The sequence below is a fragment of the Rana temporaria genome, chromosome 3 (assembly GCF_905171775.1).
Source record: "Rana temporaria chromosome 3, aRanTem1.1, whole genome shotgun sequence".
In the NCBI taxonomy this organism is placed as follows: Eukaryota; Metazoa; Chordata; class Amphibia; order Anura; family Ranidae; genus Rana; species Rana temporaria.
Window position 1 is genome coordinate 425129637 of NC_053491.1, and position 72089 is coordinate 425201725.

The following is a 72089-nucleotide window of genomic DNA, read 5'->3' on the forward strand; positions in this document are numbered from 1 at the left end:
GATATCACTATTCCATTAGTGTGATATGTTGCGCAGAATCACCATTTATTTATATTCCTGTTTTATGTCATGTAAACATAATTAGGTTTTGCTGCACTATATATTTTTGGTGGATTCACTCATTTAGGATCCATTTTAGCGCAAAAGCACTTGTCACTTTATTATGTCTCTATACCCAGTGTAAACAGTCATTTCAGCTAAAACATGTTTTCCCTTTAGTGACCCTTTAAGGCTAGTTAGGGTAATAGGGGGTTAACCAGAGGTCAAATGTTACTTTCCTTAAAGTGATTACAAAGTTTCTCTTTTTTTTTTTTTTTTTTAAATAACAAACATGTTATACTTACCTCCTCTCTGCAGTTGGTTTTGCACAGAGTAGCCCCCATCCTCCTCTTCTTGGATCTGCGTGTTTCCCCAGGCAGCCCATCCCCCATACAGTTAAAAAAAAACACAAACGGGGAACACATTTAACCCTTTGATCACCCCTGATGTTAACCCCTTTCCTGGCAGTGTCATTAGTACAATGTTAGTGCATATTTTTAGCACTGACTACTGTAATAATGTCACTGGTTCCCATAAAAGTGTAAATGTGAGTTCGGTGTCCGATATGTTCACCGCAATGTCGCAGTCCCGCTAAAAATCACTTATCGCCGCCATTACTAGTAAAAATAAATAAATAAATAAAAATGTCATAATTCTATCCCCTATTTTGTAGATGCTTTAACTTTTGTGCAAACCAATCAATATACGCTTATTGGGAATTTTTTCCAAAATACCCAATTTTTAATACCAAAAATAATAAGTAGAATATATATCGGCCTAAACTGATGAATAGTATACATTTGTTTTTTAATATTTTTGGGGATCTGTATTACAGCAGAAAGGAAAAAATATATATTTTTTTTCAAAATTGTCGGTCTTTTTTTGTTTATAGCGCAAAAAAATAAAAGGTGACAGAGGTGATCAAATACCACCAAAAGAAAGCTCTATTTTTGGGGGGGGAAAGGACGTCAATTTCGTTTGGGTACAACCGCGCAATTGTCAGTTAAAATAACGCAGTGCTGTATTGCAAAAAAATTGCCTGGTCATTAAGGGGGTAAATCCTTCCGGGGCAGAAGTGGTTAAATACACCAGACTGTAATGGCATTCAGTATCAACCCTCTCCATACCAGAAATGTGTGAAAACATGAGATCACCTCCTGTAGAGAGGTGAGTGGAGGAATCCTTCTATTCATCCATAAAATTCAATACTTTTTAATGGTGGAGACGCACTCAGGCTGACTCAGTTTAGTTTTGGCAGGAGAGGGAAAGTCACTACTACCGGAACACAGCGCCACCTACTGGATGCAGCTAATTCTACGGCAGTACATTGCAGTTCACAGACAGCGGCCACACCAATGTGTAATAGAAATGTTTCACTTGAACCCTCTTGGCCTAAACCAGTGTTTCTCAATTCCAGTCCTCAGGCCCCCCCAACAGGTCAGGTTTTCAGGATTTCCATTATTTTGCACAGGTGATTTGATCAGTTTCACTGCCTTAGTAATCACCACAGCCTTTTCATCTGAGGGAAATCCTGAAAACCTGACCTGTTGGGGGGGCCTGAGGACTGGAATTGAGAAACACTGGCCTAAACCAACTATAAAGTGAACTGAAAACTGGGGGCCAGATTCAGATAGGAGATACGACGGCGTATCTCCTGATACGCCGTCGTATCTCCAAGGCCGGCCGGTCGTATCTATGCGACTGATTCATAGAATCAGGTTACGCATAGATATCCCTAAGATCCGACAGGTGTAAGTGACTTACACCGTCGGATCTTAGACTGCAATTCCAGGCCGGCCGCTAGGTGGCGCTTCTGTGTCTTTTACGCGTCGAATATGCCAATGAGCATTTACGCCGATTCAGAAACGAACGACCGCCCGGCGCTTTTTTTTTACGTCGTTTGCGTTCGGCTTTTTCCGGCGGAAAGTTACCCCTGCTATAGCAGGGGTAAGTGCGGCGTATCCTATGTTAAGTATGGCCGTCGTTCCCGTGCCAAGTTTTAAAATTTTTACGTCGTTTGCGTAAGTCGTTCGCGAATAAGGCCGGACGTAATTTACGTAAACGTCGAAACCAATGACGTCCTTGCGACGTCATTTGGAGCAATGCACGCTGGGAAAATTTCCAGACGGCGCATGCGCTGTTCGATCGGCGCAGGGACGCGCCTGATTTGAATAGTACACTCCCCCTAGCCGCGGAATTTGAATTCCGCCGGGGGATTTACGATACGCCGCCGCAAGTTTTGAGGTAAGTGCTTTCTGAATTAAGCACTCACCTCAAAAACTTGCGGCGGCGGATCATAAATCAGATAGGTTACGCGGATCTAAAGATCCGCGTAACCTATCTGAATCCGGCCCTGGAATTTTAAATTTTATAGGATTAGATTTCAGGTTTATTTTTTAATCTGCAATGTAATGGCTCATTCACCCTTGCAGTAGCCTTTGCTTTTCAGAGGGAGGTTGACAGGCGGCTGGGAGGGGATATGTTGTCTCCTCACTGATTTAACCCCGAAAAGCCTGCATCACTCTCGCCACAACTGTGTGCATTACAAAATGGTTGCGGTGCGCCCCCTAATCATTTGGCGGTGGTACTGCTCATCGAATGTTATGTAAAGAAGGAAAAGAAAGGCGCGTAGTCTGATGCATGAATCATTGAAACAAGGAGTTTATTATAAACAAAACGGGTATATACAAAGACATACTACGTATTTGTATATAGAAATAAAAAGCAATGTTAGAAACGTGGTAGATTGATATGTGGTGTTATCCACACAAGAGATACTCGAATAATTGACTAACGCGTTTCAAGGGTTTTCCTCTTCTCCAGAGCCTTAGAGAGCCAAATCGAATATGTTTTAAAATGTATAAAATAGATAGAGGAAGCTGGATGGGTAGTATAACACTACATAGGTTGTATCATTTTGCGGGCGGATTCTCTTTTGCTGTAGGGCTATATCCTTCCACATCACAGCACTCTAAATAAAACAAGACACCAGAGAAATATAGATAGAGGTGGAATTACAGATGCTAATGCAAATATTAAAATCAAAGAAATATATAAAAAAAAAATATGTATAAAGACATTCAGTGGTCCACGTCTACAATTATGTATGGTACTAGCCAGCATTTATATATATATATATATATATATATATATATATACACACACACATACACACTCTTGCGCCATGTCCGCAGCCTTTTACAGTCTATTGTGCCATGTATGCAGTCTCTGATCATCTCTTGTGCCATGTCCGCAGTCTTACAGTCTCTTGTGCCATGTCTGCAGTCTTACAGTCTCTTGTGCCATGTCTGCAGTCTCTGATCTCTTGTGCCATGTCCGCAGTCTTACAGTCTCTTGTGCCATGTCTGCAGTCTCTGATCATCTCTTTTGCCATGTCTGCAGTCTCTGATCATCTCTTGTGCCATGTCTGCAGTCTCTGATCATCTCTTGTGTCATGTCCGCAGTCTTACAGTCTCTTGTGCCATGTATGCAGTCTCTGACCATCTCTTGTGCCATGTCCGCAGTCTTACAGTCTCTTGTGCCATGTATGCAGTATCTGACCATCTCCTGTAGCATGTCTGCAGTCTCTGACCACCTCCTGTACTATGTCCGCAGTCTCTGACCACCTCCTGTACTATGTCCGCAGTCTCTGACCATCTCCTGTAGCATGTCTGCAGTCTCTGAACATGATAATGACATTGTTGAAAAGCATCAGAGCATGGGTGACCTTAAAATGATGCCCAAAAAGTTCTGCGGACGCCCATGATCACACACCCTTGGATTGTACTAATTCCCAGTGGAAGGGGACACATTACATCACACATCCTCGGATTGTACCAATTCCCAGTGGAGGGGGGCATATTACATGGGACACATCTTTGGAAGGGGACATATGACATCACACACCCTTGGATTGTACTAATTCACAGTGGAAGGGGAGACATGACATCACACATCCTCGGATTGTACCAAATTGCTCTTGAAGGGGACACATCATTGAAATTGTACAATTCATCACACATCCTTAGAATGGGGACCACTTTTCTCTTAAAGAGGACGCGTGACAACAACAACACACATCCTCGGAATGTACCAATTCCCTTTGCAGGGGGACACATCACACATGCTTGGAATGTACCATTTCTTCCAGGAAGGGGACACATGACATGCCACATCCTCAGAACATACCAATCCCCCCCGGAAGGTGTCGCAGCACATCACATATCCCTCCCCACCACACACATCACGCGGCTTTCCCGGGGACCTCAGTGACGTCGCCGCCAGCTGTATTCCAAAACAATCTCGTGAGAGGTCCGCTACGGAATCACGTGATCTCGCCGGGGCCCGGTGCGGATCACGTGATCGCGGTGTAGAGGCGGAGCCCGGAGGGTGAGGAGTCAGTGGGGCGAATAGAGGTAAGTGTGTGTGTACAGCGGACTCATCACTGCCTGGAGATGTCAGAGCACCCCCTACCGGTGATGTCACCTACCTGTGCGCTCTCTCCTCTGCCTGTATAGATATGATGTATACATACTAGAGGAGCACACTGATTACTTCTTATTAAAGTGGACCTGACCTCCTATATACGTCACATAGAGGCTGTGTACAGACCCCCTATAGTAGGGTCAGGTGACTATGTATATATATATATATGATGTATACAGAGGTCACTATATACCAATGATAGTGAACCTTGGCACCCCAGATGTTTTGGAACAACATTTCCCATGATGCTCCACTACACTGCAGAGTGCGTGAGCATCATGGGAAATGTAGTTCCAAAACATCTGGGGTGCCAAGGTTCACCATCATTGCTCTACACAGAGTATATTTATACACCGTGTACATACGGTATCTCAAAAAAGTAAGTACACCCCTCATATTTTTGTAAATATTTAATCATTTCTTTTTATGTGACAACACTGAATAAATGACAATGTAAAGTAGTGAGTGTACAGCTTGTATAACAGTGTCAATTTGCTGTCCCCTCAAAATAACTCAACACACAGCCATTAATGTCTAAACCGCTGGCAACAAAAGTGATGTCCAAATTGGACCTAAAGTGTCAATATTTTGTGTGGGCACCATTATTTTCCAGCAGTGCCTTAAAGCGGAGGTCCACCCTAAAATTTAACTCCATCACAATAGCTTCCCTGTAATATACACTAAAACATTATGTAAAAAAATTTTTTTTTCTTGCCACTAAATTGTTTTTACTAGGCAGATTTGCTAATTTACCTAGTTCCTGGACCACGGTGTGTCTTCTCCCTTCCTAAGCCGAGTGGCCTCCTGGGAAATGAGTGTCATCATTTCCCAGGAGTCTGTGCGCTTTCCTCTGCCGAAAACAAGCGCCGTTTTACTGCGCATGCACGAGGTTCGAGAGGTGCATGCTGGTTACCCAGCATGCACCTCTCCATGAAAACCAGGAAGAAACATGGACTGGGCTTCACATGCCCACACATATGATGGCAGCGGCCACAACATGAGCTACAGGATATAAGGCAAGTGTTTGCAATGATTACTGGATCGATTGGGGAGTTTTTTTATATGTTTTAGGGAATATTTAATGTAGTTAATTTTAACCATGTATGTCTGTTTTAACCACTTGTCCCCCAAGGACGTCATATGACGTCCTCGACTTTGTGCGGTGATATCTGAATGATGCCTGCAGCTACAGGCATCATTCAGATATAACCGTCTTTTGCCGGCAAAGCTGCGCACGATAAGAACAATCATAGCGGCAGTTCTGCCACTTAATCATTCTTATAGGCAGTGGGAGGGGACATCCGGTGCTTCTCCGGGCTCTCCCGTGCCATCGGGGGCCCAAATAATGAATCGACCGGTGCCGGCTCACGACGATAGAGATTTCCGGTGACCAGATGGTCACCAGTCATCTCTATGACTGTCAGACGCCCAGGCGCGACGTTGTGACGTCACGCCCGGGTACCCGGAAGTAAACAAAGCCGCAATCGCGGCTGTCGGCATGAGATCCGTGATTTTTTTTCACAATCTCATGCTTTCAAGCCTGAAGGAGAGATGTGGGGTCTTATTGACCCCACATCTCCCCATAAAGAGGACCCGTCACAGTGATTCCTATTACAAGGGATGTTTACATTCCTTGTAATAGGAATAAAAGTCATAAAAGAAAAAAGTCTAAAAATAAAAAAAACGAAGTACAGTTTTTTTAAAGTGCCCCTGTCCCCGGTGAGTGAGTGAGTGAGAAACTTATATAGCGCAACACATGCGAACTGAATTGCCTCTGGGCGCTTGGTATCCATTCCCTGGGCCCTCAGAGGAGATGGGACTTGATCTTTCTCCTGAAGGCCAGGTGGTTTTCCTCCAGTCGGATGGTGGTTGGTAGAGCGTTCCATAGTCTGGGTCCTTGGACCGCAAATCTTCGTTCTCCTTTGGACTTGTATTTGGCTTTGGGTATCTGGAGTAGATTTTGGTTGGTGGATCGCAGAATGCGATTGGTGTTGTGAGCTTTTAGTTTTTCGCATAGATATTGGGGGGCATTTCCTTGAATACACTTATGCGTTAGACAGAGAGCTTTGAAAGTGATTCTGTCTTTTACGGGCAACCATAGAAGGGATCTCAGTGAAGGTGAGATTGATTCCCATGTTTTTTTCCCAATCACAAGTCGAGCGGCCCTTTTTTGAACGACTTGCAGACGAGTGATTTGGTATTTTGGGAGTCCTAGATAGAGGGCATTTGCATAGTCAAGTCTGGAGTTGATAAGTGTCCCCACCACGACTGCTATGTCTTTTTTTGGGATAAAGGGAGTGAGTCTGCGTAGAAGGCGCAGCAGATGGTGCGATCTGCCCCCTACTGACCCGGTAGCTCGCGCTCAGAAGCGAACACGCATGTAAGTCCCGCCCACATATGCAAACGCCGTTCAAACCCCACATGTGAGGTATCGCATGCGTTAGAGTGTGTGCAACAATTCTGGCACTAGTCCTCCTCTGTAACTCGAAAATAGTAACCTGTAAACATTTTTAAAGCGTCGCCTGTGGAGATTTTTAAGTACCGAAGTTTGGCGCCATTCCATGAGTGTGCGCAATTTTAAAGCGTGACATGTTGGGTATCTTTTTACTCGGCGTAACATCATCTTTCACATTATACAAAAAAATTTGGCTAACGTTACTGTTTTGTTATTTTTTAATTTGTGAAACCGTTCCCCCCCCCCCCCCAAAAGGCGTTTGAAATATTATTGCTCAAATACCGTGCGAGAAAAAAAAGTTGCAATGACCGCCATTTTATTCCCTAGGGTGTCTGCTAAAAAAAAATATATATATAATGTTTGGGGGTTCTGATTAATTTTCTAGCAAAAAAAATTTAGATTTTGACATGAAGGAGAGAAGTGCCAGAATAGGCCCGGTGGACGAATGGTTAAACGAATAAAATATTTGAAAGTAAAGAATGGAAATGGCGTTTCTACTGTCCTCCCAATCTTAAAAGGAATTTCCCGAATATATGTAACAAGTGCAGGGAGTTCTCTGCTCACTTCTAACAGCTGACAAAAAAAAGACGACTACTGCTGGTAAACAGACGTTTAGGAGCAGTTGGGCATTTTTTTCACCTGTCCCTGAACTCTCCTCTGTTATATTATCAATGTACACAGGGTCGTTTCTAGGCAGTTCAGTTTATAGTTTTTTTCCTGGAACCCCAAAAAATGCGTTCAGAAGCTGTGTTTAGAGGCATTTCAAGCACCAAACACGGCTAAACGCTTCTAAACACGGCAACTCACGTATAGCAGCATTTCGTTTACAGACATTTTTCATTTTAATCCAAAAAAAGGCTTCTAGACGCAAACGCGGGATGTAAACGCGGCTAAACGGACGTTTTTAGATGCCAGTTTCTAACGGTCAAGTTAAATTATTCAGGAGAGGTTGAACAACGTCCCGTGTACATCAAGCCTTAAGATTCTGATATGCTACAAAGCTTTGAATGTAACTTGTTACCTCAGAACTTGGGCCCATCTGCCTGTACGAACCAGGAAGTGAAATTCCAGAACTATGATATTAAACGATGTTGCCTTCCAACATATGCCGCTACAAAAATATCCAGGCAGCCTGCCAAGTTTATCACAACATTGGGGAGGAAGAGAAACATTGTAACTTAGTTCTTTAGATCAAAGGGATGAACTTTAGTTTGAATAAAGTCCGTTTAACCACCTAAAGGGGAGTTCCAGCCTTTTAGTGTTTATTAAAAGTCAGCAGCTGCAAAAAGTGTAGCTGCTGACTTTTAATAAACAGACACTTACCTGCTCCACGGTCCAGCGACGCGGCCGCCCGGAGCTCCGCTCCTCTCCCCCCCTCTCCGGCCGGCGCCTCCATTCATAGTGTGGGCACCCAGCCGTGACAGCTTTCGGCTTCATGGCTGGGCACTCACTGCGCATGCGTGAGTCGCGCTGCACTCTTTGAGTGGACAGGCGATCTCCTGGGACCTGTCACGTGTCCCTGGAGATCGCCTAAAGGCAGGGGCCACCTAAGGCGAGAAAAGAAGTCGCTGAGGCGGTCCCTGGGCAGAAGGAGGAAGTGGGACAGGAAGTCCCACTCCTACCGAAGCCCCCACTCCCCCCCAAAGAAATGACATGCCAAATGTGGCATGTAAGGGGGCCAGGAGTGCTTAAAGCGGAAGTTCCACTTTTGGGTGGAACTCCATTTTAAACACCATCTTTTTCTGACACTTGTTGCTTACAAGTTAAAATCAGTATTTATTGATAGAAAATTACTTGGAACCCCCAACCAATATATTATGTCAAACTGTATTTGCGCAGCTGTCTTTTAAACAATTATTTTTTTATGAATCTTAAAAAAACTAAACAGTAACGTTAGCCCAATTTTTATGTATAATGTGAAAGATGTTATGTTGCGAGAATCATGATCTTTATTCTAAGGCCTCTTTCACACTGGGGCGGGGGCTAAATAGCGGCGCTTTACCACCAATTTTGCGGTGCTATTCGGCCATTAGCGCGGCGGTTTTAACCCCTGCTAATGGCCGAGAAAAGGTTAAGAAACTACCGCAAAGCTCCTCTGCAGAGGTGCATTGCCAGCGGTATAGCTTTTTTTTACCATCCTGCTAGCGCACCGCTCCAGTGTGAAAGCCAAAGGGCTTGCACACTGGAGACACAGCAGCCCTGGTTAGGGTCGGTTTGCAGACGCTATTTTTAGGGCAATAGGACCTGCAAACCGCTCCAGGGTCTAAGTAAAAAAATTGTGATTCCCATTTTAGGCAGAATCGTGCAGCTCTAGGAATAAGGTATTCCAGATTATTTTGCCCACAGGCCTAAGAAGTATTTAACCCTTTCAATGCAGAGGTGGCCCACTACAAGGGTGTTTTTTGGAAATGTCCAGAGTTCAGCTTTAACCATTTGCTTACTGGGCACATATACCCCCTTCCTGCCCAGGCGAAATTTCAGCTTTCGGCACTGCGTCGCTTTAACTGACAATTGCGCGGTCATACGCCGTCGCTCCTAAACAAAATTGACGTCCTTTTTTTCCCACAAATATAGCTTTCTTTTTGGGGTATTTGATCACCTCTGCGGTTTTTATTTTTTGCGCTATAAACAATAAAAGAGCGACAATTTTGAAAAAAACACAATGGGCCAGATCCATGAAGCAGTTACGCTGGCGTATCTATTTCTCCGTTTAGGCCGATACGTATTAATATTTTTGGTAAAAAAAAATCGCAATAAGTGTATAGTGATTGGTTTGCGCAAAAGTTATAGCGCCTACAAAATATGGGACAGAATTATGACATTTTTTTTTATAAATTTTTTTTTTTTATAGGGTCTGCGATTTTTATTGGGACTTCAACATTATGCCTGACACATCGGACACTTTTGACATATTTTTGGGACCATTCAAATTTATACAGCGATCAGTGCTATAAATATGCACTGATTACTGTATAAATGTGACTGGCAGGGAAGGGGTTAACACTAGGGGGCTAGGAAGGGGTTAAATGTGTTCCCTAGGAGTCATTCTAACTGTGGGGGAAGGGGACTGACTGGGGGAGGTGACCAATCTCTGTCCCTATGTACAAGGGACACAGCATCGATCTCCTCTCCCTGACAGGACGTGGATCTTTGTGTTTACACACAGAGATCCACGTCCTTGTCTGTGTAACGGCCGATCGCGGGTACCTGGCGGACATCGCGGCTGCCAGGCCCGTGCATTGTCACCTCAGTGACGCGGTGGGCACGCGCGCTCTCGCGCCCCCCAGTGGCCGGAGGAGCCGAGGACATCAATAGACGTCCTGCCGGAATTTTTGAGCCACCTTGTGGCTGTCTTTTCTCTATGGCCGGGGCTCCAAATAGTTAAAAGGTGTGTTATGCCACAAGTTGTTATTGCTGTGTGCTGTAACAAAAATTGTTTCATTCTAAAGACTTTGCAAACAGCATCTCTGTACATTATGGATACTAGACATGTGCATTCGTTTTCGTTAGAATGCATTTTCGTAAGAAAATCTGTTTTTTTCGTTAATGTTTTAACAAACGATAACGAAAGTGCAAGAAACGAAAACCGAAAGATCCGACATAAAAAATGCTTTATTTTCGTTTTCGTTGCGGTAAAAATTCGATATAGAGAGATTCGACATTATAGGGAAAAGATTCGACACTATAGAAATAATAGATTCGACATTACAGAGAATAGATTTCGATTTATGAGAAAATAGATTCGACATTATAGAGAATAGATTCGACATTATTACTAGTCATACAACATTAGAATTCTTGTAGGCGGAATATTCGAACGGAAATGTACGATTCGACGTAAAGATTCAACGTTTCGTCGAATATTTTTTGACCATTAGACAGAAACAAAGATTCGACGTTCCGGCGAATATTCTTTTGACCATTCGACAGAAACCAAGTATTATTGGATTTTCGGACGAAAGCTATTCCCCAACGAAAAACAAAATAAATCAAAACGATTTTCGGGAGTAACTAAATAAATTTATTTTCCAAACGAAAAAACGAAACAAAATATTCCAGTCTGCACATGTCTAATGGATACAGAAATCCGCTATGAAGTGTCTTGCAGAATCGGTTCTTCTGGTTGTGCCACCCACTTTCCACCATTTGGTACATTCATCAAACAACAACACAGAGTGGAAAACACTACAGCAGTGTTGTAAAATAGCCGGTCAGGTCACCTTTACTCAGAGGCATCCCACACTAAGGAGACTCAAGTGGCTATATTTAGATTTTTAGATATATTTAGATGTTAGGTTATAGGTTTTGTTGAAAGCAATATCTGTGATGGTAACTTGACGTTCATATTTATTTGGATGCCAAGGGAACTTTTGCCTATCCATTGCATACTTGTACACAGTCCAATCCTACGTGTGCCTTTTTTTTAGGCACTATGGTTGCACCTTACGTGTGACCAGTGTGCTACTGGAAGATGAATCTTCTCTCTTACAGCAGACTGGACTGTTGAACATAAGAATAAATAAATCTAAAGGAAGGAAGTACTCCCATTGGCCAAATCAGTGATTCTGTTTTTGAATTTTAAAAAACAAATTATGACATGTTTGTGTTAGATCTTTCACTTGGATGTTATAAGTTGCACCGAGAAAGTGCAGCCGGATAAAACAAAAGCTGTGTTTGTCTTCATTTCAGGCCACAAAGCAACAAAATGTTATTATTTTGAAGGGGGTGATCCTTTTTATACCCACTAAATGTGTGACATAACATTTGCGTGTAATATGTTACCATAGCACCTGCCCACACTCCCTCTGATCTCTCATTGGGACAGTGGGTGGGGCATCCTTTCCCTGCACCCACTGTCACAATTCAAAAACAGTGTGGCTGTGACAGGTGTATTAATCCCTGCAGCACTGGACAATTTCAGCTTTAGGGGTATCTGGGGGGCAAAGAAATTAAGATTTCAAGGAACAGCAGCCACCAGCACATGGAACACTTCACGTTTATTGTAAGCACGGTCCCTGGAGCTGATTTTAAAAAAAATAAATATATATATATATATATATATATATATACCCGTATTTATCTGGGTATCGCGCGCACCGGCGTATAGCGCGCACCCAGTTCTAGGAGGGAAATTTCCTGAAAAAAAATAATAACTTACAGTTTAAATGTCCCTCTTCGGTGTCTTGCCCGGCGTCCATCGGCGGCCTTGTCCGGTGTCCGTCTTCGGCCTTTGTGGTGTCCTCCCCGCTTCTCCCGCGCTGTCTCCGAGTGCCGCCGCCGACATATACCGAGCGCAGTACACTCGGCTAGGCTCCGCCACGCTCGGCTCCTCTCGCAGGGCGTGACCGCGAGTGTGGCCGAGCCTAGCAGAGTGTACCCGAGTGTACTGCGCTCGGTATATGTTGGCGGCGGCGCATGATTTTACCCTGTTTTTAAGGGGAAAAATGTGTGCGTCATACGCCGATAAATACGGTATATATATATATATATATATATATATATATATATATATATATATATATATATATAAAAATCCGTAAAACTAGGCACCTTTCACACTTGTGCGACCTGAAAGTTGCGCGGATTTGCCGCGACTTGAAGCAATGCCTGTGTAATCTTGAGGTCTATGGACTGCAAGTTGCATCAGTCAGGCCAAAGTAGTGCACAGATATGAATGGTACTCATTGGAGATCACAGGGTACGACTTGTCATGCGACTTTGCAGCCCCAAGTCGCACAAGTGTGAAAGGGGCCTAAAAGGAATTTGTGTTTTAGAAGTCTTAACTTTCAAGAAATTTGGTTTATTGGAAAATGTAATTCTTGTGCTTAAAAAAAATAGGGAGATGTTGAAATGAGTAAATTCAGCCTTTTAACATTTCACCTCATTTCCTGGCCTCTAATTTGAAGTCTAGTATAGGCATGAAATAATTTTGTCTGTCCCACCCACATTACCACAATTGGCTTGTAATACTTTGTGAGTCACTAACTCAGAGCAAGCATACGGATCAGTGAAGGCTGCTATATTGTTTCTGGTCCGTGACATAGAAAGTTCTGAAGCCTCAGGATCGCCATGACAAGCAGGGAGCTAACATTTCTAGAAGAGGTGGGCGACGATGAGCTCGTTACTTCCTCAGTCCAGGTGTGTATTTCACCAATTTAGCTGCAACCAAAAGTTTCTAATGCATCACCTAATTTATTGTAACTTCGTTAGGGGGTCTTTGGTGAGTAAAAACAGTTGGCCTGATCTGATTATAATATGTAAAGCCGCGTACACACGACCATTTTTTCATGTCATGGAAAAAAACGACGTTTTTCTCGACGTGCTTTTTGTCAAGCTTGCCTTGCATACAAAAAAAAAAATGCTTGAGCAAAGCGCGGTGACGTACAACACGTACGACGGCACTATAAAGGGGAAGTTCCATTCGATTGGTGACACCCTTTGGGCTGATTATGCAAATTTCCCTTCTCATAACCTGCTTCTGAGCATGCACGTTTTTTTCCCTGTTGTTAAAGCCTACACACGACCGTTTTTCACACCGCGAAAAGCAACGAGAAAAAATAGAGCATGTTCTAAATTTTTAATGTCCATTTTTCACCTTGAGAAAAATGCCCTGGAGCCTACACACGGTCGTTTTTAACCACCTAAGCCCCGGACCTTTAGGCCCCTTTCAGACTGGGGCGGGAGCTGCGGTGGCGGTATAACGCCGCTAAAAATAGTGGCGCTATACCGCCGGAATTGCCGCTGGTATCAGCCGCTAGCGGTGCGGTATTAACCCCCGCTAGCAGCCGATAAAGAGTTAATACCGCCCGCAATGCGCCTCTATAGAGGCGCATTGCGGGCGGTATTGCCGCGGTTTCCCATTGTTTTCAATGGGAAGGAGCGGTGAAGGAGCGGTATACATGCCGCTCCTCTCACCGCTCCAAAGATGCTGCTGACAGGAGATTTTTTTGTCTCCCGCCAGCGCATCGCCTCAGTGTGAAAGCCCTCGGGCTTTCACATTGAGTCTGCAGTGAAGGAGTTTTTCAGGCGCGATAGCAGCGCTATTTTTAGCGCTGTACCGCCTGAAAAACTCCTCAATGTGAAAGGGGCCTTAGGCAGCTAAATGCCCAGGCCAGGTTTTGCGATTTCGGCACTGCGTCGCTTTAACAGACAATTGCGTGGTCGTGCGACGTGGCTCCCAAACAAAATTGGCGTCCCTTTTTCCCCACAAATAGAGCTTTCTTTTGGTAGTATTTGATCACCTCTGCGGTTTTTATTTTTTGCGCTATAAACAAAAATAGAGCAACAATTTTGAAAAAAATGCAATATTTTTTACTTTTTGCTATAATAAATATCCCCAAAAAACATATATAAATTATTTTTTTTTTTGCTCAGTTTAGGCCGATACGTATTCTTCTACCTATTTTTGGTAAAAAAAAAAATCACAATAAGCGTTTATCGATTGGTTTGCGCAAAATTTATAGCGTTTACAAAATAGGGGATAGTTTTATTTTATTTTTTTACTACTAATGGCGGCGATCATCGATGTTTTTCGTGACTGCGACATTATGGCGGACACTTCAGACAATTTTGACACATTTTTGGGACCATTGACATTTTCACAGCAAAAAATGCATTTAAATTGCATTGTTTATTGTGAAAATGACAGTTGCAGTTTGGGAGTTAACCACAGGGGGCGCTGAAGGAGTTAGGGTTCACCTAGTGTGTGTTTACAACTGTAGGGGGGTGTGGCTGTAGGTCTGACGTCATCGATCGAGTCTCCCTATAAAAGGGATGATTTGATCGATGCGCCGCCACAGTGAAGCACGGGGAAGCTGTGTTTACATACGGCTCTCCCCGTTCTTCAGCTCCGGGGAGCGATCGCGAGGGGGCGGCTAGAAACGAATAGCCGCGCCCTCGTCCCGGATAGCTCCCCGCGGGTTTCTGTAGCGGGGGGGGCGGGGTCCCGATCGGACCCCCGACCCGGAAAAGGCAGGAACGTACATGTACGCCCATATGCCTGTACGTGCCATTCTGTGGACGTACATATACATGCGGCGGGCGTTAACCGGTTAATGACCAATTAAAAAAATGGCATTTTTCTCGTCATGAAAAACGGTCGTGTGTACGCGGTATTAGTATTTGGCCCTGTTCCTATGCTATCATTTTTTTAGTATGGGTAATCAGGACACACAGGCGCTCCTATGTGTACAGAACTAAGCAAACTAGAACCTGAAATATTTGTGTTTGTTCACCCAAAATGGATTAAAACATATCAGTTGTTTCACTTGGCCCAGACTAGAGTCTCCGTATGATTCCAGTGCATGGTGGATACTGGAATAAAATCACATGACATCAGGTGACCTTTGTCCGTATATGATATCATCTCTGTGGTTTCCTCTCAGGGCAGGTCAGATGGCTGATATCATCGGATACCATGGGAGAGGACAAAGTCTATAGTAGTAGTATATTTGTCGGAGAGAAGCAGTGTTGTTCAGCCTTCATTGACTGTTCTTTATCTCTTTATGTTGCAGAATCAGGGTATGTCTTCATTGGAGGCACCTCCACCCTCCATCCCCTCGAAGACCAGTAAGATGATGGAGACCCCAATTACATATGAGGCAGTGGTTCCTCACTGGTTCTACCAGATACAAGACACCAGGGGGTCCTGGAACCCATTCAGCAAAGAAGATTCTGACAAACTGGAGGAGGCATTTAGTTCTGGTACAGTATATACAGCAATGACACGGAGAACTAATAGGAGGAGGTATAGCCATGAATGACAGGAGCTTGCAACAGTAATGCAGAGAGAGGTAGTTTCTTAGAGGGTTATTGAGAGAGTAGTTTATTTGAAGAGCATGATAAATAATGTATTCTGATAAGAGTATCTGATAAGAGTATCTGATAAATGTAATAATCCTAGTAAATACATCCCTTCTTCTTTTTTTCCCCCCAAATATAACAAACACCAACAAAGGGAGAGATCCCAACATTACAATCAATGTGAAAATATCGTACATGTTACAGACAACTTCGTTCAATGTGTCAAGATACCACTTACGGTAACCCCCGGACCATATTGCTGGTCAAAGACCAGAGCACTTTTTGCGATTCGGCGCTGCGTCGCTTTAACTGACAATTGCGCGGTCGTGCGACGTGGCTCCCAAACAAAATTGGCGTTTTTTTCCCCCCACAAATAGAGATTTCTTTTGGTGGTATTTGATCACCTCTGCGGTTTTTAGTTTTTGCGCTATAAACAAAAATAGAGCGACAATTTTGAAAAAAATTAATATTTTTTACTTTTTGCTGTAATAAATCCCCCAAAAATATATATATATAAAAAAATGTTTTTTCCTCAGTTTAGGCTGATACTTATCCTTCTACATATTTTTCGTAAAAAAAAATCGCAATAAGCGTTTATTGATTGGTTTGCGCTAGGGTTGTCCCGATACCGATACTAGTATTGGTATCAGGACCGATACCAAGCATTTGCCCGAGTACTTGTACTCGGGCAAATGCTCCCGATGCTTCACCCGATACTTGTACTGTCAGCGGTGATCAGTGTGTGGGGAAGTTACAAGCACCGATCACCGCTGTATAGATTTAAAAGTAATTTCTCCGCTTCTCTCTACACCCTTCCCCCTGCGCGGCTTTCAGCTGCTTTAAAATCAGCGGTGATCGGTGCTTGTAACTCCCCCACACACGATCACCGCTGACTGTCCCGTGTCCTCCTCCAGCCCCCCTCCGTTTTGCTGCAGTCTGTCTCCCTCCCTCCCTCCATGTCCCCCGCCGTGTTTCTCTCTCTCTCTCCGTGTCCCCCGTGTTTCTCTTTCCCTCCGTGTATCCCGCCGTGTTTCTCTCCCCTTCCGTGCTCCTCCTCCACCCCCTGGAATTGTCAGGATGGAGAGCGGGGTAGGAGCCGGTAAATCCAGCTTCTTACTGCTCCGAATGAATGACTGTCCATTCACATAACTCAAACATTGTAACCTGTGTTTACAATGTTTCAGTTTATGAATGAAGAGAAGACGCTGTTTTCTCTCCTTTCATTTTCAGCGCAGTTGATGCTGCTGAGAAAGGGACTGGGGAATCTGTGTCCCTAGTCCCTTTCCCTGTCTCAAAGGGGAGATGTCAGAGGTCTGTTAAGACCCCTGATATCTCACCAAAGCCCCCCAACAGGGCTGAAAAAATAAATAAAAAAAATAAAGAATAAAAAAACAAAAGAATAAAAAAATGATTGTAGAAAATAAAAAAATTAAATAAAAAACACACTGACACGGTTCAACCTCCCCCCTCTTTAAAAAAAGAAAGCATTATAAATAAAAAAATTGTAAAAAATGAAAAACAAATTGTTAAAGATAAAAAAAAAACTACTGACACATGTGCCGCTGTCACATGAGATTAAAAAAATATATCGGTATTCGGTATCGGCGAATACTTGAAAAAAAGTATCGGTACTTGTACTCGGTCTTAAAAAAGTGGTATCGGGACAACCCTAGTTTGCGCAAAAGTTATAGCATTTACAAAATAGGGGGTATTTTTATGGCATTTTTATTAATATTTTTTTTTACTAGTAATGGCGGCGATCAGCGTTTTTTTTTTTTTTTTTTTTGGTACTGCGACATTATGGAGGACACTTCAGACACTTTTGACACATTTTTGGGACCATTGGCATTTTTATAGCGATCAGTGCTATAAAAATGCATTGGATTACTATAAAAATGCCACTGGCAGTGAAGGGGTTAACACTAGGTGGCGGGGAAGGGGTTAAGTATGTTCCCTGGGTGTGTTCTAACTGTAGGGGGGGTGGACTGACATGGGGAAATGACTGATCTTCTGTTCATACTTTGTATGAACAGAAGATCAGCATTTCTCCCCCTGACAGGACCGGGAGCTGTGTGTTTACACACACAGCTCCCGGTCCTCGCTCTGTAATGAGCGATCGCGTGTGCCCGGTGGTGATCACGGCTGCTGGGCGAGGTGACGTATAGCTATGTGCTCTCGCCCAGCAGAGCCGACCTGCCACCGTAGAACTGCGGCGGCTGGTCGGCAAGCAGTTAAAGTGGATGTAAACCTGACCCACCCACATAATCTGCAGTTTTTCAGTTCTTATAACAGACAGAGGGGAGACATTTGACAGGTAAGGATACATGCAGGAGGCATTTATATCCTTATAGATCACCACTATGGCAGTAGTTTAGAAAGGATGAGAGTGGGTTTACATCCACTTTAAACATTACATTACATTCGAACATTGCAAGATAATGATGTAGGTGGCGTACAACATATTGGTTGATATATTCCTTGTTTTCGTGAGTGACCAAGGGCAACTGGACCTCATCCCTTCTACATCGTTCATTGAAGACCACAACACTGTGTATTGGAGACCAGTGAGATGCCATCTAATAAGGGGTCTATTTATTAAACGGTGAATGTGACTTACACCAAATGTTCTCTAGTGATGAATCAATTGTCATTTAAAAGGCCATGCACCCTGTAGATTTCCTGTAGTGAATGTTTTGTAAATGTAGGGTTCCCTGTTTTTATAAATTTGCCCCTCAGCTGATGGCACTCTGTTTTTTTATTTTTATTTATAGTTATGTGAAGACCAAGCTGTCCAGCAAATGTAACAGTTAGCATTCATTCACATGAGGATTATAAATTATAAATACATCCCTAAGTCCGATCATGATCCAGCGTTGTGCACAAGAGCAGAGGCTCTCCCAGTTCTCTTCTTCCTCATTGGCTCAGATACAGCAGCTGAAGCCATTGGCTTCTGCTGCTGTCAATCACAGCCATTGACGAGGGGGTGGGGCCAAGCTCCACTCTGTGTGTCTTATGGAGCAGCTATGGGGGCACTCAGCGGTGGGGGGCGCCAGAAGCTTGGGGGATCCTATAAGAGGAAGATCAAGGCTGATCTGTGCAAAACCATTGCACAGAGCAGGTAAGTATAACATGCCTGTTATGTTAACAACAAAAAAAAAACTTTTTGCTGGACAATTTTATGTGCACATAAATACATTTACAGTTGTTGAAACCATAATACCAGGTGTGCTTTAGCAGTTGTAGTAACCTATTTTCTTTTGAACAATTTTAAAGCAGAACTTTACCCAGAACAACTTGATAAAAAATAATGTTGTTTAGCAAGGAACATACATTTCACATGAATAATTACCGTATGCTACCAAAATGAGTTTCTTCTTGCTGGAGGCTGACATTTTGCTGAAGCCCAGAACCCTGAACAGCAGTAAATAATAAAGCAGAAATAAACCCGTCAATTTAATCATTTAAAAAAACAGTTACATTCCAGGAATACTGGGATTGCTAACTGTCTCAATTGCGTGTGCCTTCAACCAAACTGTCAACCATCAAATGGCTGGAGTCATAACTGATCACATGTGCAGCACCATGGCAGATGCAGATCAAACAGAAGCAGCTTCCTTGGCTGTAAAGGATAGAAGGGTTTAATTCAGTTTAAAAATGGAGAGCAACTGAGCATGTGCAGAGCAGAAGACACAGTATTACTGGATTTTAAAGTTTTTGTTAAGCCACGTGTATAAAAAGCTCCCATCCCCTCTGTATTAGAACAAGTTCCCGTGTCTGTTATAAATATGTGCAAATAACGGTGCCTCCGCTCGCCTCTGCCCGGCTGACAGTTCCAGCCAGTTGGGTGAGAGTTCACTGACCCTCCATATGATTTATGTGCTTTGTGCTGGTTTAGAAAATTGTCAAGCGACAGTGCCCTGAAGGGCCATAATCTGTAATGTAATGCAGTCCTTGCAGCATTCATAGAATGAACGCAGTAGAATATTGATGTTGGGGGATAATTTGAAAACAAAAATCCTGATGAACCGGTAGCACCTATGTTTTAGAACAGGGGTCTCCAAAATTTTCAAACCAAGGGGCCAGCTTATTGTCCTTCAGACTTTAATAGGGTCAGATTGTGGCTTGCAGTGGCAGAAAATGTCCTAAGCCCAGCATCAGTGAGAACAAATATGGCCTCAAGGTTGGTGATCAATAGGAGGAATAGTAGTGCCCCATATTAGTAACAGGAATAGTATCCCATCATTGGTATTAGTAGAAGAAATAGTGCCCCAAGGGCCAGATAAAGGCTAACAAAGGGCCGCGTCTGGCCCTTAAACTGCAGTTTGGAGACACCTGTTTTAGAATAATAAAGGGGTACTTTCAATACAAGTACCCTGACCCCCTTCCTCCAGTTATACTGACTTTTCTATCTTATAAATCCCCCACCCCAGACGCTTAACTCCTTCAGGGAGTCTTTCAAGGCGTACCCTAAACAATCGCTTTGTTTACATCTTCCTCCATCGCTCTGTCTTATTACCAGTCTATTGGACATGTCTTACCTGTTTGAAAAAAATAATACATTTGGGTACACGTAAAAGCTTTCCCTAAAAAGGCATTGTAAGGGAACGTCCCACACTCCGCTTGAGTGCTTCCGTCATATACCGCTTCCTATCAGTCTGAATATAGATAGAGGTATAGATAGAGATGTTTACGCGGCATTAAACATACAGTAGTGCATTAGGCCACTAAGGGAGTAGGTATGTATTACCTTTAACCCTTAGCATAAAAAGGTTAGAGCGAACATGTTCAGTAACTTAGGGCATGGGCCCATAAACAAGTAACACTTATGTCAAGCACGTAGTAATTAATAATCGCGATGGCAACTAATAGTTGTATAGGAGAGGCACTTATAGCTCAGCTAATTTGAGTATGTCCCTTTTAGATACAGCACAGCGGTCAGCTGAAGACACAGTAAATAATCCCAAGCAGTGCGGTAGTATAACGTATAGGTAGATTCAAATACAGTACTTAGAAAAGGTGTATATGATCCGGGTATTTTCTAGAGTAACAATGTTACAAAACAATGGTACTTATCCATTTGTAGAGGATCTGTCTTCTCCAATAAGCAGGTATTGCAGCAGCCTAGGGATTCTGCAGTGCAGGGTCTGCTGGTGGGGGATATCTTAGGGGGTCCCCAGTAATGCCATTACGGAGGGTAGCCGCCAGTATGACAAGTTCTTCAGCATAGGGACGGGTGTCAGCTGTAGCTCGGTCATGCTACAATCCTGCTGCCAGCCTTCTCCATGCTACAGACCAACCCTACGGGGAATCTTCATGCCTATATAGCCATTATGCTATCTACCTCCAGACAACCATTTCTGCTGATTTCCTTGCTGATACCCTACACTACGGAATCCCTTGTCTCAAGTCCTGCAAATGGATAAGTAGCACATGTTTTACTTGTAGTGCTTTAGGAAGATCTGCTACACATATTGTTGCTAAACAAATTCTATTTAATGTTGGCTTGTAAACTATCATCTTAACTTGGGACTCACTGTTGTGCTTTGGCTGTTTGCTGTGGAAACATCTTAAGGGAACATATACTTCCAATAAGCTGAGCTATATATGCCTCTCTTATGCAATTACTAGTTTCTATCACTATTCATACTAACTACGTGCTTGACATAAGTTCTTATTTGTTAAAGGGCCCTTGCCCTAAGTTACAGAACATATTTGCTCTAAGTTTTCTATGCTAAGGGTTGAAGGTAATACCTTAGAAGCCTAATGCACTACTGTATGTTTAAGTCATATGAAGTAGAGAACCCCCAAACTCCTGTTTGTGTGGAGTGACGCCTGGGGTCCCATACTGATAATCACTTGCATACAGTTGTGCATTGGAATCTCCTAGTGAATCGTATCTTTTAACGCTAGGCTCTGGTCAAATGTTGTAATGCGATCATGCCTAGAGGCTCAACGCATTCCTTTATGTGAGAGAGAGATGATGTAGAGAACCCCCAAACTCCTGTTTGTGTGGAGTGACGCCTGGGGTCCAATACTGAATTCTCACATAGAGAAGTGCATTGAATTTCCTTGCTAGCCGCAGTTGTGGTTCACTTCTGTTCACCAGAGCTGTTACAAATAGAAGCCCTATTTGATGCAAAAACTTAAACGTACAGTAAAACCTTGGTTTGAGAGTAACTTGGTTTGAGAGCGTTTTGCAAGACAAACAAAATGTTTTAATAAATTTTGCCTTGATATACAAGTGATGTCTTGATATAAGAGTAGCGTCAGGTCACAGCGTCATGTCACAACTGAGTATAAAAAAGGAGAGGAGCCTCTAAGTGTAGCCATATGGTTACATTTAATAAAGGTACAACATTTAGCAACTTATTGCTACCCTGTAAAAAAGAATGCTTTGATATACAAGTGTTTCCGGAACGAATTATGCTCGCAAACCAAGGTTTCACTATAATTGGATTTGTGAATCTGAGAAATAATCCTGTTAGTTTTGAAGTTAAGTAGTTTGGTAATCCTTTAATCTGCTAAGAAATAAGTCTGTCTTTTACTTACAGTATGTGACGCTATGTCTGTATCTCCAGGTAATACTGCAATCAGCACGCTGTTATTTATATGTGGAATACAACTTGGGGACATAGGAATAGGGAATATAGTTAAAGCTCAATAGAATTTTCAGTTTAATTTGGCTAAATACATTCCAGGTGCATCTAAACAAAAGGTGTGCAAAGTCTTGAAGTTCATTTTCTTTAAAAATCAGCCCCAGCTTAAAGGGGTTGTAAAGGTAAAAAAAATGTTTCCCTAAATGGCTTCCTTTACCTTAGTGCAGTCCTCCTTCACTTACCTCATCCTTTGATTTTGCTTTTAAATGTCCTTATTTCTTCTGAGAAATCCTCACTTCCTGTTCTTTTGTCTGTAACTCCACACAGTAATGCAAGGCTTTCTCCCTGGTGTGGATAAAGCCTCTTGAGGGGGGAGGGGGAGAGCAGGCAAGTCGGGACACTCTCTACTTTGCAGATAGAGAAAGGAGCTGTGTGTTAGTGGGCGTCCTGACTCTCCTGCTCGCCCCCTCCCCCCTTCGCCAGGGAGAAAGCCTCGCTTTACTGTGTGGAGTTACAGACAGAAGAACAGGAAGTGAGGATTTCTCAGAAGAAATAAGGACATTTAAAAGCAAAATGGAAGGATGAGGTAAGTAAAGGAGGACTGCACTATGGTAAAGAAAGCTATTTAGGGAAAAAATAATTTACCTTTACAACCCCTTTAAGCAGAAAAGGCTGTCCCCTGCCAGAGTGCTCTAGAGAAGGACCCTGTGCAAGCGGTAGTCTCTCTGCAGAGGTCTGACATGCCCCCTGCCAAGTCACAGCTAAAGGTCTCCAATTTGCAGGGGGCTTTGACTGTTAGTTCACAGAGCAGGTAGGAGTCTGGCCAGTGGCACAGCATCCCCAGCATTGCTTATTAGGATGTGCAGCCTTACAGCTCAGTAAGGGCAGGTGGATGTCATGAGAGCGATCATTTTATCACAGAGAAGTAAACCATTAATCAGCTATTTATTTCACTGCTAGGTTTGTGTTGCCTGTCGATAGCCTTGTGTACCTATTTTTTCCTATAACTCATTTACAGTAGCTATATTCTAAGGGCATTTTACTTGTTCTGTTATTCCGTTATTAGGACAAAACCCAAACAGTATTGTGATCCCAGTGTGTGGAGGACGATATGACGTGTATCTGGGGAGCCGTCGGAGGCTATCTATCTACTGGGATGAGGAGGATTCTTTGGTGCAGAGGTGCACCTGGTTTTTCAAAGGCGATAAAGACAGCAAATATATTCCTTATCCAGAGAACTTCAGTGAGACCCTAGAGGTAATTCATCTCTTCTCTTCCCCACTATGTTTTTTACTCTTCATACTGTCCAGTGAATTCAAAGTTTAAAGAGACCCTGTCACCGACTTAAACATTGCAGGTTGAAGCACATAATAATCAAGTACAGTCAGGCCCAGACTGGGACAAAAAATAGGTCTGGGCATTTTAGACTGAGCAGCCTTGGGGGGGGGGGGGGTGGCGCAGCGCGGCGGCGGTGGTTAATAGGATGTGGGGTTCCAGCACCTTGTGGAGTAGGAAAAATGTGTAGGTACTGGCGCCTGCCTGGCAAACTATAAGTGAAATAAATATTTGCTATCCTGTGGCATAGAAAAATGCTTACATAAATACCATCAATAGTAAATAGTGATTCAGGATAAAAACAAAACTGCTGAAAGTGCACGTGATGGTGCTATATATATCACAAAATGTAATTAATAAAGAAATATATATATATATATATATATATATATATATATATATATATATATAATAAATACATAGTCCATGTGCAATTTTAAAGTGCTGAGTGTTGCATAGAAGTGCTGAATATTTCATACAAAGTGCTTTGTGCCAGTTTCAATCACTATTGCTGTGTTCCACACTGTGCCCCCTTCTTCTGTGCTCTGATGTGGCCCGCACTCACCAGATCATATCCCCCTCCTGGGGTAGAAAGCATTCACAGTGTGTGCCCTGTGCTGCACTCTGGCGATTCCTCGTTCCCCTGTGTGACTCTTTCACTATCCAGCTTAAGGCTCATGTACAAAGAGAAGAATGATCCCAATAGTGTGATACCGTTACAAAAAATATTTGTCTTTATTAACAAAACTCTAGGTACTCACAATTTGGCAATATAAAACAAGCGGTGTAAAAAGTAAATATCCACGGAAGTGTGTGTTGACTGCGTCTGTCCGCTCTACCGGTTTCGTCGTATTGACGTCATCTGGAGCGTGATGATTAAGCACTAATTTATAATGTGAAACGCGTCAGCTGTTTTACTCCTGTGTTGTGTGCTGTGACTTGTAGTGCATTTTTCCTTTTTTAAATAAAGACAACCATCAAGGTTTTTTGGAGTGCGGCTGTCCATATTTTCTTTTTCCAAGTGTTTAGGGATGGGGTGGATAGGACACATAGTGGGGCTTCTTTTACCCTAATGCAGAGAATTAAGGTTAAACATATTTAGATTTTAGTAAGGCAAACAAAAAGGAGGGAGTGTGTGTGTGTGTGTGTGTGTGAAGATATCATAATCAATGTGTGTGAGACCTCACAAGGTCAACTTACAATTGTTAAATGTAAATATCGCATCAATGATGGTGTAGCCAGTGAATGGTTTAAGATCAAAATAATTTTCCCAATATACTTCAGGTATATCTGATAACAAAAGCCTGAAAGGAATAGCCACAAGGTCCACTATTTTTCAACTGGAAGCTGAGGAGGGGCGGAGTAGGAGAATGAAGGCTCCATTCTCAGTGTGTAACCCCACGGGCAGATGTCAGATCCGAAATAGAGAGAAAAATCAACCCAAACCTAAACGAATGACATTGTGCCAGTGTTTTTGTATTTAAACTTTAGTACTTCTTTTAAGGTCAAAAAGTCCAGTCAGTGTGCCTAAAACACAGCTCCAGCCAGAACCATTGTTTAAGTTGTGGCTAGATTTGGAAAGGGTTCGAACCCCTGTCATAAATGTATTGCTCTCTCTATTGCCTATTGGGGAAATTTCTTCAAACTTCCTGCCTGTACAGTACTGCAGCATCCCATCACATGACTGTGAAATGCAACCACAGCCTAATGCCGCGTACACACGATCAGATTTTTTGTCGGAAAAACCTTGGATGGCTTTTGCGACGGAATTCCGCTCAGGCTTGGCTTGCATACACATGGTCACACAAAAGTTCTCTGAACTTTCGACCGTCAAGAAAGCGGTGACGTACAATACTACAAACAGGTAAGAGAGCTGCCGCTCCAGGTGAGCTCACTAGGGTAATTGATGTCCACTCAGAAGCAGATGGGTGCTGGCAATGCACAGGATGTGCAAAAACAACAAGGATATGGACAGCCGCACTCCAGTAACTTGAAAAAGACGTGCCCTTTATTGGGTACAGGAAAAAATGCACTACAGGTATCAGCACACAGTGGGATAAACAGCTTTTTATCCCACTATGTGCTGATACCTGTAGTGCATTTTTTCCTGTACCCAATAAAGGGCACGTCTTTTTCAAGTTACTGGAGTGCGGCTGTCCATATCCTTGTTGTTTTTGACGTGCAATACTACGACGAGCCGAGAAAATGAAGTTCAATGCTTCCGAGCATGCATCGAATTGTTTCCAAACAATGCGTTGGAATTTCCGATTGGAATTTTTTTTCCGTCAGAAAATTTGAGAACCAGCTCTCAAATTTTTGTTGGCGGAAATACCGTCAGGAAAAGTCAGATGGAGCATACACACGGTCGGAATTTCCGTCCAAAATCTCAAATCAGACTTTTCTTGTCGGAAAATCCAATCGTGTGTACGCAGCATTACACTCTAATGTGTTAGCAAGACTGTAGGGGATAATTGAAAAGGTGGTGCAAGAACAAGTATTCATACTGAACTTTCATCAGATAAAATCCAGGGCCATAGAAAATAAGATTACTGACTTCTTCTGGAATTACAGTGGGGCATCTTGGGATGAAAACTGGAACCATTTATATGTCCTTGGAGATGTATCACTATTTTTTGTTGGCACATACATTTCACAATAAAGCTTTTGCTCTAAAAAAAAGGAGGGAGCTGACAGCATCTGGTGCAGCTGTGCATAGTAACCAATCAGCTTCCAAATTCAGCTTGTTTAATTGAGCTTTGACAATAAGCCCTGGTTCACACTGGTGCGATTTGACATGCGTTTTGACATGTCAAATCGGCAGCATTTGCTGGCAATGGCGCCATCCTAATCGGTGCGACGCCGCATCTGTGGCGCTGCACCAATTTCAAAAAGTAGTTTCTACAGAAACTGCACAGATGTCTCTGTAATCGCGGCCGAAATCGGGAATGACAAGCTGGAGTGAAATCGTGAGAGTTCAGCTGAACTCGCATGGCTTCACTCCCGCAGCTCAGTGTGAACCTGGGCTCAAACCTAGAAACTGGTTGCTTACTATGCACAGCTGCACCAGATTCTGTGTGCTACTGTTTTAGTAAATCCCCCCCCACAGTATAGATGTCATGTCTTGTTTAAATGTGTATAGGGAGAGTACAGCCCTCACGTATTAACTATTGCCACTTGTATTAACTTTTGTGGCAAGAACGTATACACTAGGAAGAAAAGATGGACTGTAATGTTTGATCGTCTTTGTGCAGATTGCCTACATGGAAGCAGTGGTCCTGAACGAATGGAAGAAGAGATTGGAATCTCCATCCAGAGACCTTATTATTCTACATAACCCCAAGGTAAATGGAAAAGCGTACTGTCGGCCATACTATACCCAGATCTGCATCATTCTGTGGGAACAATGAAGTGGTACTTGGTGGGAGGATGCATGCTCTTCTTGAAAGGAACGAGGCAGGATAGAAACACTAGCACTGCTATTGTCTGTTTTTTGATTCAATCGTTTTTTATTGGTACATTTTTCATAAACATACATAGGTAACAGTGTGTACATTGTTTGTCGCACAGCGAGCTGGTGTACATATTGGAATAACATAAGAAACAAAGTTGTGAACTAGAGGTCGACCGATATATCGGACGATTTTTGGAATTTTTTTATTAATCGGCATCGGCCAATTGTGCTGGAAAAAAATAAAAAGCTGATTTAAAACTTCAGTGTGACTTGCAATTGACTTCTGTAATAGTAGTCACTAGTCACTGCCCATTAATTTCAATGGGCAGGAGTGGTGGAGGAGCGGTTCATTGCAAAGGGGTTAGTTCACCCAAATTTGATATTTCCACTTTAGACTGGAGTCTTGAGATTCGAGTCACCCACTTGCCCTTTATATCTCTTGGAGACCTTACTGCTATAATACTTCAGATTGTCTGCCACTTTAAACTGTATTTCATCATATAGGACACACAAAGCACAATGTAAAGAGAGAAGAACATGGGGGGCGCAGATGGTTTAAAACGTTAATGAGCAAAACAACAATCTCTCACTTACAGTTAGGTTTACATCTGTGAGAAGTCATAGGGTCTCATCAGTGTGATGTACACTCACCGGACACTTTATTAGGTACACCTGTTCAAATGCTTGGTAACACAAATTGCTAATCAGCCAATCACATGGCAGTAACTCGATGCATTTAGGCATCTAGATGTGGTGAAGACGATTTGCTGGCGTTTAAACTGAACATCTGAATGAGGAAGAAAGGAGATTTAAAGTGTAAGTAAAACCCTCTATCGTTCTCAGCCAAGGAAGCTGTCATCTTCTCCTCTGTTTATTCTACATCTGCCATGATCCAGACATGTGATCAGTTATGACACCTGCCATTGGATGGTTTGACAATTTGGTTGAGAGCACAACCAATGGGAGTGTTACATTTCTGTCACATGCCAGAAATGAAACTGCTTTTATGGATGGGTTTACTTTCGCTTTAGGTAATTCTAAACGTGGCATGGTTGTTGGTGTCAGACAGGCTGGTCTGTATTTCAAAAACTGATCTAGGGGTTTTTCACACTAAACCGGCTCTCTGGTTTACAGAGAATGGTCATAAAAAGAGAAAATATCCAGTGAGCGACAGTTGTGTGGAGGAAAATGCCTTGTTGATGTCAGAGGAGAATGGGGAGACTGGTTTGAGACGATAGAAATGCAACAGTAACTCAAATTACCACTTGTTACAACCAAGGTATGCAGAATACCATCTCTGAACCCATAACACACCGAACCTTGAAGCAGATGGGCTACAGCAGCAGAAAAGTCAAATCCGGGTGCCACTCCTGTCGGCTAAGAACGGGAAACTGAGGCTACAATTCGCACAGGTTCACCAAAATTAGACATTAGAAGATTGGGAAAAACGTTGCCTGGTCTGAGTCTCGATTTCAGCTGCGACATTCAGATGGTCGGGTCAGAATTTGGCATAAGCAACATGAAAGCATGGATCCATCCTACCTACCTGCAGAGGCGCATTGTGGGCGGTATTAACCCTTTTTTGGCCGCTAGAGGGGGTTATTACCGCACTGCTAGCGGTCCAATCCTGCGGCAATTCCGATGGTATAGCACCGCTATTTTTAGCGCCGCTATACTGCCACCGCACCTCCCGCCCCAGTGTGAAAGGGGCCTTAGTGGAGTGCCCTGCCAATCATCACTTGGTGGATCATTACACTGCATTTAGCAGACCCTATAAAAGTTTGCACATCTACTTTCATCTGTTCAGCTTTACTTTTCTTTTCTCAATGTTCAGCTTATGGTGCACTACCAGCCATCAGGAGCCATGGATGATTGGGGAGCCACACCAAGTGAACAAGGCCGACCCCGGACAGTGAAGAGAGGCGTGGAAAACATTGCTGTAGAAATTCCTCAAGGTAATATTAGTTTTAAATGTAATGCTTATAATTTCATCACTAGATGCATTATGGGGTAAATAATATTCAAATTGTTTTGCGGATTTGGGGCATTTTACAGATCGGTACTTACAAATTCATCAGGTGCCTTCTAAAAAAAATACAACTGTGCCTTATTTTTTTAGCAGATTTGCATAATTTTTTTTTGTTATAGAAATGTAATAAACTGGTGCAGTTCTACTTCTGACCACTAGTGGGGGAACAAAGTATACTGTGAACATATACTTAAAGTGGATGTAAACCCTCCATACACCCAGTGAAGTGAACAGCCAAATCTCCCTACAGGCTTTACATTTATATCCACTGTCTTCACATTTATATACTGTTTAGAAAGTTCAGATCGTGTTAGATTTTCTCTTCCTGTTTAACACAGAGTGTGATGTCTGGGGATACAGTCAAGATCGCTAAAATTGCTGATTGGAGGAAAGGCACACACCCCCTCTCATCATAGGCAGCGACTCTCAGAGGTGTTTTGTAACAGGGCCAGCTCCCTGCTAATCTATTTTAGCAATCTCCCCAGACAGAAGTTCAGGCTGCTTTTATCTGATGTGTCAGAGAATTTGTCAAGAGTTGTCAGGCTGATAACAGAGGAACGGTTCAGGAGAGAGCTACGGAACATAGCTCTTTGAAGAGAGAACAAAATACTGCAGATATATGTGCCCAGCTCAAATTTCATGAATCTGGTTTATATCCACTTTAATTTTCCGTGCCTACCTTCCAGTGCTTGCCTACTTTTGTTTCCCTAAATTCTCTATTAGCAGGTGTGATATATGGCATTTTCTTTATTTGTTTCCAGGTGAGCCAGCCCAGATCGATCACCTAGTGTTTATGGTCCATGGTATAGGACCGGCTTGTGATCTGCAATTTCGAAGTATTGTACAATGTGGTAAGTCAATACTGATTTTATCAGCTTAATGAAAACCTGTACAGTACTGAATAAGATATGGGCTGGCAGTTATGACGCCTTCTAAAAAAGCTAGTTGCCTTAAGAATTTATATATATATATATATAAAAATAAAAAAAAGCTAGTTGCCTAGTTGTCCCTGGCTTTGGATCAAGTATGCTAACTGACTTTGCAATGACTTCAGTGGTTGTATACTTGGTCCATATATGAAGTCTATGGCCTGGACCAAGTTTGCAACCACTGAAGTCATTGCAAAGTCCGTTTTCATACTTGCTCCAGTCACTCAGAAGATATGAGAGGCAAGGTACCTAGATTTTTCAGTAGCAAGACCCTCATGGCTGTCTTCATATTTGTGTAGTGATGGGAAGCTTTTTTTCAATGGAAGCCAATTCTACACTTGGCAACCTATCAATTGGTTTTCTTGTTCTAAACTGCTCTTAAAACATGACCAGAATTTGAGTGACAATTTTATTTTGTTATTATTTGCTGCCAAGACCTGTAACATTGATTTGTCTGTCTTCCTTCTGCAGTGAATGACTTCCGGCTTGTTTCTCTCAATTTGATGCATGCTCACTTTAAGAAGGCCCAGGAGCAAGGGCAGATTGGCCGAGTGGAATTCTTCCCTGTAAATTGGCACAGTGCTCTCCACGCTGATGCCACTGGTGTAGACAGGTATGGTCGTGACTGCTGTTGGGTTTAAATACAAATAACTTGTTGGGTAGACCTGCTGCATCAATATACCTAGAATATGCACATATGATCAAGCCATAGATCGGTGATCGCCAACCTTTCAGACCTCACGGACCACTAAACTCACAATTTTGAATCCCACGGACCACTAACATGAAGCTTACATTCTTCCAGGTCTCTGCCCTTCTCCCCCAGAATCTCACTGCTGCCTTATACACACAATGCTCCAGCTCTCTGCCCCTCTCCCCCTGGATCACACTGCTGCCTTATACACACAATGCTCAAGCTCTCTGCCCCCCTCCACCTGGACCACACTGCTGCCTTATACACACAATGCTCCAGCTCTCTGCCCCCCCTCCCCCTGGATCACACTGCTGCCTTATACAGACTCATCATTGGATCTCACCTCTTTATCCAGCTCCATGCTCCCTCCCTCCTCTTTAATCAGCATTGTAATAGGGAGTCCCCTCCTTCTTCACCTCCCGATCTCTGCACTAATCCCATTGTCTCCCTCTGAGTTCACAGGAGCCGGAACTACAGTAGAGGCATCGAGTATCAATGCGCGTGACAGTATTGACTGGAAACAACATTGGGTGGTATACATCTACCACAATGTTGATTTGCGGCAGAACCCCTGGAGTTCCACCAAAATTGTCTTGTGGACCATCAGTGGTCTATGTCAAACAAAACCAAAGAAAATTCCTAGCTTAAATTTTCTTTGATTTTGTATGACTTGCGTCACCCTTGCGTGTGCTACTTGCTGCAAAAGCCAGTTAGAGGTGGGGGCAGGGGCCATTTGTTTGTACCATCAGTGGTCTAATGGACCACTGGTTGACAACTGCTGCCATAGTCAATCTTGATAGGGGTGTCTGAACGTACTTGTTCCGACCATCTGAGAAGTTCCACAACTGACTGCGCAGACTCCGGGCATGCGCAGTAACAGGCTACAGGCAGGCTACGGAAATAGCCGAACGCAACAGCTGATTGTCAGCTGTTAAGAGGAACAAATACCATAGCTGGAACCAGCACGGCAGATCAGGGGAATCCTTTCCGCAGTTGTGTTCTGCCAGCAGGAAGCCTTCCCGGCCAACAGAACACAACGATCACATTACTGCTAGCGGCTATGGCCGCTGACAGTAATCGCATGTAAAAAATCCAACAGGCTGTTTGTACCCAAATCAGTTCATGGATCGACTTTGGCACAACAAGCCATAGATGCATCAAATCTTGGACGGTCCCTGCTTTACTGGCCGAGATTCGATCCATTTATGTCTGGCTTTAGTGTCAGTTCTGTAAGTGGAAACCCCTTGTTAATGAGAGAGGTCAGAGGAGACTGGCCAGACCTGTTGAAGCGGACAAGAAATCCACAACTGTTACCACTTTTTACACCAGTTTCAGAATAATATCTGTAAAAGCCCAACACAATGAACATTGAACTGGATGGGCTAAAGAAGCACCACACTGGATTCCACTGCTGCCAGCTAAGTACTAGGAAATGAAGCTACAATGGGCATAGGATCACCAGAACTGAAGACAGTAAAATATGATGTGGTCTAGCAAACCTTCATCACTCCTGTGGACAGCAGGGTCAGAATATGGGCAGTTAGGTTCTTGTACTTAATACCTAATTTAGCGGCCCTGAGTGTACATTTTATTGATTTTAGAATTATTTTCACATTACTGTGACCCTCTGCAGAGTTTCTTGTATTTTGTGGATGTGCAGTGACCTTGTAAACTATACTTCTATCTCTATAGCGACATCCAAAGAATTACACTTCCCAGCATCGGACGTCTCCGTCAGTTCACTAATGAGACGCTCTTAGACCTGTTCTTTTATAACAGTCCAACATATTGCCAAACCATTGTCAATACAGTGTGTGGAGAGATGAATCGCATATATCGACTTTTTCTGGAACGGAATCGGGGTTTCAAGGGACAGGTTTCGGTAACTGGACACAGCCTTGGTAGGTAACAAACCTAAAGCATAGTTGAGTGGTGATGTCTACTAATTCATTGGTGACTAAAGTCACCATGGGCAGAATGTTGGGAGACATTTGCCGGTTCAAATAGAAAATGGCCGACATTCTGCCCGTGTGTATGTCAGTCGGTCTGTCCGACAGAAGCCAGCCGTTCAGGCCAGCTTCTGTCAGACATGCATGCTGGAAAACCAGCAGCCGACTGACTCCCGATCAGTGCTGTCAGTCAATGGCAGAGAGCTCTGATCGGAGTGTTCTGGCAGGGGAGGGGGGCGTTCCCTGCTAGAACACAACGGCTCAGCGGGGGAGATCGCTGAAATAACCTCTCCGACCGCGCGAATCGCTGGGTTGCACGATAAAAAACTTAGTGTGTACCTGCCTTTTCTTTTCTGCGCAGTATAAGCTGGTTGTTAAGGAGCGGGTCTGGAAAGCCAGCCCGAGGTGTCCTTAACAACCCGATGAGTCATTAGCTGTCATTGGGTTTCCCTGCTGATAGATGAATAATAAAAATGTAAAAATTGCCAGTTAAAGACTGAGTGGGGTCTCAACCAAAATCCATACCAGACCCTATCAAGGCATGCAGCCTGGCAAGGTCAGGAGAGGAGGGGAATGAGTGAGCATGCCCCCCCTCCTCCTGAACCCTACCAGGCCACATGCCCTCAAAATGGGGGGGGTGCCCCCCCACCCCAAAGCACCTTATCCCCATGTTGATGGGTCAAGAGCCTCATCCCCACAACTGTGACCGGTGGTTGTGGGGGTCTGCGGGCGGGGGGCTTATTGGAATCTGGAAACCCCCTTTAACAAGGGGGCCCCCAGATCCTGGCCCCCTCCATATTATTGAGTATGGGGTACATAGTACACCTATACATTTACCAAAAAGTAATAAAAACACATTGTTTTCGAAAATTCTTTTATTTAAAAAAAAAAGTGTCCCCCGATCTAAATCCATGTCCATCATGCCACACCTGGAAAAAAAAACACTCCCGTCGAAGGCTGGCTGTCTACTGTAGGTTCTGTCTGATAAAGGTTTTTATATGTGTAAGGAGCAGAGCCACCTGGCAATGTCACCTTGTGATGTTGCCAACCCAGCATGCATCGGTCCGTGGAGTCAGAAGAGGGCGCCCCTTACCTATGTAACAACTGTCCAACGGAGGAGCCTGCAGTAGGGGGCCAGCCTTCATAGACGATGGAAGCGTTTTTAATTTTGTGTTTTCAGATATGGCAGGCAACGTGTTGGACGATGGATTTACATCAGGCGACACTATTTTTTATTTTTTAATAAAGGAATTTTCAAAAAATATATATATTTTTTTTTTGTTATATTTTTCTTCCTTTTGAATTTTTTTTGGAGAATGGTTAGGGGTACTATGTACCCCATACTCGTTGATATGGGGGGGCGGGTTGCCAGGATCAGCAAAGCTTGGTGGAAATTCTTATTCTGCGTACACACGATCGTTTTTCGGCATGTAGAAAAAACAAAGTTTTTTCCAACTTCATCATTAAAACGACGTTGTCCACACACGGTCGTTTTAAAAAAATGCTCTAGCAAAGCGCGGTGACGTACGACGGCACTATAAAGGGGAAGTTCCATGCGGATGACGCCACCCTTGGGGCTGCTTTAGCTGATTCCGTGTTAGTAAAAGACGATTTGCGCTTTTCTGTCTGTTACAGCGTGATGAATGAGCTTACTCCATTCCGAATGCTAGTTTTACCAGAACGAGCGCTTCCGTCTCATAACTTGCTTCTGAGCATGCGCAGGTTTTTCACGTCATTTTAGCCCACACACGATAATTTTTTACAACCCGAAAAACAACATCGTTTAAAACGTTGTTAAAAAATATTTTTTTTGTTGTTTTTCAGAACCCGAAAAATGATGTACACACAATCATTTTAAATTACATTTTTTTAAAACGTTGTTTTTTTCATGCCGAAAAACGATCGTGTGTACGCGGCATTACATTTAGTTTAATGTTCAATTTGTAATTGGGCATCATTTTCAAAAACTGTCCAATTGTGTGTAGTAGGCTTTTTTTTCTACTTCGTTGTTGTGTAAAGTGTTTTTGTATTAAAACTGCTGTTCTGTATTTCCTTTATACAGGATCACTCATACTATTTGATATGCTAACTAACCAGAATGATCCCTCCCTCAGAAATGACCAGGGAGTAAAGGTATATTTTCTGTTTTCTCTGTTTATTATATCTCCTTCCACTTTGTAGGTTAGTGGCGTTCTATTCTCTTATAATTTACCAAGCCCCAGCATGTGTGTCCTTTAACTGGCCTCTAGTTCTAGCTATTTAATATCTCTTCTTGGATACACCCCAAAGCAGGACAAGGTGGGTATATATAAAAGGGCTTTTGTTTAGGGATTATAATTTGTAATAGGCACTATTTCATTTTTGGTTTTCATTTTGGGGCGAGGTGTTGTAAACCCTCAAGGTTTTTCACCTTAATGCATTCTATTTATTAAAGGGGTTGTAAAAGTACGTTTTTTATTTTCTAAAAAGTTTCCTTTAAGCTAGTGCATTGTTGGTTCACTTACCTTTTCCATCGATTTCCCTTCTAAATGTTTTTTTTCTTTGTCTAAATTTCTCACTTCCTGTTTCTCCTCAGTAAGCTTGCCCCCATCATCCGAGCCGTTCTGGCTGGGGGCTAGTCAGCCAGAACAGCTTACTGAGGAGGAACAGGAAGTGAGAAATTCAGATAAAGAAAAAATACATTTAGAAGGGAAATCAAAGGAAAAGGTAAGTGAACCAACAATGCACTAGCTTAAAGGAACCCATTTATAAAATAAAAAACAAATCTTTACAACCCCTTTAAGGTGAAAAACATTCTGTGCGGCAGTTGCCCCCCAGAGCCCCCCCTTTCTTACCTAAACCCAATCGTTTCAGCGCCCAGCAGCCCCAGCCGCTGTCTCAGGTCCTCATTGGCTCCCACTGCTGTCAGTTAAATCCAGTGGCAGGGGGCTGAGTCCTGCGTCAACAGACGCAGCATTGGGACTCGTGAGCGCGCCCGCACGGGTGCCCCCAGGGAATTAGGGCACCCGATGAAGAGAAAGAGCCAGGAACACTGACAGGCCACCCCAGATGAGGAGGATTGGGGATGCTCTGTGCAAAACCCTTGCACAGAGCAGATAAGTATGACATGTTTGTTTTAAAAACAAAAAAAAACCTTTACAATCACTTTTAAGGCAAGAGGTTGAAGTAAACCTGTGCTTTGCCCAGACAGAGCAACTTATCATCTTTAATTGCAACTCCCTAAGCTGCACATACTGTACTCACTTTCCCTTTACTTCCTGACTGCTCTATTCAGACTATAGTGGTGAAGAGAATTGGCCATAGGTAAGCTGAAGGTAATGACATAAAGCTTGTCCAGGCTAAGGACTTTCTTCCCACCACCTTGTGACAGGTCTGGGTAACTGAGCAGGTGTTTCGTCTGATTAGGCGACCCGGCAGAATTTGTAACGGAAGTGATGTTTCGTCACGGCCATCTTGGATTCCCCCCGCACTCGGCCGCTGTAAGGATACAGTGAGAAAGTGGCAAGTGGACATATTTGTACACCCACCGGAGTTTTGCATTTCACACTTATTTTTACCAGTAAACTCAGCTTATATAGTGAAATACAGTATTTAGCGATCCGTCTGAATGTTTTAATATTGAATTGTAAAAGCAGCGGTGTTCTGTCAGATTAGCAAACCTGTGAGATCAGCAGGTTTGCCGCTGCTTTTTCAATTCAACATCAAAACAAGTCGGACAGATTTCTAAATATTGTATTTCTCTATATAAGCTGAGTTTACTGGTAAAAATAACTGTGAAATGCAAAACTCCGGTGGGTGTACAAATATGTCCGCTTGCCTCCTTCTCACTGTATCTTTACTGCGGCCGAGTGCTGGGTGTACCAAGATGGCCGTGACGTAATGTCACTTCCGTTACAAAATCTGACAGGTCGCCTAATCTGAGGAAACACAGGGAGCAATCATGTGGGAGGAAGGAAAGTGAGTGACATGCCCTCCATAGTACCGGGCACTTTCTGTTCTCAGTCAAATGGAATGGGAGAGGCGCAAAGGGAAGGGAAGTAATTATTGCTTGTAAGGCTGCCATTAAAGTGAACCAGTTGATTTGCTTTGCATCGGCAAGGAACACATTGAACTGTTAAAAGCAGACTTTAGCGGCTTATGTTTAGTTGTAGGGGTTAGAGATGACATGTTAAGGGAAAGATGAATAATTCACGTGGAGGGATATTTACATGATTGAGGCTGCCTTTGTGTTCTGGATACTTAAACCGCGAGCTGCAAGATTCTCGCTCGGCGCAGAGAAACTCACACCAACAATTAACAGCACTGGGGTCTTAAGCCAGACATACATGGATCAAAGTTCAGTCGGTTCAGCAGGGAACGGCCAAATTTAGATCCATGTATTGGCACCCTGGTTGTATTTTGGGTACAACCAGCCTGTCGGGTATTTCCTGAATGATCAGTGCCATCAGCCATAGCCAGCAATACTAAGCATTGAATTTTGCCAACAGGAAAGGCTCCCTGCGCTCCCAATGGGCAGAACACGATAGCGCTGCAGGAGGGATTCTCCCATTCAGCACTGACTATGTTGATGGGGGAATCTAGTGATTTTCTTTCCTTGCACCCGTGGTGGAAGGAAAAAAAATGCATAATGTATGGCCTGCCTTATTACCAACAGAGGACATATCACATTAGATTAGGGGAATAGAAAAAAGGTGTGTGGAGCTGGATCTCTTAAAACAGTAGGTATTTTCAGTCAGGTCTTGGCCACGTTCACACCGGTGCGATTTTTCATGTGATTTGACAGTTCCAAATCGCATGACATGTCGCACCCCATTTTTTTTTTTTCCACTTCAGACTAACCATTTACAGAGAGAAGGTAGCGAGACTTGCCCGCCATTCATTTACGCGCCATGTCTCCTTCCTGGTTTCGCATCATATGTGGAAGTTTTTGTATGTGGATTTTTTTTTTTTGTCGCACCCCATTGTCTGCAACGGAACTGTTCATATCGCCGCAACTCACGTCACAGTGATTATGAAAAAGGTTGCTGTACTACTTTTTGACGATTTCATTGTGACTTGCATAGACTTCTGGTAAATGAAGTCGCAAACCGCAATGAAATTGGCAGTGAAAATCGCATGGATGTGCCCTTTGAAATCACAATGAAGTAGAGCGATATCAAAGCTGCACCCGTATGAACCAGGGCTTAAGCAGTATAGAGGGAATGAATTATTCTAATACCCCGTACACACGATCTGAATTTCCGATGGCCTAAAATCCGATGGAAGCTGTCTTGCATACACACTGTCAGACCAAATTCCGACTGTCCAAAACGCGGTGACGCAAAACACTACGACGGGCCGAGAAAAATTAAGTTTAATGCTTCCGAGCATGCGTCGACTTTATTCTGAGCATATGTGGGTTTTTTCTCTGTCTGAGTTCCACACAGACTATAGGAATTTCCTATCGTTTTTTTTTTTTTGTTTTTTTTCCATCGGAAAAAATAAAACGTGTCCTATTTCTAAACAAAGACGGAAGAAAGTCAGATGGAGCCCACACACGATCGGAAATTCCGATGTTGTGTACGCGGCATTAGGCAACTCTCCCAGAAGTGGTGGGTGAAGATCAACTCTTTGCTGGAGTAGAGACTGGGTGTGGAAGAAGGAAAATGACCAAAACCAATTAACAGTATTAATTGCAGATTACATTTTTTTTTTAGACTCCTGTATCCTAAAATTTGAGGGTTAGTACGATTGCTCTAATGCATTATGTATAGTATGTGAATAGTATGCTGTTCTCACAGACATCTTTGTTTGTAGGCATCAGAACTCCGAGCGGAGACACAGATGAGGAGGCAAACACTGAGGGACGTGCTGCAGGAACTGGACCTGACTGAACTCCTCAGTATGTTTGAGAAAGAAATGATGGATACAGAAGCTCTGGTAATTCCTTTATCATGTCTGACTTACAGCGATGTGCTTCACTGGTAGATATAAAATGGAAGATGCCCATCCTGCCTGGTTTCCAGAAACAGCTAATCGGCTGGGTTGAGTTTCCTTTGGTCAACACTGGCCTAGATTCAGGTAGGGCTGCGCACTCTTACGGAGGCGCAGCGTACCATTTTAACACTACGCCTCCGTAAATTACCTGCGCTACGCTTCATTCACGAAGCAGTAGCTCCGTAATTTGCGTGGGCGCTCCGTAAAAATGGCCGGCGTAAGCGCGCGTAATTTAAATGATCCCGTAGGGGGCGTGGATCATTTAAATTAGGCGCGTTCCCACGCCGAACGTAGTGCGCATGCTCCGTCGGGAAACTTTCCCGACGTGCATTGCGGCAAATGACGTCGCAAGGACGTCATTTGCTTTAACGTGAACGTAAATGGCATCCAGCTCCATTCACCAATTAACTTACGCAAACAACGTAATTTTCAAACATCGCAACGCGGGAACGACGGGTATACTTAGCATTGGCTGCCCCTGCTAATAGCAGGAGCAGCCTTACGCGGAACCCGACAAACGCAAACGACGTAAAATGCGAACGCCGGGCGCGCGTAGGGTTGTGTATCGGCATGAGTATGCAATTTGCATACTCTACGCTGACCACTACAGGAACGCCACCTAGCGGCCATCATAAGAATGCAGCCTACGATACGACGGCATAAGAGCCTTATGCCAGTCATATCTTAGGCTGCAGTCGGCGTATCGACCTTTCTGAATCGGGAGCAGTCGATACGCCGGCGCAACTAAGCAATTGCGCTGCGTATCTATGGATACGCAGACGCAATTGCTTACTGAATCCACCCCACTGTTATCTTTTGATTTGGCTGACATGTGGGATGCCAACAAATAGTCAGACATGCAAGGTGATGCTTTGAGGGCATGTAGAAATGAAAAAAAATATTGCAGCTGTAAAATTTCAATAGCACCTCATTGATTTACACCTTTATATTGTCTCATCATAATAACTATAATTGTAGCAGTAATTATTCTGCCTACCTGTACCTAGGGACATGCATAGTGCTTCTGTTATATGTTATTGCTGCCTTGCATAGTGTTTGATTTGTATCACATTTGATTCTAGTCAATGTGCACAGAGCAAGACCTGAAAGATCTGGGTATACCACTTGGACCAAGGAAGAAAATACTTCACCACATGCAACACAGAGAACAGAAGAAGGTAAGAGAGAATCTATCCAGTCTGGTCCTGTACAGATAGTTCCGTCTTCAGACATAACATGCTGTATCCTCTCATTTGAATCACTCCCACATGGGACCCACAGTCTTCTCTTGATCTTGGCCGATGAGGACATTGTAGTGCAAATGCTGTGACAGGCTCTACATTTCTTTCCTAGGGAGGGATTGTGGTTGGAATGCACACAGATTTTCCAACATCTGCACAATAACAAACTTTAAAGTAATTGTAAAGGCTTGTTTTAAAAAAAAATAACAAACCTGTTATACTTGCCTACACTGTGCACTTGGTTTTGTACAGAGCAGCCCGGATCCTCCTCTCGGGTCCCTCTTCGCTGCTCCTAGCCCCTCTCTCCTTTTGAGTTCCCCGCAGCGGGCACCTAAGTCGAGTCAGAGCTCCGTGTATCCATTCAGACACGGAGCCCTGACCTGGCCCTGCCCCCTCTCTCCCATGATTGGCTGACTGATTTTGATTGACAGCTGCGAGAGCCAGTGGCGCCGCTACTCTGTCTCAGCCAATCAGGAGGGGGGTGCTGGGGGAGCTGCTACACACATAAGGTTTTTTATTTTAATGCATAGAATGCATTAGGATAAAAAAACGTCTGCCTTTACAACTCCTTTTAACTGTGCAATGCTTGGAAGTGCTAGATATCGCTAGTTACCACTGTCGAGGAAACCTCCACACAGCCCACTTGTTGCTTTAAGCTGTTAACCTTCTCTGATGCCATCCTTAGGGCACTTTTACATTTTCACTATTTTTAGCTGCGCTTTACCGTAATTTTTGCAGCGCTTTTCGGAAGCTAGCAGGGTGCTTTAAACTTGCTGGGTGCTGAGTTGTTATACTCCTGGGTGCTAGTTGTTATACTCCTCATACCCCTGATGAAGGAGATATGGTTTTTCCGAAACGTTTCGGGTGGAGGAAGACATATTGTATCAACCATCACGGTCTTTACAGTTGGTGTAATAGCGGCCTTCAGGCCCTGCCTTTTTTTTTCTCAATTCGTGTTTAAAACTGAGGACGTGCGATGCAGAAGCTTTCCTATAAAAGGCAATGAGCCTGATATTCGCATCTGAACCACACAGCAGTGCTCAGAAAGCGCACAGGACTCTTTCTAAAATTGCACTGAATTTGCACTGCTGCTGCACCGCAGATGTGTTCCGACTCAATAGAAAGCCGGTTTGGTTCACATGTCATGCGATTCGGATGCAGTTTAAAATGCATCCAATTTGCATATATGTGAATGAAGCCTTAAAAACTGACTGAAATCAAACTAAAGAGTCTTTGTTGTGATGTTTGAGGATGAATAACTTTACAGTACAAGCAGCTAGAGAGATCAGTGGAGGCTTGTTTTAAAGTTCCTACTGGTTATTAAAAATATGCAAAAATATTTCCATAGTCTGGACTTGGCTCCCCAGGGTCTTCTCCTTCCTCCTCTTGGTGGCCAATCCGATCGGATCTCCTTTCAGCCAATCGGGTGACAGGTCTCATGACCCGCTTCCTGATTGACCGGGAGGAGAATCAGTGTGATCAATACGATCAAAATATATCAATATTCATTTGCTATTGTCATACAAACTGGGTGGGCTCGGAGCACAGCCCACCCTTTTTTTAAGCCTCTGGCTCTAATCAAATTCTTCAAACACCCCCCCCCCCCCCTCATTGGAATTCATGCATCCGGCACCCTGCATGTAGATCAGGGCCGGACTCACGGATTGGGGGGGGGGGGGGGTTTTACCCATGCGCCCCTAATGGATGGGCCGCCACTGCTGAGCACTGGCAATGAGGAAAGCTGGCTGAGTTGTTGCATCTGTCAGCACCATAGGACTGCCTAGGTCTATATTAGTAGGATTTGGGGGTGAGTAATAAAGAGGTACGGGTAAGTCTGGCACATTTCGGTATGTTCTTAATATGCTGTATAATGAATATCTATTTACAGGACTGTGATTGCCCAACTCAGGACACCACACCAACTTCTGATGTTGGCCAGCCCCCGCTCAGCTCAGGAAGCACTGTTAATATGGTGAATTATGAATACTTCGATGTTGGAATTGGACAGGTAAGAGAAGCCGTAGAGAATAATGCTTGTACTCTAAAAGTACACGATGCAGCAGTTTGATAAATTTGTTGGTTTGAGAAAATTTTTCCATCCTACGTCTTCAAATTTTAACATCACTTGTGAAAACAAACACCCCACTAATGATTAGAAAATCGAACAAACATTCTCAAAACAAAACATTTCTACAGAAATTCTAGTGTATGGCCACCTTCAATGAACGTTCTATCTGTCCAGTTTTTTATCTGGATCTAGGTAGAAACAGGCACTGCCAGAAAATATTTTTCTTTGCGGGCAATTTATCAGGGAAATGGCTGGTGTTGGCGCTGATTAATATGGTGTCAGGATGATTGAAGCGCATCATTTCTATTATTACATTGTTATATAAAATGAAATAATTCAACTCACCATAATGCTGAATCTGTGGGAGTCCTGAGTGTGTCACTTGCCACCGTCGCTGCCACCAGATGTGATTTGTCACTTGCCACATCACCTGCCACACGTTGCGGATTGTCACTTGCCACATCGCTTGTCACCAGATGCAGATTGTCACTTGCCACACTTTGCGGATTGTCAATTGCAACGTCACCTGCCACACATTGTGGATTGTCACTTGTCATGTCAATGCCACACATCGTGGATTGTCCCCTGCCACACGTTGAGTATTGTCACTTGCCACGTCACCTGTCACCAGATGCAAATTGTCACTTCACCTGCCGCACATTGCGGATTGTCACCTGCCACCCGTTGCAGGGTTGTCACTTGCCACGTTGCATATCACCAGATGCAGATTGTCACTTGCCACGTCACCTGCCACACATTGCAGATTGTCACTTGCCTGCTACAATTGTTGCTATGTCACAATACAGATGTTACAGAAGTGACCTCTATACTGATCTGATCTGACTCAGCAGGGGATCTGTTTTACCAAACTTGTATCATGCCCATGACCTGTGACCATCATTTCCTCTAGTATGTCTCTGCAGTCTCTGGCAATTCGCTCCAGCATTATACAGTATACTGAACATTATGTGAGGCCATTTGGTTATGTCAGGGCTACAAATACCTTTGCGCATATTAAAGTGATATTATTAAAAAAAAAAAAAAATGGAATATATTATAGCTTACCAAATATTACATGTGATATGTGCTGCCTATGTTTTTTTTTCAGTTTTTTGTTTTCCTTTAATTTCACCTGGCGATCCCACCAGTAAATTTGTTATTTTTTTCTAGAACAGCCCAGGCAGTCCAGCAAAAGTAGCAGTTAGAGTCTTGAGACAAACCGCACCAGCACAGTACTTTTTGCCTGTAGATGTCACTACAGGAAACTTTACTAGGAGCTCCATGTCAGATGTGTTAGTGGATCCACTTTTCTTACTTCAGCCCCTTTTCACTCTTGTGCGACATGAAAGTCATGCGTTTTTACCGTAACTTTTTGCCACGACTTAAAGGAATGCCTGTGTAATCTTGAGGTCTATGGACCTCAAATGGCATCAAGTCGGACCAAAGTAGTGCAGGGACACCCCATGATTCAAGTCACTGCGACTTCAAAGTAGTACAGGGACTACTTTGAAGTCGCAGTGACTTGAAGTTGCACAGTTATGAATGGTATTCATTGGAAATCATGGGGTGTGACTTATCATGCAACTATGATGCCCCAAGTCACAGGACAAGTCACATAAGTATAAAAGGGGCCTTAATGCTAGGAGTGCATGGAGATGGTGACGTTTAGAAGAGATGAAAATCATAACTGTTTTACAACGTATTTCAGTAAAGCCGGTTACATGCATTCAATATAATTATATAGTGGACTTTACATTTTCCAACAGATATGTAGTGTGGGGGCCTACCTAAACAATCCATTCAATTTATATCTAATAGGTTAGGCCCTGGTGATACAGTGTTGTTGGTAAAGAAGATTGTACAACAAGATTGTAACATTTGTCTAGCTTTAATGCATTCATAAAGTTGCAGACTGTTCATCTAGTGCAGGGGTCTCCAAACTTTCTAAACCAAGGGCTGGTTTACTGTGCTTAAAGTGGATGTAAACCCAATTCGTGAAATTTGAGCTGGGCACATATATCTGCAGTATTTTGTTATCTCTCTTCAATAAGCCCCATAGTTCTCTCCTGAACCGTTCCTCTGTTATCAGCCTGATAACTCCTGACAAATTCTTGGACACTTTAGACAAAAGCAGCCTGAATCTTCAGTCTGGGAGGTTGCTAAAATAGATTAGCAGGGAGCAGCTCCTATTACAAAACACCCCTGAGAGTCTCTGCCTATGATGAGAGGGGGTGTGTGCCTTTCCTCCAATCAGCAATGTTAGCTATCTTGGCTGTATGCCCAGACATCACACTCTGTGTTAACCAGGAAGAGAAAATCTAGATCTCGACTTTCTAAACAGTATATAAATGTGAAGACAGCAGATATACATGCAAAACTTATGTAGGGAGATTTGGTTCATCCCTGTGTATCATCTGAGGCTGTTCATTTCACTGGGTGTATGGAGGGTTTACATCCACTTTAAGACTTTAGGGGGGCTGCACTGTGGCCATCGGGAGTACAAAAGGACCCAATGTCAGTGGAAGTAATTGTGCTCCATCATTGGTGTCAGTGGGAAGAAATGTGCCCCTTCATTGGGAGGAATTGTGCCCCATTGTTGGTGTCATTGGTAAGAAGTGTGCTCCATCAATGGGAGGAATTGTGTCCCACCGTTGGTGTCATTGGGCCCCATTGTTGGTGTCATTGGGACGAATTGGGCTCCATTGTTGGTGTCAACAGGAGGAACTGTGCCCCATCATTGGTGTAATTGGGCCCCATCAATGGTGTCATTGGGAGGAATTGTGTCCCATCGTTGGTGTCATTGGGCCCCATTGTTGGTGTCAACAGGAGGAACTGTGCCCCATCATTGATGTCATTGGTAGGATTTGCGCCCCATCCTTGGTATCATTGGGAGGGATTGTGCCCTTCAATAGTGTCAGTAAATAAAATAGCACCTCAAGAGCCAGATAAAAGCAAGCAAAGGGCTACATCCACCCCCCGGGCCGTAGTTTGGAGACCACTGACCTAGGGCATTGGGCTACAAAAGAGGTGCTGGTCCTTCCCTGGAAGACACACCGTTTAGCCAGCAGTTGTGCCTTTTTTTACCCTTGCTTAGGCCATATTCAATGAGACTCAAATTTGGTGAGTAAATTATTACTTTTACATTGGAAATTAGGGAATGGTCACAAACTGGTCAGAGAGATTTTCAAAATTGTTGAGGTGCTCATTATCATTTAGTTATCTTCCTAGCTAGGTCATCTTTATACCTGGATTACAGATACCAGGCCACATGCACTGTATGGCAAGTTTAAGGAAAGCATTTACACCAAGAAAGTGACAAGCTTCGTTTTCTTCCAATCCATTCAAGGTACAAGATTACTTCTAATACATTGAATTTATTTTCAGGTCAAAATTAATTACCCACAACTGAGTTTCCATCCGGACATTTTCTTTGCCTGGGGATCCCCCATTGGGATGTTTCTGACTGTGCGGGGATTGAAGAGGATTGACCCCAAGTACCAATTCCCCACATGTAAACGGTTCTTTAATATTTATCATCCGGTATGTATACCAGCTGTGCCGTCACTCAAACATGGCTAAACTTTAGGCTTATTGGCATATTAGCGCAGCACAGCCAAGAGTGTACATTTAACGCAGCACATACGTGTCAGCATGTATGTTGTGATGTGCTGTAGTGTCGCTGCTTTGCCTGCTACTTTGTTAGTAAGTGAGGGTTCCATTCAATATAAATCGCCGAACCATGTTATGTATGTTCATTGCTGTGCTGGCTTTTACCATGTGTAACTACAATGCATGTGTTAATGAGCTTTTAACTTTAGGAAATGTTAGAGATTTTGTTAACCCATCTATCTCCAAAGGGTATAATACATAATGCCGTATCTGATGCTTTCAAGAAGTAGGGAGGCACCTTTATGTAATAGGAGCTACACTATATTGTTAAAAGTATTGGGACGCCTGCCTTTACACGTGCATGAACTTTAATGGCATCCCAGTCTTATGCCGCGTACAGACGGTCGTTTTTTGTGATGAAAAAAAACGACGTTTTTGAAAACGTCATTTAAAATGATCGTGTGTGGGGGAAAACGTCGTTTTATGTTTTCTGAAAAACGACAAAAAAAAATTCGAACATGCTCGAATTTTTTGTGTCGTTTTTCAAAACGTCGTTTTTTGTTTCACAGAAATTGACCGTGTGTACCAAAAAACGACGTTTAAAACGACGTTTTTAAACCCGCGCATGCCCAGAAGCTAGTTTCAATGGAAAAAAGTTGTGAAACGTAACCTCGCTTTGCTAGAGCATTGTCAAAAAACGATGGTGTGTAGGCAACTTCGTCTTTGAAAATGATGTTTCAAAAACTTCGTTTTATTTCATGATTTAAAACGTCGTTTTTTTTTTCATCACAAAAAACGACCGTCTGTACGCGGCATAAGTCTGTAGGGTTCAATATTGAGTTGGTCCATCCTTTGCAGCTATAACAGCTTCAACTCTCTTCTGGGAAGGCTGTCCACAAGGTTTAGGAGTGTCTATGGGAATGTTTGACCATTCTTCCAGAAGCGCATTTGGGATTTCAGGCACTGAGGTTGGACGAGAAGGCCTGGCTCGCAGTCTCCACACTAATTCATCTTAAAGGTGTTCTATTGGGTTGAGGCCATAATCCCCCCTCCACCAAATGATTTGGACCAGTGCACAAAGCAAAGACCATAAAGACATGGGTGAGCGAGTTTGGGGTGAAGGAACTTGACTGGCCTGCACAGAGTTCTGACCTCAACCTGATGGAGCACCTCTGGGATGAATTAGCGCAGAGACTGCGAGCCAGGCCTCCTGGTCCAACATTGGTGCCCGACCTCCCAAATGCGATTCTGGAAGAATGTTCAAACATTCCCATAGACACACTCCTAAACCTTGTGGACAGCCTTCCCAGAAGAGTTGAGACGTGTGTACTGCTGCCTCTAGGGTTGTCAGGTGTTTTTGTTTTTTCCCTGCCTCTAAACTCTCCTGCATGTTGGCCTATGTCTCCATGCGCACATAGGCTAGTGGCAGGGGCTTTACAGACAAAATAAAACCCTACTGACTGTTTGTTTTATTATTATTCTGGCCAATAAACTGAATTAACGCCCAAACTCTTGGCGCCTGTAAATGCGCTTAAACACGTTACACACTTTTACAAGCATCCGTATTTTTTTCTGCCAAAGTGCTGCTGCCAGGAGGAATGACTTCTAAGAGAGTTTGCGAAATCTCTTGTGTGCATGAGGTCTTCGGATGTCTACCCTGAGGTTGTCAGCCTTACACGGTACATACTTACATTAAATACATACGTAAGACATACATGTACACGTGTAAGCTCAAGCGGTTGTAATATGATGTTCTTCTGCATGCAGAATGAAAACCCATTAGCAGTACTGTGCAACATAATTCTTTGTTTGAATGCCAATTGTTCTAATAATAAAGAACATTTCACACAAGGTATGTTGTAACCAGAAAAGTAGGGTGGAAGAATCCATACCATCTGATCATGATTTCACCCAGCTGACAGTAGTAGTGAAGTCAGGTTCCTTTGTATTCTTGCACATAGTTTTGCTTTTTATGGTACCAATAAATATTTTTTATGGTATTAAATACTACTATAATTTTGTAGCCTTTGTAGTAAAGCTGATAAACCACCATCATAAATCTGTCAAATTCATGTTACCGTTTCTTTTTTTCCTATGCTCCTCATAGTTTGATCCAGTTGCATACAGGATGGAGCCAATTGTTCTCAGGGATGTGGATTTTGAGCCAATGCTGATTCCCCATCATAAGGGTCGGAAGAGGATGCATTTAGGTAACAATGATTCTTTCTATGTTTGGTTGATTTATGAATTTTGTGAACATGCAGTGTTAATTTTGGCAGCAAATTTTGATTTAGTTTCAGTCTAAAGCCCTGTACACACAGGCCAGAATCTCGTTAGGAAAAAAACATAGGGCTAGATTCAGCAAAAATTTACGCCGGCGTATCTACAGATACGCCGCGTAAATTTGAAGCTGCGCCGTCGTATCTTCTTTCTGTATTCAGAAAGCAAGATACGCTGAAATTAGGCTAAGATCCGACTGGCGTAAGTCTCTTACGCCGTCGTATCTTAGGGTGCATATTTACGCTGGCCGCTAGGTGGCGCTGCCGTCGATTTCAGCGTAGAATATGCAAATGACCTGGATACGCCGATTCAGAAACGTACGTGCGCCCGGCGGATTTTTTTACGTTGTTTGCGTAAGGCTTTTTCCGGCGTAACGTTACTCCTGCTGTATGAGGCATAGCCAATGTTAAGTATGGACGTCGTTCCCACGTAAAATTTTGAAATGTTTACGTCATTTGCGTAAGTCGTTAACGAATAGGGCTTTGCGTAAATTACATTCACGTTGAAATCATTGACTATTTGCGATGTGATTAGGAGCATGCGCACTGGGATACGTTCACGGCCGGCGCATGCGCCGTTCGTGAGAAACGTCATTTACGTGGGGTCATGTTTTATTTACAGAAAACACGCCCACCTCTTGACAATTTGAATTTGGCGCGCTTACGCCGACAGATTTACGCTACGCCGCCGCAACTTACGGAGCACGACGTGCTTTGTGAATACTGCACTTGTCCGTCTAAGTTGCGGAGGCGTGGCATAAATAGGCTACACCCGCACAAACTTGCGTCCCCCTACGTGAAACTAACCCATAGTTTTTCTTGACGAGATTCTTGGCAAGGATCTCTTGCCGCCTGAGTGTCCAGACACTCCTTTCAAAAGAACCGTGGTTCTTTTATAAGGCAAGAACGTGGTGACGAGCATGCGCTCGTCACATTCGATGCCGTCGGCACCATCTTGCTGCACCCTACCTATGCCTAGGAAGCTACCGCGTATGTGTCAAAGTCATTTCGAGCATTCGCGGGTTTCCACGGCGACAGGTAAGTATACACACTCTCTGGTTTCTCGGCAGGAAACACTGCTGAGAATCACAACGAGAAAATAGAGAGCAGGTTCTCTATTTTTCTCGTCGAGATTTTAGGCAGTTTTCTTGACGAGAAACCTGAAAGCCTCGTACACACGCTCTGTATACTCAGCAAGAAAGCTCTGCCAGCAGTTTTCTTGCTGGTTCTTGTCGAGTAAACCGAGCGTGTGTACGAGGCTTTAGTCTTAGGACTAAAATGGCATTTTAGTTTTAGTCCCATTTTAGTCTTTTGCAATTGTTTTAGTCGACTAAATCTCCAGTACATTTTAGTCCATTAACCACTTCAGCACCGGAAGAATTTACCCCCTTCCTGACCAGAGCACTTTTTGTGATTCGGCACTGCGTCGCTTTAACTGACAATTACGCGGTCATACGACGTTGTACCCAAACAAAATTGACGTCCTGTTTTTCCCACAAATAGATCTTTCTTCTAGTGGTATTTGATCACCTCAGTGGTTTTTATTTTTTGCGCTATAAACAAAAATAGAGCGACAATTTTGAAAAAAAGCAATATTTTTTACGTTTTGCTATAATAAATATCCGCAAAAAATATATACAAAAACAAATTCCTTTCTCAGTTTAGGTCGATACGTATTCTACCTATTTTTGGTAAAAAAAAATCACAATAAGCGTATATTTATTGGCTTGGGCAAAAATTATAGCATCTACAAAATGGGGGATATATTTTTTTTATTAGTAATGGCGGTGATCAGCGATTTTATCGTGACTGCGATATTGCAGCGGACGCATCGGACACTTTTGACACTATTTTGGGACCATTGTCATTTATACAGCGATCAGTGCTATAAAAATGCGTTGATTACTGTGTAAATGACACTGCCAGGGAAGGGGTCAAACACTAGGGGCCGATGAAGGGGTTAAGTGTGTCCTAGGGAGTGATTCTAACTGTGGGGGGGGGGGGGGCTGGGCTACAACTGACATGACAGGGAGCAGTAGATCTCTGTCCTGTCACTAGGCAGAACAGGGAAATGCCTTGTTTACATAGGCATCTCCCCGTTCTGCCTCTCAGTGAGACGATCACAGGCACCTGGTGGACATAGAGTCCGCAGGGCACGCTCAAGGGGCTGCCAGGCGGGTGGGCATGTGCGCCCCCTCAACGACAAATTAAAAGCAACGTACAGGTACATTGCTTAGCGCAGCTGTGCCATTCTGCCGACATATATCGGCGTTAGCCGGTCGGCAATTGTTTAAATTTTTTATTCATCTAAAATCTAATGGGTGTAGTTGATTTGTAATGCATTATTTAAGCATTTCTCCACAATTTCCAAACTCATTATATACTGCTGGAGTGAAAAATCGAATATGTTATTATATATGGTATTGTGGTATAAACATGCACTACTTAATTTTGACATCACATTTCAATGTAGTTTTAGTCTTTGTCTTTTGACTAAAATGCCACGTTTAGTTTTGGTCGTATTTTAGTCATCTCAATTGTTTTAGTCGTATTTTAGTCGACACAATTAATACTGTTCCCATGCAGTACCATATATTGTAAGTTTACATATGTATTTGGCATCTCAACTAGTTTTCTTGTTCATCCAGAACTGAAGGAAGGACTCACGCGGATGGGCACAGACATCCTGGGTTCACTACGAGTAGCCTGGCAAACTTTCACCCGACCCCCTGTGCCTTCCTTGCCACCTCCCACCGCTGAGGCTGCAACACTATCTGTTTCTGAACTCCCATTGACCGTAGACAAAGCTGGTAATTCCTTTTATCTAATGTATTAACAGGAGAAATACCATGTACACCATGTACTCAGTAGATGTCTTTAGTTTTTGGTTGTAGGACTCCGTTGAGGGCAGCCAGGTGCTCAGATGTATGTGGTGGTAATACCTATAGAAGAGGTAAGAATTAGCCCAGTTCGTTGGTTTGTCGATATTTTCCAGAAAATAACTATAATTTCTAAATAATGGAGATTAAAAATGTAACGCCCACTTATAGGGCTAGAGAAACTAGAGCCGTTTTTCCTTATGACCCGCTTTGTGTGGTGCCATAAAGGGTTACCTCCTTGTCATATCTCTTGGCTTTTAATCAGACCAGAAGCAGCAGTTACATATTCTAACCCGGATTCACAAAGCACTTACTCCGACGTATCTCCAGATACGCCGTCATAAGTACAAATGTGTGCCGTCGTATCTATGCGTCGAACCAGAAACCAAGATACGCCTAAAAATAGGCTTCATCCAACCGACGTAACTTTCCTACGCCGGCGTATCGTGGGCGCATATTTACGCTGGCGCTCCCATAGATTTTCGATTCCAATATGCAAATGAGTGAAATACGGCGATTCACGAACGTAGTTGCGCCCGGCACATAATATACGCGGTTTGCGTAAGACTTACGTCCGGCGTAAAGTTATTCCCCATATAGGAGGCGCAACTCATGCAAAAGTATGAACCAGGGAACACAGCCGTCGTATTTTACGTCATTTACGTAGTACGTGAATATGGCTAGGCGTAGGTTACGTTCACGTCGTAGGCAGTGATTCGACGTATCTTAGGCAGTTGTCTCGACGTGATTCTTAGCATGCGCACTGGGATGCGTCCACGGGACGGCGCATGCGCCGTACGTTATTCGTATCTTTATGGCGCTCAATCCATCATTTACATGGGGTCACGCCTCATTTGCATGGCTCACGCCCACTTCCACTTACGACGACGAAACCCAGCGTAGATTTGGAGGCAAGTGCTTTGTGAATTCGGTGCTTGCCTCTCTGCGCTGCGTCGGCGTAGCGTATATTCGATACGCTATGCCGGCATAAATATGCGCCGATGTATGTGAATCCGGGCCTCTGTCTGCAGTGCTGGAACCTGTTTTGGTGGTGCGGTCACAGATACAGTAATTCCCTACAATTCACAGTGCTGTATAGGAGAGAACATATCCATGCTACAACCTAGGCCCAAACATGGAGGAGATTTCCATGGTTCCTAAGCTATTTTAATCAAATATTAAAGGTCTTGTCCCCAGATAGTTTGACCAAGTCCCCCAGGTTTACTGGTATGCAGAAACTCCCCCGTCTCAGAGAGAGAGTTGATTTGTAAAATGTGTTGCATCGGGAGGTATGAAAATGAATTAAAAGTAGTATTAAACCCTCAGAATTTTTTTGTTTAATTATAACTTTTACTCCCGTGTCGCCTGGTTTAAATATGTGGTGCTATCAATAAAAAGAATTTTCTAAAAAAAATAAATAAATATGTGGTGCTATGGGGTGTATCAATAATCTATAATCAAGTGTTGATCTAAAGCTGCTGCCGACATTAAATTAAACTACGTTCACCACACTAAAGGGCGTAATAAGTAAAACACTTAAAGGATTAGTAAAGACATTTTTTTTTTTTTTTAAATAACAAACATGTTATACTTCCACTGTGCAGCTCATTTTGCACAGAGTGTCCCCGAACTGCTTCTTCTGGGGTCACTAGGCGGCTGTCTCGGCTTCTCCAGGTAAGCACTCCACACCTTAATGCAAGCTTGCATGGTGTGGAGTCCTTGCGGACGCGCTCCCGTGATACAGCGAGCGGCTATTGCCGCTCGCTGTATCACTCGGCAACGCCCCCCCCGGCGCGCCGCGTCATTGGATGTGATTGACAGCAGCGCGAGCCTATGGCTACGCTGCTTTTAATCCATCCACTCTACCCAATGACTGGCCAGGGTGAGCGACGAGGAAAATGACGTGGACGGGCGCGGGACTTTCGAGGGCTCAGGTAAGTATAACGGGGGGGGGCGGCGGTATTGTCAGAAGTTTTTTCATAGGATGAATTAAGGTGAAAAAACGTTTACCTTTTAGAACCCCTTTAACTGGAGCAGCGTACCATCCAAAGAGTTAACAGTGGGCAAGGCAGTCTCCATGCAATCTGTTAGCTTGGAGGAGCAGGAGAGTGCTTTGCCATTCTAGGCTGCAGGACTGTGTGCTGCTATTGTTGCACAGAGTGTAGGTAAGGACAATTCTAATCTCTGCATGTAAGGGTGGTTTCATATAATACCGCAAGAGAAAGGAGCCACCCTGAAACAGGAAACCTGAGCAGTAGTCTTGGCATCAGCTTAAAATGGAATATAGGCAAGGGTTAAAACATAAGCTGCAGTCTCAGAAAATTATTAAATTGCCTGCTAAAAGTGCTTAAAAAAGGTTTAATTTCACTTTCATTCTGTCTTGTAAGAGAGATCAGAAGAAGCACCTGAGAAGGAAGAGCCTGTTCACATTGACGTGGGGATGTTGAATGGGGGACAGCGCTTTGACTATGTTCTTCAAGAGAAACCGATTGAGAGCTTCAATGAATATCTGTTTGCACTTCAGAGCCACCTGTGTTACTGGTAATGGTTGTATTCTGTATATTGTGTATTCTTTTCACTGTAATGATTAATTTCAGTATTAACTTCCCACTAATTGCTCCACATTCCACACTGGGCATAGTACACTGGAGCACAATTGCCATTCTGCACACTTTAGATTTAGGGGGGATTAATGTTTCTGATGGAAGAACTGAGGAGGGTTAGTGTTGGACTCCAACACATACCGTATTTATCGGTGTATACCGCGCACTATTTTGCCCTGAAAATCAGGGCAAAATCGTGGGTGCACGGTATACGCCGATACCCGCTTTCCCGCCACGAATTTGAATACTGCCCCGGCATATACCGAGCGCAGTACACTCGTGCATCTTCGGGCAGTCTCGGCGCCTCTCGCGCTGACGTCCTGAGCGTTCAGGACGTCAGCGCGAGAGTTGCCGAGCCTGCCCGACGATACACGAGTGTACTGCGCTCGGTATATGTCGGCGCAGTATTCAAACTCGGCTCGGGAAACGAGCGGGGAGGACGCCGCAGAAGGACGCCGGACCCGACGAAGAGGACACCCGAAGCCGCAGACGGACGCCGGACCCGACGAAGAGGACACCCGAAGCCGCAGAAGGACGCCGGACCCGACGAAGAGGACACCCAAAGCCGCAGAAGGACGCCGGACCCGTCGAGGCCGCCGATGGACACCAAAACTGTAAGTACAAAAAAAACTTTTTTTCCACAGGATTCGGGGCAACTTTAGGGGTGCGCGGTATACGCGGGAGCGCGTTATACCGCGATAAATACGGTATATCATATTCTATACATACAGTGGGGAAAATAAGTATTTGATCCCTGCAGATTTAAAAAATGTGCCCACTTACAAAGAAATGAAGGGTCTAGAATTGTTATCATAGGTGTATTTTAAATTATAGAGAGAAAATATCAACCAAAAATCCTGAAAAAACACGCAATAAAAATGTTATAAATGAAGTTGCAGTTCAGTGAGTAAAATAAGTATTTGATCCCCAAGCAAAACATGACTTAGTACTTGGTAGAGAAACCCTTGTTGGCAAGCACAGAGGTAAGACGTTTCTTGTAGTTGGTGACCTAGGGGCAGATCCACGAAGAAGTTACGACGGCGTATCTATTGATACGCCGCGTAACTTCTATTTTGCTCCGCCGTATCTTTGTTTTGTATCCACAAAACAGGATACGTCTGAAGCTGGGCTAGATCTGACTGGCATACGTCTTAGTACGCCGTCGGATCTAAGGTGCATATTTACGCTGGCCGCTAGGTGGCGCTTCCGTCGAAATCCGCGTAGAGTATGCAAATTAGCTAGATACGCGAATCCATAAACGTACGTCCGGCCGGCGCATTTTTTTACGTCCTTTCCGTAAGGCTTTTTTCGGCGTAAAGTTACCCCTGCTATATGAGGCGTACTTAATGTTAAGTATGGACGTCGTTCCCACGTTGAATTTTGAAAATTGTATGTTGTTTGCCTAAGTCGTTCGAATAGGGCTTTGCGTAGATTGACGTTCACATCGTAAGCATTGGCTTGTTGCGGGTTAATTTCGAGCATGCGCACTGGGATACACCCACGGACGGCGCATGCGCCGTTAAAAAAAAACGTAATTTACGTCAGGTCAAGACGTATTAACATAAAACACGCCCCCATCACATCCATTTGAATTGCGCGCCCTTACGGCGCCAAAGTTACACTACGCCACCGTAACTTACGGTGCAAATTCTTTCAGGATAAGGAAAATACGCTGTAAGTTACGGCGGCGTAGTGTATCAGAGATACGCTACGCCGGACGGAACAATGCGCCACGCTACGTGGATCTGGCCCCAGGTTTGCACACATCTCAGGAGGGATTTTTGCCCACTCTTCTTTACAGATCTTCTCTAATTCTTAAGGTTTCTTGGCTGTCACTTGGAAACTCAAAGTTTCTGCTCCCTCCATAAATTTTCTATTGGATTAAGGTCTGGAGACTGGCTAGGCCACTCCATGACCTTAATTTGTTTTTTCTTGAGCCACTCCTTTGTTGCCTTGGTGGTATGTTTTGTTTCATTGTCATGCTGGAAGACCCATCTTTAGTGTTCTGGCTGATCGAAGAAGGTTCCAATACAAGATTTTACAATACAGGGCCCCGTCCATTGGCCCCTCAATACAGCAAAGTTGGACTGTACCTTTAGCAGAGAAACAGCCCAAAGCCTCATGTTTACACCTCCAAACTTGATTGTAGGGATGGTGGTGTTAGGGTAAAGGTCAGCATTTTTCTTCCTCCAAACATGGCAAGTCGAGTTCATGCCAAAGAGCTCAATGTTGGTCTCATCTGACCTCAGCACTTACTCCCAGTCCTTCTCTGAATCATTTATACATTCATTGGTATGACTGTACATTTGCCTTCCCGAGGAGGGGAACTCGCAGTGTTTTGAGAAAAATGGTGACCATGACTCTAAGAACACCATCCCTACAGTCAAGCATGGAGGTGGAAACATTATGCATTGGGGCTGTTTCTCTGCTAAAGGTACAGGCTGACTTTTCCGCATTGAGGGACCAATGGACGGGGCCATGTTTTGTAAAATCTTGGATGAGACCTTCTTCCCTCCAGCCAGAACACTGAAGATGGGTCATGGATGGGTCTTCCATCATGACAATGACTCAAAACATACCACCATGGCAATAAAGTTGTGGCTGAAGAAGAAGCACATTAAGGTCATAGAGTGGCCTAGCCTGTCTCCAGACCTTAATCCTATATAAAATGTATGCAGGAAACTGAAACTTTGAGTTGCCAAGCAACCGCTAAGAAACCTTAAAGATTTAGAGAAGATTTGTAAAGAAGAGTGGACCAAAATCCCTCCTGAGATGTGTGCAAACCTGATCACCAACTACAAGAAACGTCTGACCTCTGTACTTGCCAACAAGGGTTTCTCCACCAAGTACTAAGTCATGTTTTGCTTGGGGATCAAATACTTATTTTACTTACTGAACTGCAACTTCATTTATAACATTTGTATCATGTGTTTTTTCAGGGTTTTTGGTTGATATTCTGTCTCTATCATTTAAAATACACCCATGATAATTCTAGACCCTCCTTTTTTTTGTAAGTGGGCAAACTTACAAAATATGCAGGGGATCAAATAATTTTCCCCGCTGTATTCTGCAGCCTGAATGTATAGCAAGTAAGTACATATTAAAAAAAAAAAAATCACTGCAGTTTGATCTTCCTCATGATCTGTCTTAAAGCGGGGGTTCACCCTTAGAGGGCACTTTTCCCCCTTAGATTCCTGCTCGTTTTTACTAGGGGAATCGGCTATTTATTTTAAAATATGTGCAGTACTTACCCGTTTACGAGATGCATCCTCTCCGTCGCTTCCGGGTATGGGCTTCGGGAATGGGCGTTCCTTCTTGATTGACAGTCTTCCGAGAGGCTTCCGACGGTCGCATCCATCGCGTCACGATTTTCCGAAAGAAGCCGAACGTCGGTGCGCAGTATAGAGCCGCACCGACGTTCGGCTTCTTTCGGCTACGAGTGACGCGATGGATGCGACCGTCGGAAGCCTCTCGGAAGGCTGTCAATCAAGAAGGAACGCCCGCTCCCGAAGACCCATACCCGGAAGCGACGGAAGAAGATGCAGCTCGAAAACGGGTAAGTACAGCTCATATTTTACTACAAATAGCCGATTCCCCTAGACCGAACGAGCAGGAACCTTATGGGAGAAAAAAAAAAAAAATCATAAATGGGTGAACTCCCGCTTTAAAGAATCAACCCACTTGAAAAGTCAACATTTTCAAGCCTCTCGCTACTCTGTGGGTAACCTTAGTGTATTGGAAATTATATAGGCTATGGACTGGATTGGTGCCAGAGTTAGGTGTTTTCTATACCTGTTTTAATACTGTTTGGAAGAGGGATTCTTTATTTCTTTCTATATTACTGACCGTTGCTTCTCTCCTTTTAGGACATCAGAAGACACAGCGTTACTTTTTCTTAAAGAGATTTACCAGTCTATGGAAATCAGCATGGACCAGCCACTGCAGTAATAAAAGGACACAAGTCCAATTGGCCTGAAAGGAGTTAAACAAGTGTCTGCAGGTGAGCTCATTCTGGCTTTGACTTGAAGTGCTTGTATAGCCCACTTTGCTTGCTTTATTAGAAGTTTTTGATTACGTTATGTGCCCCGGGGTATGTTCTTTAAATAAAATGAGCCGCTTTATACCTTTATTCAGAGCGCCGCTCTGCACTCATGTGACCACCCGCCGCTCCCCCGATCTGAGAACTATAGCGGGAGGAGCTGAGAATCCCACACTGACATCAGCCGGAAGGAGAGGAGGAGAGCGGCGGGTCGTCACGTAAGCACCAAGTGGCGCTCTGAAAAAATTGATAAAGTGAATTTTTTTTTTATATATTAAGAACATACACAGGGTATTCTAGAAAGCAAACAAAGTTATTTTAGCAGCAGGGGGGAGGGACAGAGACTAGCTGACAGGCATGGAGGGAGAGGGGGGGCAAGAGAGACAGCGGGATGACGGAGGCACGTAAACTGACTGCGGTAATCGTGGATCAGTAGCCATGAAAAACGTGGTCAGTTTACAGAGGGGAGGGTAGCACCAGGCAGGATCAGCCAGGTATTTTCAATTATACAAAGGGACAAATTACACAGCACAAGCACTAGGCTGTTATTCAGGCTTTAAAGGAACAGGATCATTTTTTTTTCTTTTTTTTTTAGGGTTACATCCTCTTTAAGGTGGCCACAGGTGAGATGGATGGCAGAATCCCCCTAATGGGACATTGTAGTCTGACAGTAGGATACGTCACTGTCAAGCCACTGATCACAAATGTTTTTTAACTTGTCCCAATCAAAACATAAACTTCCTCTGAGCAAGGATAGCCACTCACTGATCACAATTTGTCCGGGACCAGCTGAATTTCGATTGGTCTATGTGAGCAGCTTTAAAGTGTAATCAGTGCTCAATTATACATTCAAAATCTGACACATAGATGCCAGTGTTTGCTACAGTCAGTTTATCAATCCCAATGTTGGGGGGGGGGGGAGGAAGATCCGGGGAAAGCATTGATCCAATGGAGGAGTCTGTCCGGAATGGGGGGGTCTGTGCTGAAGGGGGGTCCATCTGTGCAGAATGGAGGGGTCTGTGCAGAATGGGGGGTATGTGCTGAAGGGGGGTCCATCTGTGCTGAATGGAGGGGTCTGTGCTGAAGGGAGGGTCTGTGCTGAAGGAAGGGTCCATCTGTGCTGAAGGGGGTTCTGTACATTCTCTAGGCTAAATTAATATGGGCATGGAGTGAAGCTGAATTATCTCAAGAGCTATTTCACACTGCCAGCTGGCCGCGTTATCGGTAAAGTAGCGCTTTACCATCGTTTTAGCTGCGCTATTCGGCCGCTAGCGGGTCGCTTTTAACCCCCGCTAGCGTTTGAGGAATAGGGGTTAAATGCGACTGTATCGCCGCTGCCGAAGCACCCCTCCCTGAAAAAATTTCAGCGGTTGCCCATGACCATGTCACTAATATTACAAGGAAGCAAGTATCATTACAATTTCTACCTGCATACAGTTGTTTTGTGACAGTGATCTCTTGACTACAATATAGAAATATAATTATTACAATGCGTAGGAATTGTTTTGGTTGGGTTACGGCTTGTTCCAGTCTTGTGAATTTTCCAATGTTTTTATTTTGTTCGCTTAAGAATTGTATAGAACTTTGGTGGGTGTTCTCATCTACATATGCTAAAGTTTCCAGTGGCTTTGCGTCATTTTGAATTTTTAAAAACATTTTAGCTTCTGTATTGCTAATATTATAAAAATGGGAAAAGAACTGTTATTGGTGCCCACCTTCAGTGATGTGATCTCTATGTATTTATTTATGTCCATTTCTAGGTACATCTGGATAATGCATATTCCCCATTGTGAATCTACTGTTCGGAGGAGGCTTTGGACCATTACCCCTGAAAAATATGGATACACTGTTATTGGCTAAACGCCGTCTCAGTTCTCTGCTGTCTACTGGAATATATACCAACCTTTAGTATTCAGGGTTCATGTAAATCTTTACCTTATGGTTGTATTTTGTCATATTTGCTAAATGATAATTCCTTTTAAGGCCAATCAGTGGAGCAGGGGCGAGTAACTTAATGTGCTACTAAACCCAAAACAGTAAGATCAGTCTGTATATGCAGTAAAGCTTGCTGTGGAACCTAAGGGGTTAATCCTGTGCATTGTGTAAAAAGGCTGTTTGATCCTGTCTTCCCCTTCTTCCACAGTCCCCATTCTATCTTCTGATAGAACAGAGCCTTGGGGGCACTGTGCGCATACTCAGTTTGGTGTGTATTGCTAGAGAGAGGTTTTTTTCTTGAGTGCATGTGATTAGCAGAGGGTCAATCCGCACTATCCAGACAGAGGGTCAGGGGTCCTGCAGCCTCATAGGACAGTCAGAATAGAATGAAAACTCCTCCTACAAGCTTTAACCAGACACTGATAGAAGTCACAAGACTGCTGAGAAAAGGTATTAAGCAGTTTATATTTATTAAAACGATTGCATTCCCATGTTCTGTGGGAGACCAGATATGGTGAATGCATGGTCCTGGGTTTAATAACACTTTAAGTGTACCTTAAAGATTACATTATTTTCTACTGATTTAAAGTCCCAGTGCAAAAAAATTCTGAGAGCCAATGGTGTGCACCCTCCTCTGAGTGGGAATTACACAAAGGAAAATATGAACCTATTACAACAAGATCATAGCGCCAAGGAATACAAGTCCTTGGTAAGGGTTTCTCAATGCTATATACGCTCTCCACTCATAGAAGCATGTAAACTGTATTCAGATCTGGCTGCCTTTTGGAAAGTTCAGTAACATACCAGTTCTGGGGTGGTTGCGCACTGGATCTAAAATAACTCACAAGGGTTTTCCCTAGCAGCACACAGCTTACATACTATACATTGAGTTCCGATGTAAGAAACCGCAAGCAGACAGGCTTTTATTGCAGAAGAGACGTGCTATCTCTTCTGCAATTAAATGCCCCTACCTGTCTGCTTGCTGTCTTCTCCGGCACTGTAAATTGAGCTGCGCATGCTCAGCTTACAGTGCCTGGCTGGTCTCCGAGTGCCGAGATGACTAGCTTCTGCGCATGCACAGGAGTGACCCCACCCCCCGCCTGCTAATAAAGAGGCCTGAAGACGGTCGCTCAGAAGTAGATGCCCGCGAGGGACTGCTGGATAGGTGAGTTTTCACCCTTTAGCTCCGCCTTTACTACTTTGCTAAGCACTATATATAATTCAGCACTGTTATTGCATGACCTAGTGTGCACATTCATTGAAAAGATTGGATTTTGGTTGATTGATAGTGACCTTTTAAGAAATGAAAATTATAGAGGTGAAAAGTGTAATATGTCTGTTGTAGCCAGTGTGGATTAGGAAAACATGTTTCTGTTCCATTGAGGGACATAAGAAGTCTTACAATTTCAGGTTTATTGCCACCTACAGGAAGATTGGATCCCTACTGCCTGTATGCTTCAGTTTTTTGCTAGTGGTCTAGGAGGATTGACAGTCTGGCTTCATCTGATGCCAACTTCAAGCGTGTGGTTCTTTGAGTTGCAGGCGGCCCCCAGTTCTGTTGTGTTTTTTTGGGTGGGGTTTAGAATTTGTTTTGTTGCCAACCCCATTGTTGGACTGCTTTTGGACACCCAAGCCTTTCTGTCTTTTCTCCATGAATTGGAAAGGAAATAAGGGCCAGATCCACAAAGAGCCGGCGTAACGTAAAAATTCCCATTTAAGTTACACTGCCTTAAAATTTCTACCTAAGTGCCCGATCCACAAAGCACTTACCTAGAAATTTTAGGCTGTGTAACTTAAATTCCGCCGGCGCAAGGCGTTCCTCTTCAAATGGGGGCGATTCCCATTTAAATTAGGCGCGCTCCCGCGCCGGCCGTACTGCGCATGCTCGTGACATCATTTTCCCGACGTGCATAGCGCGAAATTACGTTACGCCAAGCTTTGTGGATCGCGACGGGTCAATAAAGTTGCGTCGGGGAAAAAAAAAAGATACGGCGGGAAAAAAACAATTTAAAACAAAAAAAAAAACGCGTCGCTGAACAGAAGGGTCTGCTTTTACAAGGTGTAAACAGTTTACACTTTGTAAAAGCAGCCCTAATTTTTACGGTTGCAAACTAAAACTTTCGGAGAAAAAACGAAGCGTAAAAGCTTTGTGGATCTCCGTAAGTGCTAATTTGCATACCCGAGGCGGCATTTCGACGCAAAATGCCCCCAGCGGCGGATGCGGTACTGCATCCTAAGATCCGGCAGTGTAAGTCCCTTACACATGTCGGATCTTCTGTCTATCTCTTGGAAACTGATTCTGTGGATCAGTTCCAAAGATAGAAACAGGGATACGACGGCGTATCAGTAGATACGCCGGCGTATCCCTTTTGAGGATCTGGCCCTATGACTTTTGTAGTGACTGTAATATTTTTTATGTGGATCCCATTGGTAAACACAAGTCCTACCCCTATTTGTATATGATCATGCTTTCAGTACTGCTTTGAAAAAAACTGAGGCATACTGGTAAAATGATTTTTTCTGTATTTCCTGTGCCCCCCCCAATGGTCTCCAAGAAAAGGATTTTATGGCAAGTACAAAAATCCTATCTTTGTTGTGATAACATGATTTACCTCTTAGCGACGACCCCACGCACATATACTGCAGCAGGGCTAGATCACGTACCTGGTACCTGGGTCTGGGGCGAGCACGCCTGCCACCAGCATCCCACTCCTGCGTTATTGGACACAGCAGGAGCCAATCAGTGGGTACGACGTACGCAATGTCTGCTGGGACCCGCTAATCGTTCGGGAGATGGGCAGAACGGCGGTCTGCCTATGTAAACAAAGCTGACCGCCGTCCTGTGAGAGAGGAATGTACTGATCCTGTGTTTCTGTTAAGCAGGAACACGGATCTTTACTTTCCCCCGTAGTTAGTAAGCACTCCCAAGGGAACACATTTAACCCTTTGATCGCCCCTGGTGTTAACCCCTTCCCTGCTAGTGTCAGTACAGTGACTGTGCATATTTTTTAGCACTGATCACTGTTCTAGTGTCATTGGTCCCCAAAAAGTGTCAGGTGTCTGATTTGTCTGCCGCAATATCGGAGTCCAGCTATAAGTCGCTGAACGCCGCCATTACTAGTGAAAAAAATGATGAAAAACATCCCATGGTTTGTAGATGCTATAATTTTTGCGCAAACAAAGCAATATACACTTATTGGGATTGTTTTACCAACAATATGTAGCAGAATACATATTGGCCTTAATTGATAAAGAAATTCGATTTTTTATTTTATTGAATATGTTTTATAGCAGAAGGTAAAATATATTGTTTTTTTATTTATTTTTTATGTCGGTCTTTGTTTGTTTTTGCAATATAAATAAAAAACGCAGAGCTGATTAAATAGCACCAAAAGAAAGCTCTACATGTGAGAATAAAAGAATAATTTTGTTTATATGGGTACAATGTTACATGACAGTTAAAGTAACACAGTGCCGTATCGCAAAAAATTGCCAGGTCATGAAGGGAGGTAAATCTTCCGAAGTTGAAGTGGTTAAAAATAAGCCGTGAAATGAACACTTAAATAGGATCTTTGTCTCTAAAATAAAAATATATTATGACTTTTACCTGTCCAGGGATCCAGTCCACTCGGACCGGTCCTTCGCAGTCATAGGGTTCTTGGCACCGGCTTGAATAATGTGGTGAAGCCGGCTGTGACTCCTTGCTGCATCCCTGACTGACGCATGCGTGAGTCTTGCTACGCTTTGTGAATTGTCCCACAGGTTCTTGGGACCTGTCATGTGTCCCAAGAAGTTGCAGGCAGAGAGGGGGGGAGAACTACCGGAGGAAACCCGAAGGCGATTCCAGTAGGAGTAGGTACCTGCCAGGACTAGCTACCATCTTCCCTCCCCAAAATAAATTTCAATAATGTTAGAGGAGGAGGAGAGGATTCTTAAAAGCGGAACTTCTCATTTAGGGTGAAGTTCGTCTTTGTAAAGGGATCCAATTCAATATAAAAACAGAAATTTTAGTTTCACCCTTTCTGTATAGATGCAAAGAAGAATAGGGTAGATCAATGACCTGATTTACATGGTTCGGTCAGACTGGTAATGTGCAAGTCACTTAATTTTACTTTACCAATGGAGGTGTACTGTACATTACATACCTTTTTGTAAAGCTTTTTGGTGCTTTTCAAGTCCATTTCCCTTGTTTACCTTATTTTAAGGGAGTCCTTGGCCATATTTAGTTAGTTCTGAGCACTATAAGGTTGTATTTTTATATTTCCATTCTATCTGGTAATATTAGTTCAGGTCCTGAGTGACCTAAAGCCTTAAATGATACACTATATGAAAAGTGTAGACTATAAAAAAAAGCGCAGTCTGTGAAAACGAGAGAGTTTTACAGGACAGCCAGTAGTTCAAGTGGCAGTATGGGATCATATTGCATGTAGCTTGTATATTCTGTGGTTGTTTCTATCAGAACTCACTTCAGCAAACTGATTTACAATTTACATTTTTTGTCAGAACTACTAAACTCACCTTAAGCCTCGTACACACGCTTAGATTTTCGGACGACAGAACATCTGTTTTTTGTGGCATGCTAGTTTCATGTCGAGAGTGAAGAGGTTACTCACCATACGAAAATTTTCATACAAAAGAATACAACTTCAGAAGTGACGTCATGTGTTGAATAGTTTTGTATGTATTCTTTAATTTCTGAGCATGCGTAGTCTTGCTCTTCCAATTTTTTTATTGTACAAAAACCATACTAATTAAACGAAAATTGAACGTCGAGTTCACATCTGACAAAAATGTTATAGTCTGTACATCCAGCTTTTGTCTGACGAAAAAGAAAAATCGGATGTCAATGCACCGTACTAACGAAAATCAACAGACAGCTCGTCGTACAAATTTTTCCATCCGGTTTTCGTGTGTACGGGCCTTTATACTTGGATATAGTCACTGTCTCCTTTTCACACCTATTTCTACTGTTGCAGCAGATTGCCAGTTGTGATTTTCATAATGATCTCTTTCTTCAAAAGCTGCTCCTGAGACTGTTTCATTGGGCACCAGGGACAACATGCAAAAGCTATGGGCCAGATTCACAGAATAAGCACGCCGGAGTATCTGCTGATTCTCCGGCGTACTTTCAAATTTGCCGCCCCGTATCTTAATTTGTAATTCACAAACAAGATACGACGGCTTTTGGCAAAGATCCGGCTTCGTACGCCTTCGGATCGTAGGTGTAATTTTCCGGCGGCCGCTGGGTGGAGTTTGCATCGTTTTCCAGCGTCGGGTATGCAAATTAGCTGTTTACGGCGATCCACGAAGGTACGAGCGTTCGTTACGTCGTCGCTAGTCGGTTTTTCCCGTCGCAAACATAAGCCTGCTTTTTCATGGCTTACATTTAGACCAGCCATGTTAAAGTATGGCCATCGTTCCCGCGTCGAATTTCAAATTTTTATTTTTTTGCGTAAGACGTCCGGGAATACGAAACGACGTAACGCACATCGCCATTCAAAACATTACGTCGGAGGGACGTCATTTCGCGCAAAGCACGGCAGGAAATTTTCACACGGAGCATGCGCAGAACGTTGGGCGCGGGAGCGCGCCTAATTTAAATGACACACGCCCCATTTGAATTAGGCTGGCTTGCGCCGGACAGATTTACGTTATGCCGCCGCAAGTTAACACGTAAGTGCTTTGTGAATCAAGCACTTACGATGAAAACTTGCGGCGGAGTAACGTAAAGGGGATACGTTACGCCGCCGCAATTTTTCATGAATCTGGCCCTATCTGTTTATTAATGATACCACCTGAGCTGTGTATAATGATATCTATTCCAGCCATTTTATAATCCACCTGACCACAATATCTTCCTGCCATTACAAGCCTTCCCACCCCGGATATTAGACATGCAATCTTTATGTAACACTTGACTTGTTCTTTAGCACAATGCAATACTCCATAGACCGTCTATTTACTTTCCAGTGTGTTCTTCCACAGCACGGTAACTGTATGCCTTATGTACCGGTTTTGCACTTTCCTTGATTTGTAGCTATTTTATTTATAATTAATATTGTAAACCTGTAATAGATTAAACATGTGACACCATAATCAGCTGTGATCATAAACGGCAATTTATGTTTGTGTGCGATCTATTTATTAAATACATTTATTTTTAACAGTTCTTGTTTTTTTTGTTTCTTATTCACAAAGCAAGCTTTGGACCTGGGTTGATGGGACCCTTGGGCCCCTTTCCCACTTGTGCAACTTGTCCTGCAACTTGGGATTGCAAAGTCGCATGACAAGTGGTACCCCATGATTTCCAATGAGTCCCGCTCATATTTGTCTGACTTCAAAATAGTCCCTGCACTACTTTGGTCCGACTTTGATGTGACTTAATGTCAATAGACCTCAAGATTATACAGGAATCGCTTCAAGTCGCGTCAAAGTCATACAACTTTTATGTCGTACAATTCTAAAATGGGCCTTCATATGGCTTTTGCATTTTCATACAAGTCTGTGGAAATGCAAAACCCACTTGAAGGAGCTCAGCTGCAAGTCCAATTCCCGTCAATGAATTCTGGATGATCTCAAGAATTTCAGGCTGATGGCATTCAAATATGCCGTAAACGCATTTAAAATGCTTGCAAACGCACATGTGGAACTGTTCACTGAACATGGGGATTGCGTTGTAAATGAGCCCTAAGTCATCTAGAATCTACTGTTATAATAGATGATGGTGTAAGCTCTTTGGGCCAGATCCACGTAGACCGGGCGCAACTTTCCCGATTTAAGTTACACCGCCGCAATTTTTCCAAGTTAGTGCCCGATCCACAAAGCACTTACCTGGAAATTTGCAGCGGTGTAACTTAAATCCGTCCGGCGCAAGGCGGGCCCAATCGAATGGGGCGAGTCCCATTTAAATTAGGCGCGCTCCCTCGCGGGACGTACTGCGCATGCTCCGTCGGGTAAATTATCCGACGTGCATTGCGCTAACTGACGTCGCACCAACGTCATTTGCTTAGACATTAACGTAAATGGCGTCCAGCGCCATTCACGGACGTCTTACGCAAACGACGTTGATGTTTAAATTTCGACGCTGGAACGACGGCCATACTTAACATGGCTTAAGAGAACTAGGGCTCAGCCCTAGTTTTACGCGGCGTAACCCGACGGAAACTGCGTAGATTTAGATCGACGGGCCGTTCGGGACGTTCGGGGATCGCCGTAAGTCTTCATTTGCATATTCTACGCCGGCCGCAATGGCCTCGCCACCTAGCGGCCGGCCTAGAATTGCATCCTTAAGATCCGACAGTGTAATTCAATTACACCTGTCAGATCTTAGGGCTAGCTATGCGTAACTGATTCTATGAATCAGTCACATAGTTAGAAACAGAGATACAACGGCGTATCAGTAGATACGTCGTCGTATCTCGTTTGTGGATCTGGCCCTTTATGGCGTCAATCTCATGTTGCCTCAACTGTGCCACCAATGCAAAATGCCAAATAAACCCGTTACTTAAAAAGACGTTTATAAATACGGTACATATTTCTCCTTCTGCCTATGCCACTGAACACTGCTTTTTTTTAATGAAGAATCGTCCCATGAGATCATTTGGGAACCAGAGATCTTCTAGGTCTCTTACATCTCTCAGTGGTTCCTACAGCTCTCCACAGGACACATTGGTAATGTAAAATTCATCGGACTCTCTATAAAATCGTAGTAACGTGTTGATGTTTAAACAACAGCATCAAAAAATAGTTTATATGTGTAAATTGTAGTCACGCGTGTGAAAATTATATTATGTTTATAATACAGTGGGGAAAATAATTATTTGATCCCCTGCAGATTTTGTAAGTTTTTCCACTTACAAAGAAATGGAGGTTCTTTAGTTTTATCATAGCTGTATTTTAAATTATAGAGACGGTATATCAACCAAAAATCCGGAGAAAACACATGATACAAATGTTATAAATTGAGTTGCAGTTCAGTAAGAAAAATAAGTATTTGATCCCCAAGCAAAACATGATTTAGTACTTGGTGGAGAAACCCTTGTTGGCAAGTATAGAGGTAAGACGTTTATTGTAGTTGATCAGGTTTTCAGACATCTCAGGAGGGATTTTGGTCCACTCTTCTTTACAGATCTTCTCTAAATCCTTAAAATATAACTAAAGTTATGTATAAGGTGGAGAGGGATTTTTTGGGTTTTGATCGCGGTCTGCGAGCCCATTAGAGAGATTCGCCCTCTGTATTTGTCCTGTTTACCTTTATCATTGAAAGTGAACGTAAAAGAAAATCCCAAATTTTGGGTTGCCCCCAGAAAAGTAATAGAGGGGAAATCTTCCAATGGTCAACCTAGTTCTGGTGGCCCCCAAGGAATTACCTTGATTTGCAGGGATTTCCTCTCACCTGTTTGCCTATAGGACAGGAAGTGAAGGGATGGGACACAGATGGCGGAAAAAATAAATTGACAGGGGTTATAACCCTCCCTTACTGTATGCAAAATGAAAAAAAAAGTTTTGCCTATAGTTCTTCTTTAAGGTTTCTTGGCTGTCATTTGGCAACTCAAAGTTTTAGCTCGCTCCATACATTTTCTATAGGATTAAAGTGGTTGTAAACCCACTTTTTGGACTTCTACCTATAGGTAAGCCTAGAATAAGGCTTACCTATAGGTAGTGGAAATCTCCTAAACATGCGCCGTTTAGGAGATATTTCACTTGTAGTCCCCCGAAAATTCCAACGGCACATGCACGAGGAATAAACTAAACTAAGTGCCGTTTCTTTCCTAGCCTGTGCCATTAATCGCGGCTCCTGTGCGAATGTGCGGGAGTGACGTCACGCGGCTCCAGGGATTCACAGAGGCAGAGTCCGCCGCCCGGAAGGAAGATTGATGCTGCCTACACAGGGGACATCGCTAGATTCTTTTGCAGCTAAGTGGCACATAATGGGCTAGTATGCGATGCCCTTTATGCTTTTCATTTGCAGCGAGCAAAAGAGGAAGTAAAACCCATCAGGGTTTACTTCCTCTTTAAGGTATGGAGACCGGCTAGGCCACTACATGACCTTAATGTGTTTCTTCTTGAGCCACTCCTTTGTTGCCTTGGCGGTATGTTTTGGGTCAGGGTCATTGTCATGGTGGAAGACCCATCTTCAGTGTTTTGGCTGAGGGAAGAAGGTTCTCGTCCAAGATTTTACAATACATGGCCCCGTCTATTGGCCCCTAAAGTCGGCCTGTAACTGAAGTTTGCCAGTGAACATCTAAATTGGGGGTCAGCAACCAGTAGATCACGGACAGGTGCCTGGTAGATCGCGGTCTGGGCTTGCTGACCCACTATTCCAGAGCATCAAACAGTGCAATGCAGAGGGACTACTTGTAAAGTTGGAGCTGTAGTAGGGATCAAGAGCCACATAAGCCAAAGCCTAATTTGTAGTGCTGGCTCCTGTTGCATGCAGAGTGATACCAACTGCACCCCATCTCTTATCCCGGCTAGCAGTCTCCAAAGTGTTGCCAGCAGCAGGAAAGAAGAGATCTTCAGGTCAGTGTGAAGCTTGAAGTTTGTGGAGTAGTAAAACCCTATAGTTAAGACATGTTTTTATCACCTGCACCCCCTTTAGCTGCAGTGGCCAGGTGTGTATACATGTCACAGCCGCAGCAGGAGTTATTCGACCTGTCATAGTTGGTGGGTGTGTTACCTGCCAAGCATGACCCATTCAAGTGAATCAGGCTACTTTGCAAGTGCCCTGCAACTTTGTGAGTACAGCTAACAAGGGGTTAAAGCAGGCAGCGTTTTGTTGGTTTCTCACCACCTGCTTTAACCCCTTGGACCCTGCAGAATCATACAGTTGCAGGGTACTGCTGCTCCCCTGAAAAGCGATCCGAGTGCGTTTGACAGGTGGTGAGGAAGCGATATGTTGCCTCCTCACTACCTGATCTAAACCCATAATTGCCGGTAGTACAGCACTTTGAGGTTTAAATCAGGTGTGAGAAGGTGACGCTGTGCCCTGTGGTCTTTGACTTCTGACATGTTGTTCAGGTAGATCTCCACCTCCTTTAAGGTTGCCTACACCTGATCTAAATGATTCGGAGAAGGATTGGGAGAAAGTGCTGTGGTCAGATGAAGCCAAGATTGAACTCTTTGGAATTTGCTTGATTTGTAATGTTTGGAGGAAGAAAAATGCTGACAGCCCAAGAATTTACAGGGACTGGAGGCTTTTTGCCAATAGGAATGAGCAGCTTTACCATCTGAGAAGATAAAGAGTCTCCTCCACAAATACCACAAAAGACTTCAAGCTGTCATTGATGTTAAAGGGGGCAATATACGGTATTAAAGACTGGGGTATGTAAACTTTTGATCAGGGTCATTTGGGTAGTTTCTGTTGTAATTATGATTTAAAAGAGTAAACACAGATGATTGATAATAAATGGCTTCAGCCAAACACTAACCATGAGTGAAAGAAAAGTTTTTGTGTTATTTATATTGTCTGAAAAATGGCCAAGAATTCATATAATTCTGTGAGTAAACTTATGGGCACAACTTTTTATATATAGTTTGCTACTGCGTGATAGATTGATTAAAGTGAACGCAACTTCACTTTATTTACTAAGTTCAGGGACCATTCCTCTTCCTTAGTGAACAGGGTCTACTCAACTGGATATTTTATGTAGACCACCCCAGACTAACTTAAAAGCATAGTTCATCTTTACCAAAAAAAAAAATTGCCTGTGCAGATAAGGGATGTCTGTAGATGAAAACAGGTTGTGCAGCTCTGACCAAAATTGAATAATGCCCTTGTGCTGTAAGTGTAGGCCAGTTACATACCTTATGAAGCCCAACCTGAAAACTCCCAGAATGTTGCTAGGATGCTGCTAAGAGAGGCCCAACTATTACTGCTCACCTCCACCATCACAGGAGTGAGTTCTTTCTCTGATTCAAACCCCATCACATGCACTTTCTCTCCCCTAATTAAATAGATCTGAACTCAGAGTCTGAGAGCTTGCTCCTGTGATGGTTATGGTAAAGTTGGGCCTCTCGCCCCTGTGCCCGATCTTGGGTCATCCGAAGTTTAGGCCAGGCCTACAACACACAGATTATACAAACATGAGGGATTTGGATTGGGAGCAGGCCTTCAAGTTTGTGACGTCGGGCGCTGGGTTTCCCTTGTGGAATTATCTGACATGCCAGGCAACTACCGTCTTCCTTTTTGGAAGGCAGCCCAATTGCACCACTTCCTGCATTCAATCCCGAACCCACATTTCTTTTCTCATCTACAGACAACTTTTCAGGACTACTGCTCGGAGTCCGAGCCGCTATCCCAGACACTCTCTAAAATGTACTCCCTTTTAAACTCACCCGCTGAACAGCCACGTCTCCTATGTCTGGAGAAATGGGAAGCTGATCTTGGCTGTTCATTTTTAGAGTCACAGAAACAACGTATTATCACTTTTGCCATCAAGTCCTCCATGTGCACTAAAATTCAGGAAACAAATTAAAAAATGTTCACTAGATGGTATCTCACACCCACCAGGTTACACAGTTGCTTCCCGACAGCCTCAGACATATGCTGGCGCTGTGGGGAAGACCAAGGATCCCTATTACATATCTTTTGGTCCTGCCCAAAACTGCAGAACTTTTGGGATCACGTACGCAAAGGTTTACAGACTATACAATTCCCGCAGACGCATCTTTCTTCCTACTACACCTATCCAAGATCTCAGCCAAAATGTTTAAAAAAATCACTATTAGAAAACCTACTGAACGCCGCTAAGGCGTGCATACCCCTCTACTGGAAACAGCAGTGCCCACCAACCATTGGGTGCTGGCTGAGAAAGGCGGAGGAAATAAAAAAAATGGAAGACTTGATTCTCACAGCGCAACATAACCATGAGAAATGTACAAAGACCTGGAGCCTTTGGAACATGTTTATTTACTCCAATATGGGGATGGCCCTCTTAGGGACAAGGTGCTCTAGTGTAGCAACATTCCTCCATGCCCTCGCCATGTCGCAGCCGTCCCCCCTTTCTCTTTTCCCCCTCTCTCTAACTTATTTTCCACTCTTTTATAGTTTGGTTGTTCCCAAGCTAGTGTTATTAAAGAAAAAGATTTAGGGAAGATCCTGTCATCTACCATTTTCACGTGTAATCTATTGTACATGAATATTCCATACATGCATTGAGATGTTGACGCAACAGGTTTAATGTTTGCAGTTACTATGTATCTCATGTGTAGTGACATCTATACTTTTGCTGTAATGATGGGATTTCTCCCTTGCTGCGTACCTAATAAAACTTATATTTGAAAAAAAGTTGGGCCTCTCTGGGCCATGGTGCTGTACATGTGATAGCTGGGCCCTGCTTAGCAATGTCCTAGCAACGTCCTGGTAATTTTTAGGTTAGGCTTCATCAAGTACATGAATGGCCCCTACACCTATAGCAAGGGCTACAGATGCCCTTAATTGGCAGTTTTTTGATAAAGGTAAACTATGACTTTAAAAAGCAAATATAGAATTTTAATTATTATTGAATGAAGGCAAGTGCAGATGAACTTATGAATGCTCATTAATTCTCTCACTACCTTTTTACATTGTTGTAATAATGTTGGATTTTAACTCCAAGAATTCTCTTCAAGGCACCTTTGACCTCTTTATTCCTTAAGCTATATATCAGAGGGTTTAGCATTGGAGTGACTGCGGTGTAGAAGACAGAGAACACC

The 72089-nt window shown here is 43.4% G+C and overlaps 2 protein-coding genes and 1 long non-coding RNA gene across 3 annotated transcripts in view; 1 reads left to right on the forward strand and 2 right to left on the reverse strand.

The window, feature by feature from the left end:
- Positions 1 to 2678: 2678 nt before the first annotated feature.
- Positions 2679 to 4267, reverse strand: LOC120933178. Its single transcript, XR_005748069.1, has 2 exons — positions 4178 to 4267; positions 2679 to 3010 (listed from the first exon to the last, which is right to left on the reverse strand). It is a non-coding gene; the product is annotated as an uncharacterized LOC120933178 (long non-coding RNA).
- Positions 4268 to 4364: 97 nt separating this feature from the next.
- On the forward strand, positions 4365 to 59568 carry DDHD2 (DDHD domain containing 2). The gene is made up of 18 exons (XM_040346235.1): positions 4365 to 4454; positions 15493 to 15682; positions 23444 to 23634; positions 26964 to 27053; positions 28998 to 29118; positions 29954 to 30043; positions 30593 to 30734; positions 32508 to 32716; positions 34827 to 34897; positions 38561 to 38683; positions 39823 to 39918; positions 41870 to 41989; positions 45434 to 45589; positions 47766 to 47868; positions 50586 to 50747; positions 53204 to 53357; positions 57286 to 57419; positions 59219 to 59568. Exons 2-17 carry the CDS (start codon positions 15502 to 15504, stop codon positions 57365 to 57367), a joined length of 2091 nt encoding a protein of 696 aa, XP_040202169.1. The 5' UTR covers positions 4365 to 4454; positions 15493 to 15501; the 3' UTR covers positions 57368 to 57419; positions 59219 to 59568.
- Positions 59569 to 71947: 12379 nt separating this feature from the next.
- The window catches only part of LOC120930908 (olfactory receptor 1-like), a 955-nt gene continuing 813 nt past the window's right edge, over positions 71948 to 72089 (reverse strand). Inside the window, exon 1 of the mRNA XM_040342045.1 lies at positions 71948 to 72089. This exon is cut by the window's right edge and continues 813 nt beyond it. Coding sequence (XP_040197979.1) covers positions 71948 to 72089 — 142 coding nt within the window.

What these genes read in the sequence shown, in the direction of transcription:
- DDHD2 (XM_040346235.1), top strand. Translation starts at nt 15,502, where the DNA reads ATGTCTTCATTGGAGGCACCTCCACCCTCCATCCCCTCGAAGACCAGT. An exon ending in TCGGAAGAGGATGCATTTAG is followed by an intron (nt 47,869 to 50,585) that starts GTAACAATGATT and finishes TTGTTCATCCAG; the next exon opens with AACTGAAGGAAGGACTCACG. An exon ending in CAGAGCCACCTGTGTTACTG is followed by an intron (nt 53,358 to 57,285) that starts GTAATGGTTGTA and finishes CTCTCCTTTTAG; the next exon opens with GACATCAGAAGACACAGCGT.